Source organism: Xiphophorus hellerii, chromosome 12 (genome assembly GCF_003331165.1).
Source record: "Xiphophorus hellerii strain 12219 chromosome 12, Xiphophorus_hellerii-4.1, whole genome shotgun sequence".
Classification (NCBI taxonomy): domain Eukaryota; kingdom Metazoa; phylum Chordata; class Actinopteri; order Cyprinodontiformes; family Poeciliidae; genus Xiphophorus; species Xiphophorus hellerii.
The window spans coordinates 3,823,495-3,895,583 of record NC_045683.1 but is presented as its reverse complement, the minus strand read 5'-3'; the positions used below and the strand labels follow the sequence as shown (position 1 = coordinate 3,895,583).

The following is a 72,089-nucleotide window of genomic DNA, read 5'->3' as shown; positions in this document are numbered from 1 at the left end:
CCACAAACCCACAAACACCCCTGTGATATTCGGGGCCCTCATGCTTCTCTGCTTGTGTCATCGGGTCGCTTGTTCCCCAACTTCCCCCGCAGACATATTTGTCTCTGTACCAATCAACAGCCGAGCAGCGTGGGACAGTTAAAGTCTCTGCTGAACTGGCGCTTTCACCCACCCAGTGGAACCCTGTTAAAGGGACAGTGTCATTTAACATTGACTTTTTTGAGCTCTACAATGTGTTATAATGTTCTTCCCTCATCAAAAACATAACATTCAGTTGTGCAAAATGCCTTGGTGGACCTAGCTCCGCCTTCAAGGCACAGCTCCTCCTCAGAACTGGAGTTTCTGCACAGAGCAGTCCTCCTTCAAGTCTCCGCCACTCAGCTGCTTCAGACTAGCCAAGCAGTAATTAGTTAAGATCTGGTAGAACTGAGCATCTGCTGAGCTCATTATATGAGCAACACTGGTAAAAACGTTGTTAAAGGGTTAATAGAGGAGCCATGTTGTAATGACTTCCTGAGACGGAGTTTCAGAAAGAACAGGAGTTTTTAAAGAGACAGAGGCCCAATTTCAAAGAGTTAAATTACAATGTTTGATATATATATAGCATTTTTATGACAACTAAAGGCAACATAGTTACTTGATGGTGCTATAAAATGACACAATGTGGCTGGAAAATACATAATACTGCTATACCTAAGAAATATATTTTTAGGCTTTTCAGGCAAAGAGTTGGCAAAAGAGTCGGCAAATACTGGAGACGGTTCACTTTTTAATTTGATTATAAGTGATAGATCAACACAATGTGTATGATCCCAAAGTGTTCCCAAATCAAGTCGGATACATAATCTGGGTCTGGCCAAGGCAGAAGAACTTTTGTGTTTTTTTTTATACAATGTATGTAAATATGTGAAACAAATTAATATTTATAACTTTTTATTGATTCTTTTATGTTCACCCCATAAATGATTACTCCGAGGCTTGCAACATGCAGTCTAATTTATGCAGTAATGACATTTATTTTTAATATATTATGCATGTGATACACAATGTCTGCCAGCAGGGGGCACATTTGAGTGTGAGGCGAGTCGCATTCTGCTCCGTTTGGGGGAGGAGCCAAATGTTTGACCCCCCCACTCCAGTTATGGGTTTGCTGTGATGCTGAACGGTGAGGGTAGATGTTTTCGGTGAGACTGAGTATTTGAATTTAATTCCTCCTTTTCCTCCTTTACGTTGACAGTCAAGTGAGACGGAAACGTTTTGGTGAAACAATAGGCTAAGAGTAACAGGAGCGGACTTCTTTCCAAAGCATTTACTAACTGAACCAAACAAACTTTTGACTTTACAGAGAGCTTAGCTGTACAGGCAGAGAGAGAAATATTCAGATGAGGACTCCTAGGTAGGCTCTTCATACACACACCCACACACACACATATTTTATCTGTTTTAGTCTTCAGGCTTGACACGAGGTCAGCTCCTCCTGTTGCTGCCTGATTAGGGGGGGTACTGCTGCCTCATCATTACTTATTGATGGTCTAAATATACACAAACACCGTCACCTCTTGTGGACTATTTCCGACCCACAATGCACTCAATCTACCGGTCTGCTGACAGGGACAAATTTACACATAATGTCCGCTCCGCGATTATCCATGTGAATCCACATAACAGAATGTCTCTGGTGGACGCTGCCTGGTTGGGTCTGACTTCTGTTAAAGGTAAACAATGTTTTTTATCTGAAACTCTCACTAAAACAGCTCCTGCATTTGAATTATTGCATAGTTATTAGCTGAAAAGTCAGCATTAATCAGCAGAAAGTTTTTCTCTAAGAAACAACTTTTAGCTACTGTCTTACATTTTTCTTCAATTCTTATTATTTTCTCATTTTAAACACATATTGAAAAGTATGTAGCCTGGAAAAAACCAGGTCCTTTTCTGTAAACAACCCTGTGTGGAGTAGGGCCACAACATATTTGCCAGAAATAAAATGTCCTATACATTCCTCTTTCTCTGACTTTAATTGCTCAATATTTGGAAGAGTTCCCAACACGGACTGGACGCCTTCGTTCACTTCAACCCTATACATGCCAACTACAACTCCAAAAGAAAACAAAAAAAACAACAACATCATTCACAACTCCTTCTGTTCGCTGACTGACCCGGTTGAGACACTATTGGAGGAATAAAGCTCAATGAATCAAAACTCTGCCCCCACGCGGAAGTAGAGCAAACCTCCACAAACAAACTTATAATGGCACAGGCAGTGGAACTCAAAGCATTACCCGAGACATTTTTTGAGTCAGTTTTGCCTCATTAGCAAACACTGAGTCAAAGACAACAGGCAAGAAAATTCAACGAGTCCTACATCAAGTGTGTAAGGTTATTTCAGGGAGACAACAGATAAATCAATGTTAAAGTCTCATTGGATATGAGTGTGAAATCTGTGTCGAACGCAATGTGTACATACAAAACCAGTGATAATGCCTTAAATGATACCAGTTTGTGCAAATCTGCCCCTAAGAAAATGCTTCAAAATAAATAGTAGCATAAAAAGGTGCCTAAATGTGAATATCACAGTTATTGCAGCACGTTTTTATGCTGCTATCGAGCTACCATAGGAATTTACACACATAAAATCAAGCATAATTCCCTTCACTTATTGATCTTTGACTATCAGTAAGTGTTAATATTACACAAAATTGGATTTTTACAGCCAGTTACCTTTGTACAGATGGACATGTGGTAGTTGCTGTGAATCAGTTTCATTCAACTGAACATGAAGTCAACTGTAGGCCTTGATCCATTTCTTGCATTATTCTTAACTCCGTTTGGGTTTTGGAAAAGTAATAAGCTGTACATAATTTCCTATTACTCTCCTCGAAATCTTCTTCTTTTCTATAATCTTAATTTTCAAGGTGCATACCGCCATCTACTGTACATTAGTGTGTAGCTACACCACATCATACATCCATTAAATTCTTCTTTTTTTTTTTTTTTTAATCCAATATATTTATGACCACAGCGCATTAGCAATCCCGAACTACTCCAGGGGCGTGCACTTCCGGACAACTTGCGACCGCCGATTGGTCAGTTGCTGACAAACCGACTAGAATGACAGGAGCCGCCCTGTCAATGGACCTTACCAGAGGGGCCGCTTTTCATTGGCTGATGCCCATTCTACGTGGTCACGTGCGTGGCCGTCTCACAAACACACTTAGCTTCCCGTTAGCTAAGTATAGCATAATGGCAGAACTGATACAACTTCTACACCTTGAAGCCTGTCTGCTACACAGTCTTACGTTAGCTAAACAGATCAATATGCAATGTGTCTGTATCTGACATACACTAAAGATTTTATTTTAGCAGAAAAGGCTTTGGACTAAACTGTTACTCGTGTTAGCCACGTTAGCACCAAGTACAGCTAGTCAATCAACGATCGCTGTGTTCAGGGAAGCGCTGATAAATAATCGAGAAATAAATATCAAGCCTGGAAACTTGGTAACGGACTGAATGTTATGTTTTTAACGTCTTTGCTCGTCTTGCGGGGAGCAGGTGTAACAGGTAACAGGTGTGCTTAAACTACAGAGAGAGAGAGTAAAAAGGTAGGAGTGGTTTTGAGTTGATCACCTGTTCAGGTTATTTTACCTTTGTTTACCTTTGCTGTGGCGCATTACAGCCGCTGTAGTTTCTAAACGTTGGACTAATTACCTCGTTCGTTTGTGAGTTTACGTCATTCACAACAAACATCACATAGAACAAATATATTTCATAAAATTTTAACAAACAAATGGCTTCTACCGCGATAATTATGTGAAATTAAATGAATTATATCCCAACTTCAGAAGACTTGCCTTTACCTTTACAGAGCTCTTTGGTTCCTCCTATCAGCCTGTAGCTTCTCATATTGACGTCATCAAACCAAAGTTCAGATCTACCATAACTGACTGACACCTGCTGGCCTCAGGTTTGCAACCAGCTTGTGACTGAGAAACCAGTAACCTCCTCCCAGATGATGACATGAACTTGTTAGTTTCTCTGTCCATTGTAGTAGCTGATATATTGTGAAAATCCATTAGAAATGATGCACTAATGGAGTCATGTTTACATAGAAACAACGCGCCGCGAGGCTTTGCTTGTGAGACTTGCGGTCACGTGGGTCGGTTGTGGGCGGAGCTTGGTAAGGTCCATTGTAGAGGAAAGCAATAAAATAAGCTAACGGTAAAAAAAAAAAAAAAGAGGAGAAAAGAAGTAGGAAAGAAAAAAGTGAAGAAAAACATTATCTAATAATTTTTTTTCATGTTTTATGTTCAAGAAATTTGAACTGAGAACGTTTTTTCCTTCTGAATTTGTTGTTTTGTAATCATGTAATCTATATATTTTTGTTATTTTGGTTGATAAAATACCATATTTTGCACATAACTTCATATTTATTGTCTGTGCGACTTCAGAATTTGCTAAATATATCAGCAATATAATATTTATATTACTGATATACTTGACTTAAGTATTTTTTGCTCTTACTGGAGTCATTTAGTGATTCTACTGTACAAAACACCAGCACATCTTTCTCAGTAATCCAGGCATCTCGCCCTGCATTCACACAAAAAGACACAGGCATGCAATTTTATTTATATAAAATTATTTTAAGGCACTTCCTGATTTTATTCACTGTAATGAGAGAGGAAATGGGCAGAGAGATATTCAGTGAAAGAATCTCGAATGACAATTGAGCCCTGGACTAAAAGCCTCCACCACCTGACAATATTATTTTTATGCTTATTAAAAACACGGCAGTTAATATATTAAATGAAAAATGGGGATAAAACATGGAAAAAGTCGGCTTTTAATATATTTACATTTTATTTGCTGTATAACATATGGAAAATGGGATGTACTACGTATTTTAAAAAAATATATCACTCACAGTTTGAATTGCAGCTTAAAAAATATCCAGACTGCCTTACCACCACGGTAAGGCATGGTGGTAACCCTCTGAACTTTATTGTACCCTCATTCAGAATACTGAAGGTATATGGTTTGTCTTATTAATCCAAGTTTCTCAATCTATAAAACACTCGTCTTCCTCCCCCATTTACCATGTAACCATAATTTATTTATTTTTTCTTCAGATTACTAAACAACGGAGATCAAAAACAGACACAAGATGTGCTATAAAAACAATAAAGCATCTCAAAAGCTGCAACTTGGTTTTCTAAACTGCAACCATCTTTACAAATTTCTGCATCGGAGAAGCTGCTTTGCTTGCTGTTCCTCATTCGTCATTCAGAGACTCGGCCTGATGACACTGAAGGTGGTCGGATTACTTTAGTGTGCATTCTGCTGGTGAGCCCTGGTCCTTCACTCCTTTTGAAGTACATCTCCATGACAGCCGCTGCATACAGTTTTCTTAGAGGCCGGGGCAAGCATGTTGCCCCCCCCCCACCAAATCCCTGCCTTCTTTCCCCCCCAGCATCTCCTCTACCCCAACCCCTCCCTGTCATGAAAGTCAAGCCAACTTTATCAGTTACAGTAATGACCGGAGCGCAAAGCCACTCTTTCACTCTTGGCTCAAGCGTGGAAGACTTCCTGGCTAAAACTGAGAACGATATCTCACTCATGTACAGCTGGCAGCCGTCCACTTCAAACTCCCAACAGCACCGGAGACACACACCGAGGTGCTTACGCAGAATAACAGTCACAATTTAACAAACAATGGACATAAAAAAAACCTGAACCTCAAATGTATCACAAATATGAAAAAACCCCTGAAATGAAGCATCAGAAAATAAAACGGCATAATGCATAATCGCATAAATGTTAAGAATTATCAAAAGGACTAGTTTAAGCAGATGAAAAGCCAAGACATGATAGAAATAGAGTAACATTTGCCCTGCATGTGAGAGCTGCAGCATGTGGTAAAGTTTTCAGTTGGTTCCAGCGCCAAGGAGCATAGAAACCAAATGCTGTCTTCCTGTATTTAGTTCTAGGCCGGGAACAGAGTGAGCACATCTCTGATGACTGGAGGCGTCTCCAAGAATCACACTTGACCAGCAACTCTGAAATGCATTCATGTGAGGGATCATTCAGTGCCTTAAAGATCATCAACAAGGTTTTAAAATGTATTCTTTTACAAACATGGAGCCGGACAGGATGAAGTGATCCATATTGTTGTTGGTCAAGACTCTGGCAGAAACATTTTGTCATTTCTTGTCTTTTCTCTATGAAGCTGGAGAAAATTCTGACCAACCCACTCATGTACATAGTGGACACACTGACTCAGTGACGGCTCTTTGTGTAGTGACACAAAAATAGAGTTGTGTTTTAGCGTATAGTAGATATTGAAGATGGCGATCTGAGCTGGTGTGATCAAATAGATATCTAAAAGGGGGTGAGAATGGAGCCTTGAGGTACCACACCTTTAATTTTCACTTGCTAAGATGTATGATACTTAAAAAAAAAAGATTGGAACTACTTTAGAATAGTACCAGACAACCTTGTTAAATTTTCTAAGGAGTTCCAAGGAAAATGTAAGTTATGTTAAAGCAAAAACAGAAGTCTACCTTGAAAGCCTACAGGCTAGCTTCATTTTTTGAAAAAGGTTTTAGAATCAAAATGACCATCAGTCCATTTGAACCTGATGGTCACATTCAAATTGAACATTTGACTGAAATTTCTAGTTTCAGTTGAAACTCGAAATTTGACTCAAGTCACGTAGTTTGAAAGATAATCATCCCTGATACTCACCAAATGTATGCAAACTTCTAAATAACAAAAGGGTGAAAATATCAAAAAAATAACAAAGGTTTTGTTATAAAACTTTTTTATATAACAAAAAAATTAACAAAATAACAAAAACAGGTTTCTGGCATTTAGCAAATATGAATATTTTCTTCATTCTAACTAAAATCCAGAAAGGTTTGGTCTGATTTAACTTCAGACAATGAGGGAAAAAAAGTGTATGTGTCTTTTTATTTGTTGTATGTAAATATCTGGTTTCAATTGTAACTGCACAGGTTATCAAACTGTGACATGTTGTGTTTAGTTACATTGTGTGAAAACGCAGCCATCACTGGAATGTGCAGTTTGCTACCTGTGTACGTGTTGAAGTGCGACAAGCTCTGGCTCGGGTTGTAGTTCATGCATCAGCTGTAAAATCAACACTGCATGCTGTCTTGGTTAGGCATGTCTGGCATCCAGCAACAAACAGGTCGTATTTTTCCTGCTTATATTTAAGAGCAAAAACCGAGAAGCACAGAAATAACACTGGGACGATTTAACCAAGCAGTTAAGTTCCTTTAATTGTTTTTAATTTGAGGTTTGTATTCAGGATCCGTTGAGCAGACATGCTGCATCAGGGCCGGTCAGACCTTCTTAGATGTTTGTTGTTTTAAAATCTTTTTTAGTCGTCCAATCATTGCTAAAACTGTTGGCAGATGAATAAATTGCTGTGAAAAGGTATTTTACCCCCTCACAGACTTCTTAATTATTTTTCCTTTTGTCACGTTTAAATATTTTACATCATTGAACAAATTTCTCTATCAAAGTTAACCTGAGTAAATACAGAGTGACAGTTTTATCGCCCCTCTTAAGAAGTACATTTGATTAAACACATTTCTTTTGGGGAAACAGATTAGTTTCTTGTGAGGCCCAGTTGTTGTGCAAACAACACAACTTCAGGATGTTCAGATTGTATGTAGATTATTCTACAATGTGAATCAGTGCATCATGATTTATATTAAAAAAATCATATTTATGTATTGCAGGTTGTGTGCAGTCAAATTATCCTGGTATAATAGTCCATGTGTGGGGTTTCTTCTCTTGCACAGAATTGTTTTTTTTTTTGTTGTTTTTTTTTTTTACATTTTTCACAAGAACACCTTTATAAGTAAAGAATGGAATCAAAATGTCCAAAAAGAGCAACTTCCTAGAAAAAAACCAGGCCCAGTTTGATGATGATCTGTGAATTTTTAGAAATCATGGAGCGCTGGCATACGGTAAATTAAAGGTGGATAAACAATCAGAATTTAAAAATTGTAGACCTGTGGTCAAGAAACGAATTGACAGACCAGGGAAGGTCATCAACTCCAAACTCAAAGAAGGCAGAAAGGATTAAATAAAAATATGTAAAAAGGTAGTAACCTTTAATCTTTAAGCTGAATAAATGACAAAGAGACATATTAAAGTTGCCTGTAAAGCTGCTGTCAGTGTGTTTTTTAACAAGTTGTGTGATCAGATGCAGTAGCAGGTCAAACAGGAGATGTATGAAGGTTCTGGGTTTGCTCCAGATGCAGAAGTGATGGTGGTAATGGATTCCCGTGAGGAAAAACAGACTGGATTTGTCTTCAGCCCTAAAAGACGTGACCACCCAGGGAACACTTGAAGAAAAGACAAAGTGGTTCTGACTTCAGAAGTGGCTGATTAAATGTTTCAGCCACTTCAGCTTCAACCTGACTTTGATTCATATAAGATTTCTGTTTGGAAAAAATAGAAACCTTTGGATTCAGAGTGTTGTCCAGAAACCACTGAAGTCTCGCCTCATGTTCCAGGTTGCCAGTTTGGATCCACTGGCAACCTGGAAAACCCCAGCTGTGGTCGTCAGGGGAAACCCAAATGGATGCTTATTTAAGTTCAGTCTGGATGCTGAATTTGCTTCATTTGTGCCCAATTATCTATATAAACTAGTTAATATTTAGATTCATGTTGTTCTGTGATTGGTGAGAAGAACATTCAGGCCACTAACAAGAAAATCTGAACACGAGGCTCTCCGTTAAGAAATGTTTCAGGAAATCACAGCAAACCTCTAAAGAAGCAGTCAAAGTGGAACCAGTCAAAGTTCCCAGCAGGAAAACTTTGACAAAACAGATGTTAGTCTGCAAGAATATGCAGCATGGTTGTTGGTTATTTTGTTGATGCTGTGTTATTATAAATTTCAAAGTGGGATTAGAAGACAACAACTGTTTCATTATTTGTCTATCTGAATCAGCATCTAATAAAAAAACAAACTTTGAATGTGATTCCACTGGAATCCATCCAAACTGCTGGTTTTCTGTTGCAGCTGCATTTCCCTCTGCAGAGTGAATCCCAGAGTCATCCAGTTTCTCCTGGTTGTTGATGAGGAGCTGTAGACTTTCTAAAAAGACTCAGCAGGAAGCATTTCATCACCTAAAGCCCCATCTGGCGCATTTCTCCACCTGACTCCAAGCAGCAGGACTCAGGTTCTGCAGAAATATAAATCTGTTACTGGAAAGAAAAAGTCTCAGTTTGTGCAGACTTCTATTCTGAGTTGTACAGTTTTTAGCTTTTATTCTTTTTTAGCTTTCAGCAATGTGTGCAGGCATGTTGTTGAACCCATTTAAAGAATGCAGATTCCTCCATGTCAGGAACTAAGACTTTGATTGTCAAGTACCAGAAACACGAACGGACCGGTTTAGACAGTTTGTAATCAGAGAAAAGAAATTTCAAACTTTTTGTCCTTCAATATACATTTCTTTGGAATTGCGCTTCTGTAGAGTAATTATGAGGAGTCGTCGTCTTCCCTTCGGTAAACAGTGGTCACAGTCAACTCAGCTTCCAGTATCAGGAAGGAAATTCTCATGAAGGACTCAAGCTGATATTTAATAAGGGAAAGGACACCTAAAAACAGATTTCCACCATCAAAAACAACTAAAACACACTGAGCTCCACAAGTGATGCTGGTTAGATGTCATTACTGCAGGAGATTGTTGTTTTGTTGTTTTATCATCACAAATTATATAAACCCAAACATTCCTGAGTCCATTTGACTGACACTAGCTGTGTTTCCATTTACCATGGTTGCGTGATTTCACATTTAGAAAATAAATTTGTTTAATGGAAACAGGAATTTTGAAAAAACTTGTTTTTTGATAAAACTTTTTTTTTATTTTTTAGCTGTATCAAAATTGGTTCATTTCACAAAACTGCAATGAAAACACTTTTTTTTGCATCACCTGAGTCACAGGATCAACAACCGGATGTTGCCACTGGCGCAAACCAAAAAGGAAGAGACAACAGGAAGTAGTTGGAGGATGATGGGACAGCATGTTTTTCTGATAACTTATCGAGTGAACAATCTCATTCACATGACTTTAATTGCACCTTTTATTTAAAGGAAACACCACAATTGCAAACTTGTGTTTTTTTTTCAATGTTAGCGGAATATAGACAAAGTTTTGTGCTCATTTATAATGCAAAAGCAGCTGGTGCTGTACAATAAGAACATCACATTTAACGGTGCAACATCCATATCTTTTAAAATCATTGTGTTCCTTTTGGCATTCCCTTATTTCTAAGACTTGAAGAATGAAACCGGATTCTTTGTCAGAGGTTGAGATGCCCTTTCTCTCAGCTCAGAGGGATGGATGTGGATCAGACGTTTTACCACTCGGCTCCCCTTGCAGACAGGTGGCATGTCTGTAACAAGCGAACAGGTGTTGCTTTGTGGCTCCACTGAGACTCAGCAAACTGAAAAGGATGAAGTTCAGTTAAAACTCCTCTTCTAAGCTCAGGCTTTGCACTTCAGATACGTCTTCTGGCTCTTTCCCCCTGCGATTTGCTGTTCTCCCAAGCGTCTCATGTCACAGATGTCTTTCATGGCCAGACTGGAACTCGTGATGATGGAGGGCTCAGGGGGGAAACGGCGTCCCACTGTAGGTCCAAAGAGCTCTGCAGAGGGAGCGGCACGGCTGGTGGCGATGGCTGGCCGCTGCGGGCGACACGCCGGCAGGTCTCCAGAGGGTCCGGCTGATGATGGTGGGAAGCACTGAAGGAGCCGAGCCATACCGTGTTTGGAGAGCCAGCACAACTTCTGACATAACATCAGAGTCAACATTAGGTCAGCTGGTAGCGATTTTGATTGCGTGTGGCCTCTTCACGTCTTCATTCTACTGCCAAACAGTTTCATAAACACTGTAAATCATATTTCCAACATGAAGGGAAGTTGGCTGAAGCCCCAGCAAGAAACCCCGGTTAAAACATGTCCAAATATTAATCGGCTTTGTAGTAAAAATAAAAACAAGAATGAAAAAGGAAATCCAGAAACATGGCTCAACTGTACATCGGGAGGCACAGCTCTTTTTCATGGAGGGCAGGGAAATGCTGAACCTTTATTCATTTAAACAAGGATTTCTCATCAACAAAATTGATCTAAATGTTATTATTACCAATATAAAGGAGTCAAAGATCTAAGATTAAGCAGCTATATTTGAATTAGGAACCAACAAAGGCAGATATAGGGATTAAAACACCCATCAGTGTAATGCCACATGTACTAAAACCATTAAATAAATTTTAAAAGAAACTGAATCAAAAAATATTTAGCTTTAATTAAACAGATTTGATGCATTTTAATACATAAACTTTTATTAAAAACAAGATTAGCAAGTATGTACAATGTAGAAAAAAATAAGTTGTTTCAAAAGAGTTGATTGGCATGAAATTTACATTTCATTTACAGCTGTTGGTAAAACCCAAATAACAAATAAGAACATGACTTAACAGTGGAATGGCAAAATAAGCAAATTAAATATACAAAATAAGTGTTAGAAATAACTTGATTCATATAAGATTTCTGTTTGGAAAAAATAGAAACCTTTGGATTCAGAGTGTTGTCCAGAAACCTTTATTTTATTTCTTTGAAAACACATGAGAGAGTTTCTCTGTGTAGATGTTTTATGTTTCATTTTCAGATTTCCTTCAAGACATCCGTTCATTCAGTTGAAAGACATTTTTCCAATACCTGATGCTGAACAAAAGTCCCACCACACAATCGTCCACCTCCTTTTGGAGGGAACTCACCTGGGACTCAAAGTCAATTACAAAGAACTGTGTGATCACACCGTGTTTCAAATTCTTATGCAAGTGATATTTTCTCAGATTTTCTTAAATGGTTAATGCAAATGATGGTCAGTATAATTTTCAAGTCATGAACTATTACAGTATAAATCAAATTTTACTGAACAAAGCTCCCAATGAGAGCAGTATTTTTCTTTTCAAAAATAAAAAACTCAAAATGCAAAATGTTCCAAATTATTATGCACAGCAGATTTTCTAAACATTTTATGGATTATAACGAACTGCAGACGGTCATTCTTTGAATGTGCAGTATTAAGTGGTCACATGTACTAAAATCAAAAGCTATTTCAATCAAAAACATCTTAACAGACCGAGTTACATGTTAACATAGAATCCCTTCTTTGACATCACAGCACAATTCTTGCATTCATTGAACTTGTGAGTTTGTGGAAAGTTTCTGCTTGAATTTCTTTGCAGGATGTCAGAAAACCTTCCCAGAGCTGCTGTTTTGATATGAACTGCATTCCACCCTCAGATCTTCTGCTTGAGGAAACTCCAAAGGTTCTCAATAGGGTTGAGGTCAGAGGTCAGAGGAGGATGGTGACCACACCATGAGTTTCTCCCCTTTCATGCCCATAGCAGCCAATGACACAGTGGTATTCCTTGCAGCATTCATTGTCATGCATGAAGATGATTTTGCTACTGAAGGTTCGGCTCTTCTTTTGGAACCATGAAAGAAAGTGATCAGTCAGAAAGTCCATATACTTTGCTGAGATCATTTTCACACCTTCAGGGACTCTGAAGGGGCTGACCAATGATTCTTTCCTCATGATTTCGGCCCATAAAATTACTCCACCACCTCCTTGCCGTGTTGGGACGTGGTGGTCATCCACCACCAATCCACTACTGCGTCCATCTGGACCATCCAGGGTTGCACAGCAGTCATCAGTGAACAAGTTTGTTTGAAAATTAATCTTCATGTATGGCTGGACCCACTGCGACTGTTTCTGCTTGTGAGCTCTGGTTAGGCGCCCAATAGTAGGTTGATGCACCGCAAGCCTCTGGAGGATCCTCCACCTTGAGGTTCCAGAGGCACCAGCAGCTTCAAATAACTGTTTGCTGCTTTGTAAAGGCATTTTAACAGCTGCTCTCTTAATCTGATGAATTTGTCTAACAGAAACCTTCCTCGTTCTGCCTTTATCTGCACAAACCCATCTTTGTTCTGAATCAGCCACAAATCACTTCACAGTATGATGACGTTTCAGTATTCGTTAATATCTAATGTTTTCATCCCTTGTCATACGGCACTACACTATCTGATGATTTTCATCAGCAGAGATCCTTTCTCTTTCCCATATTGCTTGAAACCTGTGGCCTGCTTAATGATGTGGAACATCCTTCTTTGGATTTCCTTTAATTGAGTTCATCAGACAAACTAATCAACCAGCTCTCTGAAATTAATTATAGTGATTCAAAGAGCCCTGACACACAATACCATCTATAAATTTAATAGCACAACAAAAAATGTAATCTTTATGACACTTAAATCCAATTTGCATAATAATTTGGGACACGATGTACAATGATTTTGTCTTTCATAAAAAACAACAGATCCAAAAGGCAGCAGATGACATTTCATTGGCTCCCTGTTTGCTATTTATTCATGACTGATAGCATTTTAATTTTTGAATTCCTCTTCTTTCTTATTTACTTGTAGACTCAGATTGGTGCCTTTATGATTCTAGAAATAAACATAAGCAACAAAGATCTATCTGCAGACTGTCTGACCAACGCTGACCACCAGATGAGTCTTGTTTTGTTCGTGACTTTCGTCAGAGCTTCCAGGGAGTCATGCCTGTCCTCATATTGATTATTATCTGCAGAACCTGCCGTCTGTTGATTACTGACTCTATAAATCTGCTGAAAGCTGGGATCAATCGAGCGGAGGAATCAGTCAGGATCATCAGTGTTTATGCGACTCGGGGGGATTACCTCACTGTTGCTGGAATGGCCTCAGAGGAATGGCTGACCGTTATAGAACAGTGGGACTAAACACCGCCCCGCTGTTTACATAAAAGGTAAAGCAGGCCCGGCCCGGCCCGGCCCTGTGTGCCAGAGACAATTAGGCCCCTGTACCGGCTGTAATCCACAGGCGCGTGAGCTAATTAAATTCAGACATTGCTGGGCCCCTTAAAACAATGAGGGAGGGATTACAGAGCATGCATGCCAAGATAGAAAATGAATAAGCATAACTTGGACTGATCTTCAGACGGACGCTTGAAGATGTTCCACATTTGAGGCTGTGCTGGACTTTTTCATTGGCTGTCATTTTAAATGATGAGGTCATTAAACAAACCCCTCATAATCTATTTTAACCCTTCAATTTTTAAATTGATTAAAAAAAACCCGACGTACTCAATTGCATTTTAATTTCCCTTCTTTTTAATGAAAAGCTTAAGAAGCTGAACAGAGAATCCACATCGTCTCATCACAGGTTGTCACATCAACATAACGCAGCATAGAGTCGAACATTTCTGCACATCTACACCAAGTAGGTGTATGATTACTTAGCCTTTACATTTTTTCCATCACCATTAAAAAATAAAACTGTCAAAGATGGAAATTATGTGATTAATGCAACCCCTGTACCGCATTAAAAAAAATATTAAATTAAATCCAAGGCCATGAGATGTTTCATAAAAACTGGTGAAAGACTAAGAAAAAATATTTGCATAATATAATTCAATGTATTTTGACAATATCTTCCATTTTAGAGATAAAAATGTTTATTTCACTTCTAATTAATGTACATTAATATACAGTTGAACTCATTTTTATAATTTTCTGTTTTAGGTCAGTCAGGGTTAATAAAATTGTTTCACAAACCAAATTAACACAATAAGGGTTTTTATTTTTTAAACTGATTTTCTTTCACTTCTTTCTTCAAAATAAAGCAGAGCAACTCATTTGAGAAGACGAGGTGAGATGTATTGTAATGCTTTTTCCTCCCAATACTTTATTTGAAGAGCTTCAAACTAGGGAAACATGATCTTCAAACCAATCCAACTCTTCCCACATGGCAAGACAGGAAGGCTCTGATGAGTTAATAACCTTATGATATTATTTTTATCATGAAACATAAAGGCAAGGCACAGACAGCTGCTCAGGTTGTACATTTTAAAAGTGTTAAATGATGAACACATAAGGCTCATGAATGAACAAAACCAACATGGAGCATGGACAAGGAAGGCACAAAAAACGCTGCAGAATCCAAAGAGGAACGGCACAAACTGAGAGGCTTAAGTAGCTCAGCAAACAGGTGAGAGAGGAAGACAATCAGATCAGACACAGGCGGACTGAGTGAAGCTGATGGGCAGCGAAAAACTGGCAGGTGGAGCAGAATGACAAGAAAACATGAAAACACGAGCACAGCATGAGGCAGGACAAAACACGACAATAAACCAAGAAACTGAACATGAGGAAATAATGTACATACATACATACATAAACATGGTGGCAGAGTGTGCCTGAGGCCTAATTAAAGTAAGACAACTTTTTCTTTCCATTATTATCAATATTCAAATGTTTGATCTGCATTTAAAGTCTGTACAATTTTAGAACCAACCAAGAAAATATTGAGTTGAGCATCACTGACAGGTGCAGGTGACCCTGGGTAATCTGCTGAGCAAATAATCTCTCTACTGTTGGAAATAATAGTTAATTTACTTGTCTCAGTACATTTGTTGTTACAGTAGATAAATTAGAATAATTTCCTCTATAACATAGAAACAGCCCAGGAGAAAATCAAGCATATTTTTGCATCTGAAGACATTTTTTATTATTACATTTTGCAATCTATCAAATAACAGGACTGATAATAATAAGAATGATTATGAGAAAAATGTAAAAAGCAGAAAATAAAGATGTTCAGATCTGCACACCTGGCCTGTGGCTCTGCAAGCCGAGCCTGATTGGACTAAAGTACCCAGATGAAGGCGTGTCTCATTTCTGACACTGTGTGTGGGTGTGTGTGTGTGTGTGGGTGTGAGAGAGAAGACAAACAATCCAATTAGTCTCAGCCACAAAGGAGGCCATCATTATCTCTCAGCTGCAGCTTATCAAACCATTTATTTGCTGCTTTTGAGACTTTGGTTTTATTTTTCAGTAAAAAAATGTCAATTTGGTTCAGAAAAAAATGATGACATTATGTAACGTGATTTGTATGTATATTTTTATACACATACAAACACATCTCGCTGGAGCTAAAATCCTGTTTCCTGCGATATCCATCTTTGTTTTGTTTTTTTCAAGAGCTTAACTAAAGAAATTTAGTCCAAATTGTGTGTTTGAAACAGGCTACTAGTAAAGAGCATGAAGAACCGATTTAAACTGAGTTCTTATCTAAGCTCTCTGATGTGTCGACACTACATTGTGTCTTCCTTTAGGTTTCAGAGCCATTTTATATCAGAATGATTCAATTCTCAGAGGTGAACAGCTCTAGAAACTGTAAATGTGTGAAAAATTCTAATAATTTTATAAGAAAGTTGCACATTTCTCAAGTTTTAAATAATTTGTGTTGTTGAAAAGCAAATGCAAGTCCTTAAAAAGAGAAACGTTCAGGTCTTTGTCCTCAGTTTTATCTCAGTGATCACGTTTTCTGACCTAGTAGTCAGTCTTCATCACCTGTTGCTGAACAGATCTGCAACAGTATTTAAGAACTTTATTTTAGATGTTTACCTCTGCAACTTTTGTTGTTGTTAACCAACAACAACAAACCTTAGTGCATTAGTTTAATTTTATATGATTGAAGTAGAGTATAGAAAAGAAAATTGTTTTCTAAATGTTTGTGCATGTACAAATCCTGTTTAATTTCCACCTAATTGGTAAACAATGTAATTTAATCTGAGTGAAAATTCAGCTGTTCTGTTTCTGGTACTACAGATTTGTTAGAGAACTTTAGTGAACAGCCAGAACGACCCAAACCCAGGAACACAGCAGACAGGTCAGGGAGGGATTTAAAGGATGTTAGGTTTTAAAACAACCTACCAAGCAGAGGCGGCCTGAGCCGTTTGGTGCCCTGGGCAAACACGTTTCAGAGCGCCACCAGCAAAGAGACGCAACTGCACCAAACTCCAGTTGTTTTGTGCAAAACATGTTGATACCATATCGATTTCCTTCCACTCACAGTTATGCAAATCAAACTTCAAACCAAGACTTTATGTTGCTTTATCACTTAAAATCTGAATAAAACTAAAGTTTGTTGTAATGTGATAAGGTAAACAACTGAAATGGAAGTGAAACAGTATCGGAGACTCTGTAAAAATCACCATATTCATTATTAATGGCTGTTTTACTGAAGGATTAACTTTTTATTCTATCCATACCCTGGACATGCATTCCGCTCAGAATACATGATTCAGCTCTTCAGCAGCAATGTGAAGGTAAAACATCACAAATCCTCAGAGTCAGTGTTTAAACCCATCTCTGGGTCGGAGATTTAAACTTTTCTTTATAGATAAAAGGAGGTGAGACGTTCGTCCTGCAGCTCCGGGGACAAACCGACTCACTCTCGTTCAAAATATTTTGTCTCTGTGCGTAAAATGCTGCATCCTTGCGCGGAGGATCTCTTGGAAAGACCTCCGTGTCGGTGGAGCTTCCTTCACGCCCCGCTGCTGTGGGTCGGAGCTGAGCAGGAGTGGCATCTCGGCGACAAAATCCCGCTGAAAGAGCGTCCTTTAGAGCTCAGGCATGCATGAAGCTGTGAGCTCACTGGCGTTATAAATATCCCCAGCAGAAGCACCGCGGCCGGGGTAATGCCCACCCGCGCCGCACGCCTGTGCGCGCAAACCTTCTGGGTTCTTGACCTCGCCACTGGATCGGTTAAAATGCGAAACGCGGCGTGGTGAGAGTCTCCTGCTGGGAAGAATGAATGTTCCTCTCTGCCTTCTGACCTTCGCTCACTGGATTTGCGCCGCGGCCGCAGCGCAGCGCGCCTCTTTGCTCCTTCAGGAGGGGATCAGCTCGGGACGCAGGACCTGCAGGCTCTACTGCAGGGTTGGCATCGGCTTCCACCTCCAGATTCATCCCGACGGCAGAGTGAACGGCAGCCATGAGCCCAACCAGCTGAGTAAGTCTTCCCCTGCATGCACAAAGCAGCTCCACTACTGAATCATAAACGTCTGGACGCGACTCCTCTTTATCCCTCCTAAGTTTCCTGGTTATGTTTTCATGAATGTTATTCCTGTAAGTTGCAACAGTAATGGTTTCCACAGGAGCAGGGGTGTGAAATATATCAGCACAAGTCATCAGGTTGACGAGCCTCCTTTGTGTCCGTCCGGGATGTTGGCAGGTAGACTATTTGTGGAAGTAACAGGTGCAGCTCTGAGGCGCCGGGATGAGCGCGGCTGCAAATCAGCGTGACTGACATCACAACAACGCGACTCCACTGCGCAGCAAAAAAAAATAAATGCTGCTTAAATAAAAGGGTCTGTCCGACAAAAACTTTGACGCAGAGGAAGTTGAACTTCCTGATTTAAAACCCATTAGAGTGAAACGCGGCGTGATGGATGAAATTAGCAACAAAATCAATATTCGATGGACATGATGTTGGGCCTTTTTGTGGATTGTGCGCAGGTTGCAGCAATAAATTACTCAGCATTTATGCCCAAAGAGAGAAAAGTGAGGGCATTTTTGTCTAATCAGAAATGCAAAACCAAGTCGTTTAGATTTGATTTTTAAAGTTAAATAAGAAAAAAAATAACATGAAAGCTGATTTCTTATTGCTGAACTGGTAATCTCCCCTTGAGTTCAAATGAATGCGCACAGATGTAAAATCCTTCAGTTCACCGATATCCTCTTCAAATTTTAACATTACAACTGCAAACTTCAGTTTAAGAGTTCATGTTACAGGCCCCTTTACTGTGATACCCTGAATAAAATACAATGCATGCAATTCACTTTAAAATTAACCTCATTAGTTATTATTTAATAAACAGTTCACCTGTGTGTATTTCATAAATCCAGCTTTCCTTTTGACAGGATGACTATATTCATGCGCTTTATAAATGTGGTCTTAATGGAAGAGGTGCAAGACAAACCCTGTTGGAAAAAAAATCCCATTTTCAGTCAATCAGGTGACACAGGAACAAGCTGCTCTGGTTAATCAACACCTAAATCAACCTTTTTACTCTACTAGTAAAATGTGTGTAGCTGAAAGCATCAGCTTGAACACACCTGGAAAAATGTCAGTGGCTGCAGCGCAGTGCTGTTCCTCTTCATGTGACAGAACGGTGGCACTAAAAACAGGCTAGCACTAGAGAAAACCCGGTGGAGGCTCCAAAAGGTTCCAGACTGGGTGGAGGTTCACCGCCCAGCAGGACGACCACCCTAAATGTCCAGCCAGAGATACAACTGGATGGTTCAGATCAAAAGAGTGGCCCAGTCAAAGTCCAGTCCTAAATCTAATTGGGAATCTGTGGTGAGATTTGAATATTGATGCTCCCCATTAGGGGTGTAATTAAAGATAATTTTAGTAATCGATCATTCTGACTACTAATCAATTAATTGGATAAAAAAATTTTTTTAACCACTTCAGTATTTTTATACCATATTAGAAATAGATAAAAAAAAATGCAAATGTATAATTAAAATCTTATTTTAAACAAGAAAATAAACATTTTATTGCCTAAAATTCAAAAACACCAAATTCCTTTTGGTTTTGGCTAAAGTATGCTTGCATACAAAGTTGTTTTTATCTTAAATTTCAAAATGTATTCTGTGCTGTTTTAGCTGAAGTTCTGCTCTGAATATATTGTTTTTTTCAGCAAATGGCCTTTTTTGAGTCTGTGTTCTCCAGTTAGCAATTAATCGATTACGAAATTAGTTGAGGTTTATTCCAACATTCGACTCATCGCGATTCTTTTGACTAATCCGACTAATCATTTCGGCATTTCTCTCCATCCAACCGGACCCAGGTTGAGCTATTCTGCAAAGAAGAATGGGCAGAAATGTCAGTCAAAAGACCAGCAGCTGCAATTTCAGCAAAGGAAAATTCTGCAAAGTTTTCACTCATGGAGCTCCAAAGGCATATTTAGATGTCACGTAAAATCCCATAAACACTGATGTTTGTGACTTTAATGGGACGAAGCATGAAAAATATTTAATGAGCATGAATTCTTTTGTAAACCACTGTGTGTGTCCTGGTTAGAAACCTGTAAATATGTGTTTCAGTTTTTATTGAAGTCTGATGAAACAGGCGACGCTCCCTGTGGAAGCGCACATGGTCTCTCTTCACAGTGTTGTCAGGTTACATCGGTTTAAATGCAGCAGCCATCTGTGTGTGTGTGTGTGTGTGTGTGTGTATGCAGCCTGACAGGCAGCAGATGAACACGAGTCAGGATGTTTTAAATTTGGAAGTTTGAATGAATCTCAGAGATTAAAAAAAACTGCAGAGAAGAAAATGATTTTTTATTGCATTCAGGTTTTGTTCAGTTTTTACAGACAAACGCTGAAGAGATTGCCAGTTTGTTTCAGCAAACTTATTGTTTTAAAGATATGACAGTTTTTTATTTTCCCATGATCTGATTTTTTGTCAACAACCCACTAACACACTAGAATGCACCTTAACTTTTATGTTTTCACCATATGCATAGCTTTAAAAATGTAAGTTGCAAATTAAACACAAAATTCTCCTTTATTTCAGACCAAATTAGTCCCTATGAATAAAAAGGCAAACATGAAACTATCACAAAATACTCAGTTGTTCCAGTTTTACAGAAGCTTTACATATACCTCACAAAGATCAAAGCTCTTATTGAGAGGCAGGGAAGTTTGGGACATTACTCATGACAAACATTTGACTTACAGACGTCCATTTTGGCCTGAGGAAGACTCTAAGTCTGAGGTGCCCAGACTTTTTGTCACATGGGCCAATATTTGAAAGCTGAAACTAATGGGACAGCACTAGCTATAAGGACTGATGGGGAAAAGAAAAGGACGGTGTCACGATTTGACTGCTTTAGTGTGTGGGATTTACCTGAGAGAGGTTTAATCGAGGTCTTTCTCTCAAAATGAAATTATTCCAGAATTTCCCAAATTTATTTTTCTGAGCAACACTCAACTTGTTCGTTCCAGTTGCTGTCTTCTGTAGGTAAAATACTGAGAGCGCTTAACCCATGAAATAAACAAAAATCCAAACTGTCCATTTGAAGCAATGGCCAGTAAGTATTGATATCTGTCATTACTGATGTTTAAGCTCTTTTGTTGCTTCAAACTGATTTCAAAGTGAAGACTAACAGACTTTTTAACGTGCGGCTGAATCGAATAGAAGAGCTGATGTGAGAGCTTTGGAACTAAACTGATTTTATTGTCCTTCAGTCGTCCAGATGTGGTCTTTGTCTTTCCAGGTGTCCTGGAGCTGATTGCGATTTCTCAGGGCGTCATCGGCATCAAAGGGGTTTACAGCAACAGATTCCTGGCCATGAATAAAAGAGGACGGCTTCACGCCACCGTAAGGACTCTACACACGCCACAAACTCCTCGCATGTTTCACAAAACAGCTTCTGATGGGAATGTTGTTGCAGCATCAGAACCCGATTAGACTTTCCAGAGATTCCGCTGACCTTCCCAGTCCTCTGGTTAAGACTCTCTGATGTCCTCACCTTCATCGTCCTCTCCAGGCTGCAGAAACCACCTCAAGTGGAAGAGTGTCTGTTTTGCTGCTCAATCATTCATTATGTTTGTCTTCTAGTCACAGCCCTCTGCATAATGCAACTCAAGATTCTGTTTTTGTAAAAGCTAAAACGTATCAGCGACCAACTCCTGACCAGGACCAGCCACACTGCAAAAACACAAAATCTTACCAAGTATTTTTGATTTAGTTTCCAGTGCAAATGTCTCAGTATACTTGAATTAAGACAGAACTAACTTAAACATAACTTTTCAGCAAGAAAAGTACTAGTTACACAGGCAGATTATTTCACTCACAACTCAAAATGCAAATCTTTTAGCATCAAGCGTTCAGTTCAAATTTACACACAAATTGGTTGGTGCATAAAATTCTGTAACTTAAAATTCCCTGCATAAGGTTAGATTCGCCTTTGTTCGTGAAACGGTGTGTAAGACGGCCCTCTACGGTGGCTCAGTGGATGTGACATGCAACAAATAATGCAAATAGGAGCAGCAAAAACGTACAACTTCAGCGTATGTTAGAATCAATCTCTGATCATTTTGAATCAATTCAGAATTCTCAGATCTAGGAATTGCGATTCTTTCTGCACCTCTCCATGTAACCAGTTCTTTTTCATCAATATTAAGGTACTATTGACTCTACAATAATGACTCCACAATATCTCTCTGAAAAATTACTTGGAAGTTTGTTTTGTCTTATTTCAAATGTACTAAGATATTTGCTCTATAACTAGACCAAAGATACTTGGTAAGACTTTGTGTTTTTGCAGTGCAGCAGGAATTCTTGTTTTTCTTTTATCTAACATGAAATCATTGCCTGTTCTTCCTTCACGGCTACAGCGGAGCATCCTTTGCTCGTGAAACGGTTCTCCATGGAATTCCTTCCTGAGGAGCTATGTTTGTTTTATGAGTTTGTGCTGCTTGGCATCTGCAGCAGAAAGCCACAGAATCTGACGTAAGCATGTCATGGCGCTCGCACTCTGCTGTAATCTTTAGCCGCTGTTTTGGAGGTTCTTAAATCCCCCCGAATGCACAACAAGCTGAAATCTTGCCGCAGCAGCTTGGCCGGCCGACCAGTCAGCGGTCAGAATCACCAGCAAGTCATCTGTGGGAGCCTTGGCAGGCGAACAGATAGAAGCGACTCCCGGTTAGCGAGTGTTAATGGGAAGAACAGATTAAGTCCAGTCTGGGACGTCTGATAATATACAGCGGAGCGAGCCACGAAGTGAAAATGAATATGGCGGGTAAACAATAAGCTGGAGGGCAGCGAGCTCAGAGCCGGGCGGTCTGCTGAGAGAGTCGATGCCCAGCACAGGCAACTTCTGCCGCTTCAGCTCCTCGTACTGTTTCAGGAAATCATGTCAGTGGGAAGGGATGAGCCGTTGTTCCTCAAAGTAAATACTCAGTTCCACTTTTGGGATAATTTGAATATCACAAGCTGTGTTTCCATCAGGAATGTCTTCAAAACTCTGTTGATAATGTTGGGGAAAAAACACACACAATTTCATATGCCGTTTCCATTAAATACAAAATGTAATTAAAATCACTCATGAATAAATTTGTTCACATGATAAGTCACAGGTGTCAAACTCCAGTCCTCGAGGGCCGCTGTCCTGCAGTTTTTAGATGTGCCACAGGTACAAAACACTGGAATGAAATGGCTTAATGACCTCCTCCTTGTGTAGATCAGTTCTCCAGAGCCTTAATGACCTAATTATTCTGTTCAGCTGTGGTGCAGCAGAGGCAAGTCTAAAAGTTGCAGGGCAGCGGCCCTTGAGGACTGGAGTTTGACACCCCTGTGATAAGTCATTGAAAAACACATTGAGCAATCATCTTCCTTTTATTTCCTGTCGTCTTCTTTATGGTTTCCACCAGTAGTAACATCCAGTTGTTGATCATGTGACTCATGTGACGTCAAAAATGTGATGCTTCAATTGCAGTTTTGCACATGCATCAATTTCGATATGCCTGAAAAACCACCTCATCCAACTTTTTACAGAAAAACATAATAATAATAATAATAATAATAATAATAATAAAAGAAATATGTTCTTCCATTATGCCAATTTAGGAATTACACTTTGCAAAACTTTATGCTGCAGCTGGAGTTAAACAAATGCTTAATCTGGAGTCTGAACCAGACAATGACTAAATGTAAATAGCTACAGTAACCACGAAAAACTATTAGTCTTCCTACAGATTTCTTCCATTTGTGATTTTTTTTCATGACTAAATTATTTAGAACACAAAATACATTTTAATATCAACCATAACTGAAGGAAACAAAAAATGCAGTTTATAAATGATTATTGAATTTATCACTTGCCTATGTCAGTGGTGTCCAAACTCTTTTCCTACTTGGCTTTCTCAGAGTGATATTTAGCTATCAATGACTTTTTTTTTGAATTTCCTTACATCAGGGCATGATGTGCTGCTTTTTGAGATCTTTTAGCCTACTTCCTGATGTCCTGCGGGTTCTTTTGAAGTGATTTTTTTGATTCTGCAGGTCAGGCAGCTATTTGGCCTCCATGTATAGCTGGTGAAAATTATTCAAAAAAATGTGAGTAGTCATAGTTAAATCATGACTTAACAGCAGGGTAGTTGTATTTTCAAACAGGGCCACACAGAGAGGTTTGGATTCATTTTCCTCAATCTATAAAATCATTGGAAATCATCATATGGCTGCTTTGTAAGGAACAACTGGTGAAAATTTGATTCCTATTTCACATTATTAAGAGCCACTGCAGAGCAGCAACAGAGCCAACCTCTCTTAACCTTAACAAAGACCTCAGTTGGTAGTTCTTGGTGAACCTCGATGGTTTGAAGAATGATTTATCAAAATGAATTTTTGATCTGCAGGAGCTTTAATATTGGCATTTTAGATGAGCAGCAGAGATTTGTTTCTTTCTGTTTTAGCCTGAGGAGCAGAGATCTCTCCGATAAATATTTGCAGAAGTAAAACTCCAATCTGGTGTTTATGGAAAACCTCAGGCTTCACAGTCATGTTACACTCTTCATCCTCTGCATTTGTATCTTCAACACCAATGATAAATCTAAGCTCAAACATGAGACAAAGAACGTCAACACCAGAGAGCATAAGTTGAGATAAGATCAGATGTGAAGAAAAACATAATTAGAGAAGATTTGCTGAGTCATATAGGTTATATGAAAAACAACAAGACTGTAGCTGTGTTTCAATTGACCTTAACATTTCTGAATTTTCAATTATGAAAATAAATGGAAAAACAGCTATTTGGAAAAACTCAAAATTGGAGTGAGGATGAGGCAATTTTTTTGGGCTGAAGTGAGATTATTGTGCTTTACAAAAGCGCAATGAAAATATTTTTTTCGCAACAAATAACTCCTATGATCAGCAACTGGTTGTTGCTACTGGCAGAAATGACAAAGAAGACGACGGGAAGTGGTGGGAGGATGATGGAGGAACATGTCTTTTAATCACTCAGAGTGAATAAACCAATTCATGTGGGATTTTAAGTGCTTTTAAATTTTAGTGGACACACAGCTCTTGGAAAATTGTGATTTTTCAACATTAGCAGAATATCAATAAAGTTTTTCACACATTTTTAATGGAAACGCCACTAATGTTAGATGAAACAATGTAAGATAACCTGAAAAATGATTATATTAAATGGATGAGACAAGATATGAGGTAAGGAGTGACAACACCAGATATTTTGAGTTGATGTGAGATTAGACTGAAATAAGGAGATTAGATGATTTAAAAACAATAAGACTAGACAAGATGAGAAAAAGAGAGAACACCTAACCAGGCATTCGATGACATGACATAAGCTGATTCAAAATTAACAATATTAGGAGTAAAATTACAAGACTTTCAAAAGAAGAAACAACAAGAAAAAGATAAATTAATATTTTACTAAATTAACCTTTATAACAGCAACATTTCTCACTAGGCTCGGGAAGAAAAGGATCAGTTCACGTTTTCTCTGAAAGATGCCCCATCAACTCTCAGTCTTCTGCCAGATGGCAGAGACTGAAAAGATAAGTGAACGGGGCGGAGGGGGTGTCATCACAGATCATCATAAACCCAAGCTGATTTCCTTTGCAATGTTTGATGAAATAAATTCATTAGCAAGAGCTTGTTTGAGCAAAAGAGACATGATTGTTTTCAATTTATTTAGATTCAATCATTCCCTAGAAAGAGTTTCTTTTCCCTCCCAGCTGTGCCTGAAAATCAGCAACTTTCAACCCTGTGCATTACAGGCTGTCAGAGTAACTTTAGAACTTTAAAAACATCTCCGTTCTGCAGATGTAAATATGAACACAAGGTAATACTTGTGGCTCGTGGGAAAAAGTCTTGAGGACTGTGACCAAGCTTTAGGATTCAACCAATCAGATCTGTGGAATCCGCCTGCAGCTAATGAACCCGTGAAGGCCAGCGGACGCGGGGTTTCTCCTCTGCGTAAGTGCCTGGGTGAGAGAGCTCATTGGTGCACGCTCCGGCGGCTTTGTTTCCAAATGTCGAAATCCCTGACTGGTACCAGAGCTGGTATGCTGCTCGGTTCTGTTAAACCGCTTCATCCCAGCTGCAGCGACGACTCTGGAGCGCCGAGCAATTTTCTAATCATCTTTAAAAACAACAGCCCAAAGGAAGCGTTGGCCACTTAGAAAAACTCAAAGGGTTGTAGTGTTCCGCGACGAGCCACGCCGCGCTCTCCTGTGACTGGCATGTTTACCCAGCGCAGGAATGGCATCGTTTTCTGCTATGCTGCGCTCTTCAGCAAAGCAGAACTGTTTGTTTTTTCTTCAAAATGCCATGAGGTTCAACAAGAAAAGTCAAACCCCCGCAAGAAGGAAAGCATCTGTACTTTCTGAAAGTTTCCCATCAGGGATATTCTTAGGTACAGCAGGGAACACCTAATGGGTTTGTTTCTTTTCGGTGTTGTTCTCTATTTTATGAGAACAGAACAAGTTTCTCTTCAAGGTTTGGTCCAATTTGTGAAACATTTCCACTTACTAAAGTCAGAGGGATTTGTGGAGCAAGTACAGATATGCTTGGAGAATGTTTTATCTGCAAAGCTGGGGTTTTTAATATGAATGCAATAAATACACTAAAAATTTAGAGCTGCATCTGTGTAATCTTACCTAAGGTGTAAACCAGATTGCACACTAATTTATACATAAAAGAAAAATAGAAATTAACTCAAGGACTTAAATATAGAAGAAGGATTTTAGCAACCATGTTCTGCTAATTAAACACATTGGTGTGTATAAAAAGCAGGAGTTTTGGATGTTTGTTGCTCAAACTTTGTGCCACATGGGGCAATATCTTAAAGTCGGAAGCTCTCTAGGCCCCAGAAATGTGATTAAATGAAAAAACGAGCTGACTTTTGACCTAGCAAACTTTAAACTACACTAGCAACATGATGTATAAATTATTGTAGATCTAAAATATAAACAGGGTTTTGCAGAATTGTATCAAAAGAAAAAGAGAAAACATACAGTTTACAGATTTGGGGGGAATGTTGACTGGTTATCTCCTTTTCTGCTCTCAGCAACAAGTATAAGATTTTTTTTAATGTTTGTTATATTTAGCTAAAGTTAAATAAAAGCAGAATTGGCTGCACCTAGTAAACATTGCTGGATATAAGTGGTTCTAGTTGCAATAAAAAAGAAAATAAATAAATACTTTGTGTTGTATTTAACATTTCCCATTTTAAGAAGAGTTTTAACTGAGTAAAAATGAAATAAATGGAGTCTCCGAGAAGGAGCCAGCGTGTTCTGCAAACAAATATTTACTTTAAAAGGCAACTTGTTTGAACTTAAATCTGCTAATACCTTTTATTTTCTCTCTTTTTCAGGAATGGTTCTCAGACGACTGCAAGTTCAGGGAACGTTTCCAGGAGAACAGCTACAACACCTACGCCTCGGTGATCCATAGGAACCAAAGGACCGGTCGGGAGTGGTATGTTGCCCTCAATAAGCGGGGGAAAGCTAAAATGGGCTCCAGTCCGCGGGTCAAATCCCAGCACGTCTCCACCCACTTCCTACCCAGGGCCAGCCTGCATGACTTTACCCAGAAAGGCTTCACCATCACAGAGCGGAGCAAAGAGAGGAGGAAAGCGCCGCCACCGTCGCCCCCCAGACCCCCAGCCGTGATCCCGAAAGCCCCCACAGGACCAGTCCAGAGACGCAGACAGGTCAAATACTGGCCCAAGTTCAGGTTCGGATAAGTTTGCAAAGGAGGGACCAGAATAATAAACTTTAAATAAACTGGACAAAAGTCATTTCTGATGCTCAAATCATTCCAGGATTCTGTGTAGCATGGAAAACAAACCCAAAGGGCTGCCAGGAACACTCACTCAACCTGACGCTCGGATCTGTGGTGACGGGTGGAAGTTTTCTTTGCACTTAACTCTGTGTTGCTCCGTCCTGTTGTACATCATCACTAATGTTCTGGTTATGGTGCTTTTAAAGCAGAAATCCTACCTGAACACATCAGGTAACATGTTTTTGTTTTTATATCAAATGTTACACAAAACAGTTTTTTATGTCTCAGATAAACATCTTGTTTTATAATTCTTATTTATATATAAAAAAAAATCATAAAAAGCATGGCTGCATTAAATCAAATAAAGTTGGTTCACAGAAGTTGGTGTGGATCCAATCAGACGTAGAACTTTCCAACCAGGAGTTTAATCATTTCTCCCGAATGGTCCTGGACTAACTGTCAGTCCAACGCATGTTCAGACATGTCCTCCCGGTCCTCTGGATAAGAGAAATAATTGAAAAAGTTATTATATATTTTAATAAATATGACATGACAAATCCATTAGGTCTCACTCTTTACTTCACACACTCACACATGACCATAAACACATGCAGCAGCTTTGGGTTGAAGAGGTAAATTAATCGGGTCGTTTGGAAACTAAAGTATTTGATGTTCTTATGTAATTTTGTATCACTAGAGTAATAAATGAACTGTGCATAAGTTAATGCAGATTTGTGATTTTCAACATCAATTGTTTGGTAGAAAACAAAATCTCTAATAATAAAAAATGAGCACAAACAAACAGCTTCTTTTATTAGCACCTTGGTAAAGAGGATTAAAGATCCTTAAAAACAGCTTTTATTTTTATTTTTTATTTTTGTAAAATTCAACCTGTAATTTAAGCACATATTAAGAAATGATTGTCTTTTGAACAAGTAACTAATGGCAGACTTAATGTAACCCTAAGCTTTCTCTATAAAATCAATGCAACAACATTTTTTTGCTTTTTAAAATTGATGAGATTAACTAGTAACTTTTAATTATTAACCCATCACTTCCTGTTTTCCTGGAATATAAATGACATGCTGCACAGCTTTGGCCAGTTTCTTTTAGACACTTTGATTTTTCTCCATGCTGTGGGGAGTTACCACATCGCCACAAAATACCTTTAGGGACACAGTAGGAAGCTTTCTACAGATCCACAACTTGTGTGTATTTGTCTATTCTTGTTTTCACAGCAAGTTGTATTTGTATAGATAACAACATTAAGCTGCAGACACCCAAACACAGGAAATACAATCAAACAATTGTCTGTGGTTGTTGTAGGTTTCAGATTTAATAGAAAACTCAAATCATACAAACCATAAAGTATTTTTCTTTAGCTCTATCATGACTCCCAAAGGCAACTCCCACCTGAGACACTGACCAACTGTCCCTCTCCTAACACTGAATTAGTTACAATCAGGCTGAAAACACTGAGACTCCCCTCTCAGTGTGAAAGGTCACAAAAACTCAATTCATTTTGGAGACCGGCTGTCCCTTAAAAAAAAACAAAAGCTGAGTCCTGACCTCAGGACATTCCCTCTCTGTCATCAGCAGAGGGATAAAGATGCTGAGGAGGTTTGGAGCCGTAGTATCAGATGGCAAACAGCCGTGGACTGACCATGCAGGAAGGAAACAAATATTAACTGACTGTGAAAGGGGTTCCCTAATAAAACACATCATGTTTACATTAATAACCTGTCCTACCAGATTAATTTGGATACTTTTTATTTTCAAAACATTCATTAGATATCAAAAAGCACCACAAACGCATCATCGCCTTACGTCAAACTGTCAGAAACTGGGATTTTCAAAATCTGTTTATGTCTGAAGGATTTCCTTTAGTCCCTTTATTTTAAAGTGTTTTATTCTAAGACAGACAAAATCTTTATATATAACAGGAAAACATAAAAAAACAACCTAATTTCACCCTGTGATATATATACTCTGAAACCTGGAGTGAATTTAAAGCAAAGTCCTACTGTAGAGAGGTACACATTCTGTGAAAGTAAACACAAATATCTGGGATTTATGCATAAGATAAATGCATAAATAAAATATCTATATCTTGTGAAATGTTCCTTTTGTAGCCACACTTGAATGGGAAAACCGTTTAAAAGTTGTTTTTTTTGTCTCTTTTCCTGATGAAAGTGGATTAAAAACATTCAGCAACTGCAGGTGTTTGTTTTCCTCAAGCATGGTTCAAGATTACATCCTTTTTTCAGATGTTTTTAAAGAAAACATCTGTATCATGGAAATTTTTTTATTGCAATACAAATATTAAACGTTTTTGTGGATCATCCTGTCAGATGCTGCACAGGGCATCTGGGAAAACGACTCTGCTTCACTGTGTGTGTGTATACCACTAACTCGTTTCTACGAATGCCTAATTGCTTTCCAGGCTTTTTACTGAAACATTAGAGGATATTATATCTCACTGTAATCCCAAGGTGGTATTTAGAGAGGGTCTCTGGTGCTTTAATGACAGAAAGATATGTGTGCTGACAGGTTTGAGAGAGTGGATCTTATCCGAAACCTTTGGGACCATGACTTTTTTTTTGGTTTACATTAGTGTAAAACATTCCTGGCTCTGTCTCACTCACCAGCATCCTCCCTTTGCTGGCAGATGTGCAGATTGGTGGGATTTCTGCTCTCTTGGAACATTTGACCTCATTAACATTTGAAGTTGTTCAATCAGAGAAAGAAAACATTCAGATTCTCTTCTGATGAAGGTGATGCATGAACAGCCAAACCTCACGTGGAGATTTAAAGGCTCTCCTGAACATCCAACACTTTCATGGATGTGTAGAAGTTAAGAAAATGTTTTGTTTTTACTGGAGTTGTACATAATATTACAGTAATCAGTCAAAGAAGGAAGTAAAAAGAGGACTAATAAGCAAAATCACATCATCACTAGCAACATTCTTCATTTTCCATATTTTCCTCTAAGGCAGCCAGACAACTGTTTAATATTTTAAAGTTATGATAGAGTTTCTGAAGTTTTTCTTTGGACTTCAGCTGCTTTTTTTAAATTTTTTTTTACCTCCCTTCATCCCATCGACGCTCCATCTATAATCTCATTTAGTAGCCAAATATGTAAAAATTACACAATCGAACCTGCTGCTTCTTTAGGTTCAACTTTAAAGATTGTCACGCAAGCATTGTCTCATTTCTGAGGTCAGCCAGTATTTTCTTACCCAGAAATAAAACCCCACTTAATTATTGAACAACGCAATGAAAAATAAATGTGTAACCTGTGTCGTTCTCATTCTGAGCTGAACTGTCTTCTTTGCTCTTTCGCATTGCATGTTGTAATGACTTTCAGAAGATTTGAGGGACTTGGTTCTGGAGTTAATGTGCATATAAACCAGATGCTACCTCCTTATTTTTCTATCCTTGGAACAGAGAATGGTCAGGAGATGACCCCAGCAGCCATTTGTTATATTACAGACTTAAAAACAAGATTTTAACATCCTTTCTTTATCACTCTGTTCATTTTTCAGTGTTGGTCAAGAAAAATCCATGACCTGTTTTGTCCTGTTTGGACAAAATTATGCCATTGAAAATGCAAGTCTTAGTCATAACACCGCTAAGGATCCTGACCTGCTCAGTAGTTTTTAATCCTTGTTGGGTGTAGCTGAATGTTGATCTTTAACTTCTGAAGTGAAAAAAAGAAAATAAAGTTCTGTCTTATATTCATTAGGATGAAGAAAAGGTTTTTTCACCTTCTTTTGGACAGACTATCTCAGAAAGTTTAAGATATTCTGTTAATGTGGTGGCAAAAATGTAGAGCTGTGTGTTATTAGCATGTATGTAGGGAAGGTAAGACATGTTGTAATTAGAAGAACTTTTAAAAGTTGAATAAAAGTGGCCCAAAAAATGCAGCCCTGAAGAACCCAATATGTGATCTTTGTTCACCCAGATTTACCAAATGTTACCAAATGGCAAAAAATAGTTTGTAAGCCATCATCTGAACCAGTGTACTCCAGTATCAACAGCTTACACCCATTGATCCAGTCCATCAATCAATAATGTATTAATTGATCAGCAGGAGTAAACAGTGAGCCGCCACTGTGAATCATGCTGCAGATCCCAAGATCAACCATATCAAGTTCCTACATCAGACTCTTTTTCTTGCTTGACCAAACCAGAAGAAACCTGAAAACTGAGTCTTAAATATACATTGTGGCAGTAAATGACAGCCACAGGGCAGGTGTGCTGATTTACAAATTAGGATCAAGTGAGCCAGGGGGAATCAGGTCAGGCTTAACAGTGTACCATTTAATCCACTGTTACAGAGGTGCAGACTAAACTCTGCACCTCTGACTAAACTCTCACTGACACATTTTCATGTCTCTAACAGGTTGCCATGTTCCATATTTTTCACTGAAAAGGCAGATTTTTTCCACCGTCCACCAGGGGGTGCTGCAGCAGCTGCAGTCTGAAACAAGCTGCATTCTGTCAGCCTTTGTTTAATCTTGTCTCACAGCTAAATCTAACTCTGGATAAAAGAACATGATTTAAGTTCTGGGCAAAGGTTTAGACCACAGCTGCTTCTTTTTGCCTTTGTTTTTAAGAAGAAAATCATTTGAATTGGTTTGATTAGTTGTCTGGGCTTTCTGAGGGTCTTTCAAAGACACTTTGGTCACTTTTTATCTCCCTTTCTGCTGAGTCTTTACATTTTCGTGGCAGTATATTGCTTAGTGTGTGTTAATGAATGACGAAAGCAAATGAAAACGTGGAGAAAAAAAGAAGTGTGAAAGTTAGAAACAACTCTCTACAGGAGATGAACAGGATCTGAATGTCATGTCTTCATGAAACGGGAGGAAAAAAATCAAGAAAAGATCCAACAGAACTGGAGTAATGGATCACTGTTCTTAATACAGTTTTTTTTTTATTTCTTAGTTTATCTGTTTCTGTTTTCATTCCAAAATCTTTTGTCTTTCTTTTCCTGCAGTCTGTTTTTGTGACAACGACTAGGCAACAAAGAACCAGAAGATTCAAGTTAAACCTTGTACTCTGCCCAGCTGTTAACTCAAATGTTTTTGCAAATTGTAGTGGCTCAGCACTAAAGATAATCAGGTATTGTACCTGCAGACCTCACACATCCTGGATACAAATGACTTAGACTTTTACCTGTAGGGTAGTAATACAGAAAAGAAACAGGTGTTTTCTCACCTTTTTTAACCAGAAAAACACTTAACCCCTTTAGTAATTTGAGGGTTTGGCCATCCCTGGCCCCTTCCCTGGTTCTCCATTGTTCTATTCAACTGACAGACAGTGGACACTGACAGGTAGACATACCTCACAAGAGCTGTAATTTTGGAGATGTGCTGACCCAATTAAACAGCCATCACAATTTAGCCCTTGTCAAATTGGCTCAAATTCTTACATCTGGTGAGTTTTACTGTTTCTAGCGCATTAACTCTTCACTTATTCAATGCATTCCACCTGCTAACTGGTTCTATGATAATAATAAAAAATAGTCAGTGGTCATAATGTTCTACTTACTCTGTAGGTACATGTCGAATGGAAACTGTGAACCTTTATCCTCCAATAGTTATAGAGCACATTAAGTCCATTATAGACCCTTTTCACATGACGTCACACAACTTCCGTTTTGGCTCGAAGCTGTGTATCCTTAGTTCCGGTGTACATAGTAAGTAATGATAAAGTTGTCTATTTCATATATATATGTCATATATATATATATATATATATATATATATATATATATATAGAGAGAGAGAGAGAGATATGTATAAATCTGACAGCATATGTTGATCAGACAGATCACCGGAGCATGGAGTTTACACAGTCTCTAAAACATTTGCCTAAAATAAGATTTGAAGATATATCACGATTTGCAAACCAGTTCTCTCTGACAAAAAAATCTAAATTAGACAAAGGCTACAAATTCTTCACCGAACAATACCTGTTTGACTATGAAGGTAGGTATTTTTGTTTTGCGTAACCGTTAGCTTAGCATTAGTGAATTTTGTTAGCTAGCTAACTACGTGACATAACTGTTCCTTAACCAGAACTTTTTACTGTTTTTGAACTATAACGTTTTAGGCTCTAATCTTCAATCAATCAATCAATCAAATTTTATTTGTATAGCACATTTCAGCAGCAAGGCATTTCAAAGTGCTTTACATCATAACAAACACAGAATCACAATGCAATATAGAATCAATCATTAAGTCAAGTTACATCAATAAATTTGTAATTGATTACATTTCAAATACAATTCTAAACAGGTGGGTTTTCAGTTGAGATTTAAAAGAAGTCAGTGTTTCAGCTGTTTTACAGTTTTCTGGAAGTTTGTTCCAAATTCGTGGTGCATAGATGCTGAAAGCTGCTTCTCCTCGTTTGGTTCTGGTTCTGGGGATGCAGAGCAGAACCAGACCCGGAAGACCTGAGAGGTCTGGAAGGTTGATACAATGAAAGCATATCTTTAATGTATTGTGGTGCTAAGCCGTTCAGTGATTTATAAACTAACAACAGTATTTTAAAGTCTATTCTTTGAGCTACAGGGAGCCAGTGGAGGGACTTTAGAACTGGTGTTATGTGCTCTATCTTCCTGGTTTTAGTCAGAACGCCAGCAGCAGCATTCTGGATCAGCTGCAGCTGTTTGATTAATTTGTTGGACAGACCTGTGAAGACGCTGTTGCAATAATCAACACGACTGAAGATGAACGCATGGATGAGTTTAATCCATGCGTAATCCAGTAATCTTGATCAGATTATTAAATTATAGACTGGAGTTGCCACTCATCCCATAAAATAGGGATTTGTTTGTTATAAGCAGAGATGTCCGGTGCCGCCGCTGCTTTGTAATGCCTTTAATCGGACCACTTTTTCGGTAACGAATAATCTAACGAGTTCGTATTTCAAATCCAGTAATCAGATTAAAGTTATTTATCCAAATCATTGCACATTAATATTTTCTTGTGTATTTATTTTTATTCCTTCTTTGCGTCTTTGGGAGAGACTCTGTGACAGTTAGCAGTGACAGAAACATGAACAGTGCATGGAGATGCGCATTTTGTTGCTGGAAAAACAGAAATATCGTCAAGCCCAACTGTTATTTGTGGCTTTTGTCTTGTTTTTTCTAAACTTATAAAAAATAATGATTCACCGGTTGCGTTTTTTGGGGGACTTGTGTTTGAACGTGAAGTTGCTCATTTGAGCTTGGAAATGAGCAGAGATACATAATCAGCCCCAGAATATGTCTATCTATTTAGTTTCAGTCAAACTCTCCCTGTCCATCATCTTAAACCAATCTCCTCCTCAGTTCAACCTTTGTGATTCCATGTTAAAAGCGCTTTATAAATAAACTTTACTTACTTACTTATAAGTGGACATAGATTGTTGATGTTATGATTATAAAATAACTAGCAATTAGTAAGTATTGGCAAAGCTCAATGTAATGTGGGGTCCTCATACCATGAGAGTATATCTGGAAAGTGGCAACTCCAGTAAAGACTATAACTTATTTGTGCAACCACCTTTCTGCTGTTAACTACAAAAATTTGAGCAAGAGAAGAGAGAGTAGTGTTAATGAAATGTTTTTCCCAAACACTGTTGGAACAGTCTCGACTGCAGTTGAGGGAGAGGTGTCAGTGAGAGGACGATGTCACAGGTCAATGAAGAAAAAGGAGGAAGCTCATTACCTTCAGGTTTCTCAGATGAATAATTATCAGATGTTTTGATTAGGGTTAAGTTTTATTTTATTTTGTTTTGCTGCAGTTGCACACTTGGCAGTAGAAAATTGATGACAGCATAACAGGATTAATAATTTTTATGTCCCTATTGGCAGGTTACACTTGATTCTTTTGTGGTGCCTGTGGAACTGAAGTACATGTCATGTTCTTGCACAGCTGGGAAAGCCCTGTGCAATCACATGGTGGGTCTTCTGTTTCAAACTGCTCACTACAGTACAATGGGCTACAAGACCGTACCATTGCCTCTGTCGTGCACCAGTTCACTGCAGACCTGGCACCGTCCAAGGACAAAGGTCAGATATTAATATTTCTTTAACTTTTTAGGTTTTAGGCTAATCACTTGTATTGATTTATTTTTAAATAAATCATTTGTGATTATAGGGAGTTGCACCAGAGGCTACAAATGATATGACAGTGTGTAAACCTGTGGCAAGGGAAAAAACCAGGATTAGGACTAGCGTGAAGTGCACACTGTACAGAGCGTATGCAGGTGAGGGAATGAGTCCCCTGCTATTCAAAGGTGGTAATGCCTTCCTAACATAGATAAGAATGAATAGCATGTATTGCTTTGTATTTCATATTAGCTTACATAATTATTAACATTTTATTATTAACATTTGTAACAGCTTTTTCATTATGGTGTGAAAGGTCACATGACATAATTAAATCTACATAAAAATTTACGTCTCTCACTTGCCAGGTCCTCTTCCAGATCCTCATATTGAAGCCAGCGGGGAGAAACTAAAAGAAATCCGTCCACAACCAGGAATATGCAAGTTGCTTTATGGACTGCAAAACCTTACTTTAGTGGACTCTAAATTTGGTCCTGTGCCATTTGGTTCTGTGCTCTCATATCAGTGTCCTCCTGAAATGAGCAGAGACATAATCAAACATCCAGATGCCCCTGAGTTCCCTCAATTACCTGTTGACGGCTACAGCTTTAGGTTTCCACTAGATTTTGAGCCTAATTATAGGCAACTTTGCCATTTAGAGAGCCTTAAGATATCACGTAAGATCTGTGCTGCTATTGAAGCAGAAACCAGACAGCAATCAGAATGCCAGCTGTGGACAGAGGTACGCAAACCCCGACTTACAGCCAGCAGGTTCCGTGAAGTATGCCATGTGCGTGGTCAGTCTTCTGCCAAGGCCTTGGCAACTCGTATTCTCAGAAGAACTCCCCAGACAGCTGCTATGAAAAGAGGGTTGGATCTGGAACCTGAAATACTGAAGCAATATTCTGATTTGTTTGATGTCTCTGTGATGCAATGTGGGTTTATCATTCATCCTGACGCACCTCACCTTGGAGCTAGCCCTGATGCTAAAGTCTTCAACCCTAAGGAAATGCCTCCATTTGGGTTAGCTGAGGTAAAGAGTTGCAATGTTGACAATGTGGCACAAGTTAATCACCTAGTTACAATTAAAGGCCAGGCTTGCCTTAAGAAGAGTCATAAATACTATTATCAGGTTCAGGGCCAATTGGCTGTAAGCGGACTTCAGTGGTGTGATTTTATTACAGATACCCACACTGACTTCACAGTTGAGAGAATATTTAGGGATGAGGAGCTTATCCTCTCAATGAGACAGAGGCTTGATCATTTCTATCATGACATCTACATGGATGTTTTCTTAAATGGTAAACCTTGAGAAAATGATTGTTATAAAATTGATAGGCCTTTTGTAAATACTCTCCCTATCACAAATGGGCTAAAGTTGTGAACTTGAGGCCATTTGTGTATGCTCCATGTTCATTTTGTAATATAATTATTCTATTAATGTTTGCAATTGATGGCCACAAATCTTCTTTGTTCCACAATAAAAACGTTAATTTGAACATTTTCTCTCATTCAAATACTTCATTGACAGATGTGTAAAATGTACAAGAAAGTGCAATTTAAATGTAAAGGTTGTACATATGTAGCTTCCTCAAGATAAGCTATTTACAATAGATTTGATAGAACTGTACACATCTATTCATTTATTCAATAATAAAAACAAATACAGGTCATATATATGGAGAGATTTTGTTTATAACACAACTGTTTACATTAATGCTCATCCAAGGGCTGTGACTTGCAGGAGAAGAGGCTCTACACAGGTTTGTCGCCTTTTAGATCCAGAGGTCCCTGATAGTTTGAAAGTAGACAGCAGATGACCCACAGCTGATTGACTGAGCCTACCATAGAAAGAGGAACAAGACCATCCCAGATATGGTACTCTTTCACCCTTCGTATGGCTCTTTCAACTAAAATCCTCAGCCGAGCAATAGCCTGGGTCTTCTGGGTGTCCTCCATGCTGAGTTGGGTGGATTTTTTAAGTGGAGGAATGATGAGCGTTGCTCCCACCTCTGACAGAATCTTCTCTATCTGGAAACCCTTGTCGGCCATAACCCCATCTCCAGGCTGAAGTAACGTTAATATCTGTGATTTTCGAGTTATTTCTATGTCGGAGATGGAGCCTGTGTACAGTCTGGATACAAATGTTATAATCCCACAAGGAGCAATGCCAATCAGACCTTTAAAGGTGGTGTGGTTTTTGTAGTTTGAAAAGGTTTCTGACTGTAGTGTGAGTGAGGATGCAGTTTCACAACGGATCTCAGTGCAGTCTATAATCGCACGCACGTGAGGGCAGTACTGTTTAAATTTGTCAGGCATGGTGCGCTGAACTTGCTCTCTTGTCATCCACAATGACAGCGAACCAAGAACCAGGTAAAGGTAACTAGTCCATGTTAAAATGGTGCGGCTAACTGTAGACAAACTGACCTCAAAGATGGTCGACAAAGTCTTCTCCTGAAGTCCAGCTGCAACACGGCAAAGAAACATAAACAGTTCATCAATGAGTGCAAGTTTTCGCTGTGGACTAGGTATTTCTTCTGCAGTCCGCTGTGCCTTGGACCAATACACTAGCCTTGAAGCAGAAGGGTAAACTGACTCCCAAAACACATTGAAGACCTCTTTTGAGGTGAATTTGGTGTAATAACGGAAATCTTCATCTGTCAAACAAAACCTGAAAATCACTGGCTGCTTCTTTTGAAGAGTTAGCTCCTGGATTTCCATTTCAAGTGATAACACTTGGAACTCCAACTCTTTAATTCTCTGTATGGCACCGTGTAGTTCACCTAAGGGAAAGAAAAATAAATGTTAATAGACTTCACACAAACATCTATAATTTTTCACTGTCCTCATTACAGGATACACGTGTGCGTGTGTGTACGTATATATGCATTTTTTGTGTTAAACTCAAAAAACACTATATTTTCTAGACGGTTACAATGTGATTCATTGCCATATAATTTTTCTACAAGACACTTTATGTAATACTAACCCGGAAAAGAATGACAGGCATAGTCATGGTCTTTTGCCATTGGACCTGCAGGCAATTTTTCCTTTGAGGAGTCCTCAGGGTCAGCAATCTTATGTGAGTCATCCTGAACAGCAGCACTGAGAGACTTTTTGGTTCGCCTGTAAACAGACTCATGAGCTTGTGAACTTCTCCCTAGATGTGAAAAATATGTTGAGTCACTTCATGATCATAATACATTTTTGTTTATATTTTTAAAAACTGTTCAACAATGTTCTCCTTCATTTACCCCAATCATTCCAGTGAAATCTAGAAGGCACAGCTCCTTGACTAATCCGTTTTCTTCCACTGGCTGTTGTACTTATATCCTCTGGGGTAAAGTGCTGGCTGCAGACAAAGGTGCTCCCTCTGAGGATTTGAAACATTTTTCCTTCATCTCTCCTGATTGCTCTTACCCAGCGGGCACGTTTTTCCACATCCACAGGAAAGTCATGGAAGCTCAAATAGGGTTGTTTTTGTTTGTTATTTGAACAGCATGGCACACTACAATAGCAACGGTTTGATGATTGTGCCATGCTTGTTTGATAGATGGGTCGTTGCTGAGAAAGATGGAAAAATACAACAAAACAAAAAGAGAAATTATGAATCACATCAGAATATGTGAATGATGCATGTAAATCTTTTAAGTCAATATTTAAAATACTATTCTAAACAACGTTGTTGGAAGCTGCCCTTTATTTTCCATTAATACAGAAAATGAACCTCTAAACGTTACATCACTGACAGGCGGCGGTGTATATGTTTCCTAACTGTGGCTAAAGCTGCTGCTAGCTGGTTTACTCATGATCGGAAGCTGGTTCCTTTGAATACAGTTGGAGAATGGTAAATTGACAATGACTGATAACGGTTATCTAACACGTAAACACCGTTTTATAAAATACAGAGAGTGAACCTCTAACGTTACAGCGCTGACAGGCGGCCGTGTATATGTTTCCTAACTGTGGCTAAAGCTGCTGCTAGCTGGTTTACTCATGATCAGAGGCTGGTTCCTTTGAATACAGTTGGAGAATGGTAAATTGACAATGACTTATAACGGTTATCTAGCACGTAAACACTGTTTTATAAAACACAGAAAGTGAACCTCTAAACGTTACAGCGCTGACAGAGAGTATATTTTTCCTAAATGTGGCTAAAGCTGCTGCTAGGTGGTTTACTCTCCGATCGGAGGCTGTTTATTTTATACACAGATAGAGAATGGTGAATTTACAATGATTAGTAACAGCTATCTAACACTTAAATGCTGTTATTATTAAACTTACCTTTTATTATATCCTTAAGATTATGAGAATGCGGGAAATTTTCAGCTTGGTTCCCAAGGCAAAATCACACCGGAAGTAAAGATACCCAGTTTTGAGTTATGGCGGCCATTGTCTGACGTCACTGTGAAAAGGGTCTATTGAGCTCACTTCCGCTTCTCCAACGCAGTTGCTATGGCAGCACTTTCAAACAAAAGATGGAGTTTAACGCAGCCGAGCGCTTCTACGACTTCCTCACTAACTTTAAAGATTATGAAGATTATCTGGACTCGAAAATCACTCCAACGGATCTTTTTTATTTAAAAGTAAGTAACCCGGGCTCCGAATATGAAATTAAAACTCATATCCATGCCATCTGTAGCTGTGCGGTTTGAAGCATTTCTTTCTTACGTCTCAGATTTACCGGGACCTTCTTTTAATTTCGGCATGTTTTAAACATTCCGCGTCACTCAAAGAGCAAAGTTCACGCCAAGTGTTTGGAGCACAGCGACAAGCCGACAATTGTCGGGGGAATTTGTCTCTATAAGGATATTAATGTCTTTCCTCCGAGTTATTCTTTCGCCTTACTGTTCAAAAAGCACTCATCATTTGTTGGCGAGGTATGAAGTAAAAATGTGGCTTATAAATGAATCAAGAACGCTGCTTCATTTACTATTTTTATGCTTAAAATAGTTTGTAGTTAAAATAATCACTTTCACGTTTAAAAGTTTTGTTGTTGTAGTAACTACTAACGCACACTAGATGGCAGCCACACACAGGTTCAACCAGTCATTTTGAATCGAGAAAACCCTTCATGTGTACTAGCAGGTAATAATTTTGAACTTTAGTTGGATCTAACTAATTATATGAACTCACCAACAGGTCATATTTGTGCTAATTTCTGCTCTTTTATTTCAATTGTCCATTATATGAAAATGACTGATTAAACGGTATTGTTATTACAAGAGAACAGCATGATCTGTCAGCGTGTTGAGAACCTCTTTCTCATAAGAATTAAAATGAACAATTTTGCTTGTGTCCAGCAGATGGCACACCTGCTAATGATATGTGGAGTTTCTTCAGCAGTCAGTTTGTTTGAACACCTGTGTCCACCTGTGTCCACAAAGAGAAGAGACCAACTCATATATCTGACCTGCTAATCTGCTGCACTGAATCCAACTCACCGTGTGTTGTGACTCCGGGTCACAGGTCACCTAACCTCTGCAGAAAGGCAGACCTCTGATAAATCAGCTTATTATAAACCTATTTGTTCACATACTGCGGTCTTTAGGTCTTGTCAGAGTGAATGCTTTATGCTCAGAGAACTGAAGAAGTTAAAAAGACATGTTCTAGAGTCAGAGTATTAGTCCAGCTACTGTTCTGCTGCTTCTAACTGGTCTGATTCAATTAGCCCCAGAATAACGACACAGATTTTTAAGCCAATTTTAGGAGTGGCACATGTCTGAAACTCTGGTGCTCCACATCAAAGTTAGAGGAAAATAGAACTTTTCCTCTCGGATCCCAGCTGGGGTTTTGGGTAAATGGACATGTGGCAGATGCTTTGATCCAACAAGCCACTGGATTTGATGGCAAGATTAGCTTTTTAGATGATGACTTTATGGCTTGGCTTCAATGACGTTGGGTCTGCAAATGGTGTCTAGAAAAATCCATGCAGAAACACGCTCGCTTGCACACACACACGGAAACACATGCACATTTAGAGCATGAATAAGTCTGACAAAAGGCATCAAATCACACACACACAAAAAAACAACAAATTAAACCTTGTGGTGATGCATAGCAGGTTTTGTGCTTTATAATTTGGGTGTGGTGGTGAAATAGCTTAAATCCACACACACCAGCATGACAAACAAATTCCAAACATTGGCTAAAACTGTGCCAAAAATCCAAGATTGGCAATTCCTGACGATGTCCAGCCCAAACTGCAGGCCTTCCCGTCTCTCGCTGCCTGACTCCTCACCTTTCCTTGTCTCTTGCAGAGCAGGGAGTTGGCTCGCAAGCTGGTGGAGCACAGCCACAAGGGCATGATCCTGAGCAGGGAGGAATTCGAGGAGAGGAAAGCAGCTGCAGAGGCTGCAAAGGCTGAACAGAGCAGCGTTTTCTACAGCAGGAGCCGCCCAATGTGAGTTGGCTTCTCGACAAAGCGTGCTATCTGAGTGGCTAACACGATGCACACAAACCACCTGTCAATTTCACCAATATCTCAAATTCTTCTTCAGTGTCAGAGAATTTTTTAGCATTAGTCCTTCTTAGACAGTTGCTCAGTAAAATGTTGAGGTCGTTTTAGTAAAACTTTAATTTGTAGAATTTGTTGGGAAATACAAAATCACCCAGAAAAATAGGTTTTTCTGACATCTATGCTGATAAATTATAAAATTTGACTCAAATGACAGCTAGAAAAACCTGCCAACGTCAGACAAACAGCACTGTTCAAAGCTGGACCAAATCTTGACTCTTGGTCACATACCCATGTGGTAATCGTTCCAGTTTGTGCTTTGGTGTTTTGTCGGACCTAGAGAAGGCTTCCACATTTGCCTCTAGAGATTGTAGGTGAAGATGCAGGGATGCCTGGAAAGTTTATGATGTAACTGGTTTCTTGGTAGTCAAAGCGAGATCTCTGCCTGAGTTTTGTTCGGTGCATGTTAAATTCTTTTCCCGTTTGTGGTGTTCAAGGACAAAATCACGAGACGTTGAGGTGGAGCAGAGGACGTCTGGTATGGGAACATCAGGGACTCATCTTTGCATTTTCAAAATGCCACTCTGTTCACAGTCCAGGTGGATGGATAGATGGAGGAGAGGGTCTTCAAATCCAGGCCTTAGTGTCCTATAACTTTTAGATGGACTCTGGTCCAACACACCTGAATCAAATGACTGAATTTCCTCTGCAGTCAAGTTCTGCTAACGACTCGATTATTTGACTCAGAAGCAGAGACATGTTGCAGGACACTATGGATAGATGGATGAATGTATTGATTGATTGATTGGTTGGTTGATTGATTGATTGATTGATTGATTTGCTAGTCTTTTCAGTTTAAGCTGTGGATATAACCAGTATCTCATGCTTCCAGGTCATTTTTCTGTTCTCCCTTTGTATCTCTTAGTGTTCAGGCAGATTTCCAGTTTCCCATTAGATCTACAATAAAGTTCTTCATTATTTCACATGAGCTGAAGCAGTGAAATAATGAGACAGGATAATACATATCCTGTCTAGTTTCTGGAGTGGATGTGTTTGAAAATGACATAAAAGCTGTGAAATTTAATAGCTAAATGTCTTGACAGATTTTTCTTCCTCCATTTTATTGTAAGATTCCTGTCTAGTTTTGACAACTAATCAAAGTTCATTGGATTCTGTTAATTTCTTTCTTTCTTAATCCTTACTTTTTTATATGTAGAAGAGGACAAAGGGGAGCATTTGATCAACTCCCTTACACATGTAGACAAGGTTTTTATTGGAGCACGGTGTCTAAATTCATCTAAAAGCTATTAGCGTGAACAGGCCAAAACACATTCCTACTAAGCGGAGTTTCCAGCAAACTGCCCTTCAGAGGAAAGTGATCACACAGATATTGTTCTCAGTTTCCACACAAACTTGTGGTTGTAATGTCTCCTTTGATGACAAGCCAGAACAGACAATTAAGAGCGCTCACCACACTCACCCCCCCACACACACACAAGGCTTCAGAGTATCCAAACATTTACCTGCGAGGTTCTGAATCTGATTGAACCCTCAGATGCTTATCCAAACGTGCAGATGTCTCAGCGCTGTCCCCCGCCCTTCTCCCAGAAACGTCTGCGAACATCAGTGACACTGGTGAAATGGGAGCCTCCACACCTGCAGTTACAGTGATATTAGGGCTCAGAGCCTTTCATCTTGTCCCAACAGGATCCGGGGAAATGTTGTGCGGAACATTGGGATGTTGTATACACACAGCAGTTTGCTCGCTCTCCAAGATCTACATCCATGCGGCTCCTTTGAAAGGCCCAGATCGTGTTTGTGAGGTCCTAATGCAGCTTGGAATGCAGTAAAACAGATTTTCTGTCAACAGTCACGGGTTTTAATGGAATATTACACTAAAAATCTTTGCAGACATTTTAGACGTTTACGAGAAGTTACATGGGAGGAAAGGAAAAGAGGGGAAGTTGGCTTTTCTTTCTCTGATGCTTCAAACTGACTTCAAACTGGTGAATCATTTAATAACAAGAAGACTCATTTTTCCAGGAAGAATTAATGTTTTTATTCATTTAGAGATTTGTTATGCATACAGAACTTTGCCAGTAATCAGTAATCCATTTCTGGCTCACAAGTAGAAGTGTTGCTTTTTGAGAACCTGTTTTCTTCAAAACATTGAGAAATTTTCCTTTTGAACATCAAACTGAAAGTGTCAGATTTAAAAAAGCATTTTAACTCAAAGTATTCTTAAACCAGTCATGCAACATTTTCTGCTTCCCTGCTATTTAGTTTTCTGAACAGAACTTGTCCTTGTAAAAATATCCAACATGGAAACAATAAGGATAGATTTTTTTCTACGCACTTAAAACACAAGTTTTCAAGATTACTGTTCACACAATGTACAATCAAATGTGAAATATACAAGAGACCACATTAAGATATGTTTAAGAGCTTTACACTGACTGTTATATTTAGGGCTCACCAGTAGTACCACTACTTTTATCAAAATTCCAGATTAAGGCAGTTTGAAACGACATTCCTAATGTTCTAGTGTAATTTGAAGGCCCACTGAAGCTTTACAGACTTTAAACTGTGAATTTTAATGAGTCGTTTCAGCTCAGAAGTTTTTATTTTAGAATAGACGTTTCAAATCTGAACCAAACCTGACAGCCCTATTGGAAAAAACTACATCACTTGTATGTTTTACACGACTGAACGAACTGCATTAAGTGAGATTTTTTGTTGGTATTTTACAGCTGTGCGTTGATAATCAGAAAACTATTTAAGCTGAGCAACTTTTTTTTAGAAAGCTGAAGATGAAGAGGGATTTTTCTCAGTGAGTCCAAACATGCATCCAAAAAAAGAAATTAAATTTGGGAATGGCCTAGCCAGAGTTCAGAGGTCAATCTGTTGAGTCTGGCAAATATTGCAAAGTTAAGATGTGGGATGCTGACCTGAAAGAATATTAAATATTCTTAAACAAATGATTAGCATTTTCTCTTCCTACAGATTTGTTTTATTTTCGGCTGATTTACGCAGGATATTTCACATTGAAGGTGGGAAAAGTTTTGAAAGTATTTATCACAATCTCTTTGTATTCATTCTTGAAAGTCTGTCATTTTTACAAGCACAGATAGACACGACAAACTGACAAATAGTGTTTTAAAGTCTCTCAACATTGTTGCAATCGTTGTTAAAAGGTTTTCTTACCCTTGCGTGTGAACAGGCGGTGCAAACAAAATGAAAAATCTCAGTTTTGCTACAGATCCACATGGAAAAGGCCTATAAACTGATCATCTTTCATTACTTTCCCATCTTTGGATATTGGATCTTGCAAAAGACTTTGACAGAGAATTTGCTAACCGTAACAGTGCCATGTTTTGAGGTGTCTCAGTGCAGATTTCTCCTCCCTTTGTGATTTTCTGATTGGACCCCATCACTTCTTGTTATACTTGCAGGTTGAAAATAGTGAAGCATTGCCTCTGCAGTGTGACTGAAGGTAATCAGGACAATGCCAGATCAGAGCCTACAAACTCTTCAGAGATGCTGTTTCATATTCAGTAAAAGAAAACTCCCGTTAACACAACGTTATAGGAAAACGTTGTGTTCAGTTCTGTGTTTCTGCCGGTTGCAGTCTTTGTTATGAAGCAATATTCCTCTCTGCAGACTTTTGCACCTGCATGCATATCGTCTTCTTTGCACTAGGCAGCATACTGTTTTGAGAATGCCATTCCCTTCCCTGTGGGCCTTAAACTATTCCTCCCAAGGCACATCTTTTTTTCACAGCTCTGTCACTGTTCTGTGTTTCCCCCCTTCCTTTCTCTTCTTTTCAGCCTCCCTGTGCTTTCTCGGAGACCTTTAGTGCCTGCAGGTGTATAAATAGAGCTGTTTTCAATTAAGGGTTAACCTTGCCTATAGCGTGCATCTGATCAGTGAATGCCCCTGCACCTGTGGTAATAAAATACCTCAGGGAGTGGAGATGGTGTGCTGAATGCTAATCAGATGTTGCCCCGTTGTTGCCCTGTCTCATTTTTAACGACAACATGCTCCTCCTGACAGCTCGGCTGTGAAAGGGAGGCGAAGAAGGGAGGAAAGAGGAAAGGGAGGTGGAGGGGCTTGAGCACACCACAAAAAGAACAAACAAAAGAGCCGGTGCTCTCATCAAACATAAGTGAAATCTAATACACGATTGAAAACGGAAACTGGGATGAATGGGATGCTTAGTCAGTTGTGTGGTTGTTTGGGTAGGGAGTTGTCAGAATGAGGGGATTGTTTAAGAAGTGCTAGCTTCTGCTAGATTCAGGTTTGCCTCCAATCTCAGGCGGGTGAAGTATCTAGTTCTGATCTAACAATTTTGTCTACACTCATTTATTTGTTTATTCTATGTTACTTTTCTTCTTTTACCATTTTTCTATTTCTAAACAGAAAACCTTCCCATGAACAGGTGTTGAAAATGATCACGTTTGCCATGAAACACAATTCATCTGGTTTCCACCAAAGTGTTTGTATTGCCCATATTAAGTTACATGAGATGTTTATTTTATGTTTATCACACTGCTGGTTGCATGTGTTTTCATGTCTTTATGTATTTTAGAATAGATGAATGACTGACGCTTTGGGATCGGTATACATGTACATGCCATTTACCATAGTCATTTTATACATTTGATGTTTTTATGTATTGTTCTGTACTCCCCTTGGTACTGTCATTACTTGTTGGCAGATTTTTTCTTTGTTACTAAAGCTGAATTTGCTTAGATTTCTCTCTGTAGAATTATGGATTTAAATTGTTTGAAGGTGGCACTATAATCCTTCTCAGATTGATGGGCAGCAGCAGTTCCTCTTAGATTACTCCTTATGTCTTTAGCATTGCAGAAACACAGATCAACGAATTGAACCAAAGCACCTGCAGGGGTAAAGGTGATGTTTAGTTAGCCACCATCAAGGGTTGATTCTGTTTTCTCAGAGGAGAAAACTAAGCTTAGTTAGTTTTAACTTTGAGTTTGAAGTCTTCAGTTTTGTCTCAACCAGAAACAAGAGGACCGGAGAGTCGGTGCAGAGCAGAAGAGAGGCCTCTGTTTCCTGTTTCCTCTGCGCTCTGGCTCAGGCCCAGAAGACCGTGTCAGCATAAGCGGCGACCTGGCGTGCTCACGTCGCTCCTGCGCGGCTTTCATGAGGCTCCCTGCGAACTCCCCACCGTTCCCGGCCACAGTCACGCTCATTGTCCATTGTGCAGTTACGTTTTTACAGTCCGCCTCAAGAATTCTCCGCCTCGCGGCTCTCTATATTAAAAGTGAAGCTATCACTTGCGGTGCCAAGGAAAACCTGTGCCACAAGCGCACACAGTGGATGCATTTCTCTGCCGAACCAACCTCCAGATGCGAAGCAAAAATAAGATTGTGGATGTGACTGACATGAGAAACATCACGAAGCCGATCCAGAGCTGGCTTTTTTTTTTTTTGCAGGCCAAAACCCCCGCCACTCTCAATGGCCGCTACCCGACAAGGGAACCTTGGGCGACCAGGTTGTGCAGTCTCTATTACACGTGCTGTCAGGCCAATTGCCTCCCTTGCACTCTGTGATTTTGGACGGGTGTGTAAATTTGGATCCCTCTCCCCTGCAAGCGCTGCTCAGAAATACACATCCTGCCAGGCTTCAGCTCACGACCACATCCTTCCATGCAGCACACGCGTATAAATACAGCCCAGCAATAAGTGGGTGCAAACAGATAATAAATAACAAATTGGATGTTTCCACATTTTAGACGCATTTCATCTTAATGACTTGTTTAAGGAACCATCTGTCACTGCTTGTAGGCTGCATGTAGGACGCCAAAAAAATAACAAATGTTTTTGACTAAGTAATACTGAATCACTACTTGCTTGTTGTTTCTGGAGCTTTCAAACAAATCTGACTGAAAGGTTTTACTTAATGTGGTCTGTTGTACATTTCATATTCGATTGTGCATTGTGTGAACATTTCCAGCTGTCATTAACGTGGATTTGACCTGCAGCTACTGCCTTTTATATGAAAAAAACGTTGATCTTTAGTCGTAATCACAGTGTATTTTGCCGATACTGAATGAAATAAAGCTCAGCTTTAAACTCCTCTTGATGTTTTAGATCAACAAAGAAGCATCTTAGCGATTTATTTAGCAAAATTCCAAAGTGCCATTCAGAACACAGCTGGCTAAATAATTATAGTGAGGTGATGCAACGAAAAATTATGTCCACAGAGAGAAATTATGTCCTGGAGTTTTCCTCCATCCAGGACTTGTACAAGTCCAGAGTCTAAAATAGGGCAGCTAACATCTCTGCAGACCCCACACATCCTGGACACAAACTCTTTAGACTTTTACCAGATTGATGCTAAAGATAATTTCTTCCCCAGACTTTCTCTCTGATGAGTAATCAGCTACTCTGCTGTGACACTATATAAGCATATATATTTCTTTCTTCATAAAAATTGGGGATAAATAAATATACATTACGTTCCTTTATATTTTTTTCCCCCTAAAGTTTAACTTTATATCTGTGTGCTGTGAAACCAACTCAAATTTTTTGTTTCTGTACACAATCTTGACCAATAAAATTGATTTGAATGCACAAAAACATATAAGAAAACGCAGGAAATATCCAGGCTCTAGTTTAGTCTGAACCACATTTAGATTTGAGCTGATATTTTGTTAGAAATCTTTTTTTTTTCAACGGCCACTTAATTAGGGTACATTGCTTTGCAAAAGTGTTTAGCCCCTCAAACTTTTTGCACAATCTTTCAAACTTCAGTGTATTTCATCAGGAATTTTATGCCAACACCAATTATAGTCCAACACCAAGCATGTGTGTGATAATGAAGTGGAAGGAAGAGAATACCGTTTTAAAATTTCTCTCATGTAAAAATCGGAGAAGTGTTGGGTTCATTTGGATTCAGTTCCCTGAGTGAACACTTTGTAGAATCACTTTTTGCTCGCTCTTCGTTTGAAAACAGCTCAAGCTCAGTCAGATGGAAAGGAGTATCTGGAAAATATTGATATTATTGATATTAAAGCAGCGGGGACTAAGCATGAGTGCAAACCATAATCGATTCGATTCTGTGGTCGCTATGTGTAAGTGCTCAAGACGTATCAACATTTTGTAAGCTCAAAGGAGTTTCTGCAAGGCACATTTATGTTCTTTACTAACTCAGCACTTTTGACATTCCGACATTGTTTTAACTTCAACCTCTAACATCTTTAGCCTTTCTATGAGGCTAATCAGCAAAACTGTCAGCTTCATATTTGCTCTTATCCACCCTGTAGATTTAGGATGGTTGTGACAGCCTCCAGGAGCAGGATCTCCTGCCCAAGGTCTTTTAATGACTAATTGTTTTAATTTTTTTGGAATCTATGCTTGTGGTTTTGGGCAAAGAGGCTGAATTGAGCCTGCTGAACAGCTGCGCCCGTGTATAACAGGAGCTAAGAAATGGACCTGTAACAATGTTGTTCCTCGGGTGAAATTCTTCTCTAATCAGCAGCTGAAATGGCTTGAAAAATACGCTTAAATGATTTCATATGAGCTGCTTTGGATTACAATGTAAGCTAATAAACTGATGAGGAAGAAACCACAATGCTGACATGTGCTCAACAGACAGTCGTTCTCACACAAGAACCCGTTCTCTAATTTTAGGACTTGCATTTAACCTAATTTTCTTTTTGTGTGCTTTAAAGTTACTCCTAGTTGAGTGGACATTTTTCTGTTTCTGTCTTCAACAGCATTGTAAAAGTTAGGTGGAAAAACACAACGTCTTACCAAGTATCTTTGGTCTAGTTTCTAGTTTCTTAGTACACTGGAAATAAGACAAAGCCTGTCTTCCGAGTTGGGTGGTAACTAGTTACATTTACTTGAATAACTTTTTTGGGAAAAATGTACTTTGACTATGCTTTAACTTTTACTTGAGTAATTTTATTACAAAATAACACTACTCTTACTTGGGTATAATTTCTGGATTCTCGACCCACTGAATGAAAAACAAACATGTTGTAACCAAAAATTCACCAGACACAGACACACACCTGCAGTTTTTGTTTAGGTTTCATCAGATTTTTTATTGAAAGAAACTGATTTAGAACATTTTTCTTTTGGCTAATTTTGTTATTTTTTGTTCCTCACCCATTTTGATCCTTAAAACACCAAAATTTCCACTTAACCTTATATATTGATTCATGTGATTATGTAATTTTTAAATATTAAGTAATTGATCATTTGATCTGTTACTCAGTACTTGAGTAGATTTTTTTGCTAAATATTATTTTGCACTTAAGTAATTTCTTGAATGGCTACTTTTTACTTTGACTTGGGTAAAAATGTGCTGAAGTACTTCTGCTCTTACTTGAGTACAATTTTTGGGAACTCTGCCAACCTCTGACTCTCTTAGAAGTAAAGTTTCAGCAGGATATATGAACTTGTTTTAAGTCAATATTTCCTTAATTCTGAATAAAAAACAAACTAGTATCACTGACATTATTTTCACTTGTAACTAGTACATTTTTGCAATATTATAGAATTGTCAACTTAAAACAAGCCTCTATATCTTACTGAAAAGTTAGTTGCATGTCAGTTTTATCTTATTTTAAGTATTCTAAGATATTTGCAGTAGAAACTAGACAGAAATACATTGTAGAACTTTGCGTTTTTGCAGTGTTCTGCTTTTTGTCAGAAGAAAGACAGTAATATCTTTGGTCCTTACTGAAAACCAGTGTCTAAAGCCGGCAGCACAGGACGTGCCACCTCCGCAAGCCCAAAAACCAAGGTGGCCGCACCTTGCTCGAGGAAAGCTCAGGTAGAATATCCCGTGCAGCGCATGTGTAACTGATACGGTCAGTTCATTGTAATCAGAGGTGACAGAGGACTTTATAAAGAGCTTGAAATAAAGTAAATTGTCATGCTGTGTGGAATTTCCCTCGACATCCACCAGCCCAAAATAATATTTTTCAGAAGGTTCTCTTTCCCAAAAGAAAAAAAATTCTTAAGAAATTGCTGTTTTCCTAAGAGCTGCATTGTCGAAGCTGCAGGAGGATGAAGGCTTCACCCTTTTAATCTGCAGAGCAGAATAAAAAATTATTGCAAAGTGTAGCATCTGTTCCCCGTCATGACATGAAACCCTCACAGAAAACACCCGTCGTCCAGTCGCTGAATATTTATTTGCAGAAAGAGAGCTACAAATTAAAGAGGAATGTCCGCCCCTCTTCCCTCAAAGAACCTTTTAATGGCATTCGATTAATTATGCTGGGAGCTATTTGCTGTTGCGGATAATCACATGTGTGATACAGGGGAAAAAATGAACGCAGATCAAATTTGGCTGTCAGATTTGATGGAATTGCAGTGTTGCAACATGCTGTGCAATATCAGATTTCTTCAGCGTTTCCAGTTGTAGGTGTTCCTCCTCAGGGGATTTGTCGTTGAAAAAGATGAAAAACCGGCCCTGCTGTTGGTCGCTGACACTTAGGTGAATAAATGTTACTGGGTGACAGATTGGAGTGTAAACAGTACTAAAAAATTACTGGAGGTACTTGTGAGAGTCTGAGGACGATGGAACAGGCAAAGCTTTGTTTGAATACTTTATCCCCAGAGGGAAACTCTTACTTTTGAAGCATAAATAATAGAAGGAAAAAGATGCAAACTCATCAAACCAGTTAAAACTTCAGTCAAACACCCAACAGTTTACAAACTGATCAGAAACTGGAAGTGTGGTTCCAATCCTCAGAGATCATTAATGGGATGTGGCTTGTGGCTCTGAAACAAGAAATAAACAGTTATAAGCGTTGCTATAATTATGCATTGTGCCATAAATACACAGGAAACAAAAAACAATTAGTTTTACTGTCAGTGACTGGCTGTAGAGCAGCCAGTCCACAAGCGTTCACTTTCTTTGGTGCTGATTAGCTGAAGCCTGAAGAGCAGAGAAAATGGAGACTGTAAATGTTAGCTTCTGCGTTAGCGCTAAGGCGGTTTCTGCTCTGCATATTAATGCATATTAAGGTATATTTGGTGTTTAAACTGTAAAATCAGGCAATTCTGAGTATTTTTAGAGGAGGGGTCTGTGGTTCGAAATATGACTACAAATCTGAGTAATTTAACTTCTGTTCATTGTATGTAAAGCATTAGCTTAAAGCTTCTTTCAGAGAGCAACTGCAGAAGAACCCTTAGACCAGGGGTTTCAAACTCCAGTCCTCGAGGGCCGCAGTCCTGCAACTTTTAGATGTGCCTCTGCCTCACCACACCTGAACAGAATAATTAGGCCATTAAGGCTCTGGAAAACTGATCTACACAAGGAGGAGGTAATTAAGCCATTTCATTTCGGTGCTTTGTACCTGTGGCACATCTAAAAACTGCAGGACTGCGGCCCTCGAGGCCTGGAGTTTGAGACCCCTGCCTTAGACTAATGGTTTGCCTAAAACACCATTTTGTAAGCTACATTAGCAGTGAGTGTTGCAGAGTTGCACAACCACTTTATGGTGCATTAATGTAAAATAGGTGACTCAGATGTCAGACATGATAATCCTGACACCTGTGGGTACCAAAGCAACAAGGCTGGCAAGAACAGGAGCAGAAAAAAATGTCAGGTATCTAAAAGCTACCAAAGGTTTTGTGACAAACTTTTGTTCACCACTGTGTGGTGAAGTCCACAGATAATCTGGGCTCTCCTCAGAAAGCTTTATAATCTCACTGTGGGGTGCCAGTTTGGTATGTCTTCACTTAGAAGCATTTCTACTGACTTCCTCCTCCTCGCCATTCACTGTATCGGTAGAATTTCACTACTTTTGCTTTGTGACGACATTGTGCCAATGCCAGAGTTCCTGTGACTTAAACGTAGCATCATCTCTCTTCAATACCTTTCAGTTGTCTTGTGCTCGATTACTAGCTATATGCTATTGTGCTATTGATTTCTCCTATGCGGGGAACATTGCAGTTTTTCCACACACGTATACTCACAGAATGAACCAAGCAAAAGTGTTTTAAAGTATGTAAACACAAAACTGTTGGTGTAATTATTGGAGAGAGTAAATAGTTTAAAAACTTCCTTTCAGGCTCAGGAAAAAGGCCTCGGGGATTTGGAACGGAGTGGAGTGGAGTGGAGTGTTTATACGCATGTAAACAGCTGCAAAGCACCCACAGCTGGTCACCCCCAACGGAGGCGCACAAAGCATTACATAAACTTCATCTGTAACACACACAATATGGAAAGCCAAGAAAACATCTGACTTATTGGCTACTTTTTTTTCTGTTTTAGCTTCTTACAGTTTAGAGATAAGTGATAACATTTACATTTCTATACATAAAATGGAGAGATGCATTTTTATTAGCATTACTGTCCAATGCCATTCTGGCCTATACAGTTTTTTTAAATAATGTAATAATTAATGTATCAAATACGTGTTTATACTTGGGATTGTGTAAATAAAACTGTAAATCAATCTAAAAAATGTAGCCATGTTTGTATAAATATGTTTAATTAAATACACAAAATGATTAAATGTGTGAATTATTATTCAAAATCTAAATTAACTGCATAAATAAAATTCATTGTGTTTCTGTTTGATAAATTATTAAAGACACTTTTATTAGAAACAGTTATTTTGTTTTTTCAAAAGTACCTGACATGTTTTTACTTCCATCTCTGTCTTTAAATTAAATGTGTTAAAATCATATCTAATTATTTCAGTATATATTTGAACACTCAGTCTCTTATGAATACATGAATAAAAATAATATATGTATTCATACACAAAAAGTTCCCATTATTCTGGCAATCTAAAATAAAACAATAATTGGGGATCCCGGTATATCATGACAACGGAAGAAGGTTTTCAGAATGGGACATTAAACTGCTTCAATCTACATTTACGTCTTTCGTGTTCAAGCATTTTGAATGTTCTGTATTTCCTGGATCCCTGTGGAACCAGACGGATGTTCTGATTGAACAGCATGACAACAACGCAGGTAGTTTCACCTTCTGGTTCGTAAAAACGTTTCTCTTACAGGACAGACGTTCTTCTTGTTGTTTTCACCAGGCCAGATGATGACTGTTCAGCTCCCTCTTCATTTTCTTCTCATTTTTCCTAATGATGTTGCCCACCTGCCTGACCACAATCCTAAAACAAGACACTTAAAAGGCCGGGCTCCTTAATGCCGAGTCATTAGGAACTAATAACCATCATTTCATTGAAACTTCCTTGTTATCCCTCCTAAATGAGGCTTGATAAGAAATTTGTTAAATGACGGAAATCTCCACATGTTTACGGCAGAGGATCGTTCGCTCTCTGTGACTGTGTGTTGCTCGTGCTACTGGACGGGGTAACCCCGGTTCCTTGGCTCCTCAACACCTGTGTTTACTTTGGGGCCTCGGCCCCCGTGACCCAGCAGCAATCCTTCACTCACTCAGAAGATGGAGTGAGGTTTCGGCCTCCAAATATGTGCCGTCTCTGCACTTTTACCACCGTGAGATTCCTCTAACACTTTCGCAACGAGGCACAGGCCAAATGTAAAGTGAGAGTTACAATCCTCTTACAAAATCTGGGAAATGTAACGACTCCTTTCCTTTACTGTGATGTTAATCCAGGCTAAAATAAATATTCGGCTGTTTGTCTGTGCTTAATGTGGCACTTCTGGAATTCACTATGAAATTGGAAATAAAATATCAAATCTAACTTGTCTGATTTTTGGACGAACATAATTTAGGAAAATGCACTCAAGACTCCACACCTTGAGTTTCCATTGCACTGCAGATACAGAGCTGTAGATAAAGATTTAATACACAATGAGGTGGCTTTTGGTTGATGGCGATTATTAATGGAGGTAATATGTTTCATAGGCAGTAAGAGGACTCAAATATTTAAAATATTTACAGAGAGTTGAGTCAAATATTATTTATACCACAGGATAAATTGGGTTTAAAGTCATCTCTCCATCCTTCCAACTTACTTATTGTGACTGGAAGTAATATTATTAATTAATCAAATGTAATGCTGACATTTTGGGAGTGATGGTGACCTCAAAGAATTAGAGTTCATGATGAAAATGCATTGCTAAAAGGTCTTTAAGGTTTTTCTTTGGACTTGTGTTGCTTATTTAAAATAAACAGTCATTTATTTCCATTAAAGTGTCAACTCTTTTCATTTTTTAAGAATCCAGAGCAGAAAAATCATGTCACGGTCAGAAAATGGACTGAAATTAGTTAAAAAAGTGAGTTGAAGTTCTTAAATCAACCTGCGGCTTTTGGATATTCCAAAATGGCTCCAAATAATAATAATAAAAAAAGCAAACAACTATTTTAAAATGTAATTGTAATTGAATTTCCGCAACAGAATGAAGTTACAAGTACCACTAAATTTTATTTAGACCTATTTTCTTGTCACAAAGTTGCAAAGACAGTTTCCATCCTCTTTTTGCTAAATCTTTGTATTTTTCTTTTGTTAAAAGAAACAACCCCAAAATCATAATAATAAGAACATTGTGATTCTTTTAAAATAACACATTTGCTATAGCAATATTTATTAAACGTTATAAGTCACTGAAACATTTGTGACTCCAAATGAATTTTATTTGTCTGAACTGAAAAAGCAGACCCATGCTTTAAAGTCTGATGAACTTTTTCAAACATGATAAAAGTACTTTAGCTGTGACAAAAAAGTATTAAAAAGTAGGTGGGGGTTTTATGTTTGCATGCGTCTTAATGGAATATGTTATAAAAAGGTATTGATTTGGGTTTTTTTCTAAACCCATAAAGTCAATATCTGCTTAAATTCCCAAAGTTGCAAAATAGTGAGATATAAAAAACAGACACAAACGATGCATGTCACTGTCCTAAATTAGTTTATGGTACTGATTAAAAATCACCAACTGATAGGTAATCTGTAGGTAACCATCTGTTTCTTCATAGTTCTTCTCCTTCATCTTGAACTGTCTCCAGCGGCCCGTTTGCAGGCGTTAAGATGTCCGCTCGCTGTGAATCAGATGAATGTGGTGTACTGTCCGCCGTGGCCGCGTGCCAGACTTCTGTTGCTCCTACCGCACTGTGAACTGTTCAAATATAAGTGCCAGTGTTTTTTCAGGTGCGGATCCATTAGTGTGCGCCAAAATCCATGTTTCCATGGAGACAACTCGAAGCTAGGAGCAGAAAGCAGTCACTGAGTCGTGTGGTTTATAGTTGTGGATTTATGTTTCCTATGAAGAAAATGATGATAACGAGGAAAACCTTTAATGGTGAATTATATTTGGTGTTGATAGTTTAACAGGTACTTGTTAAAAAGCATGTAATATTGTGTTAAGAAAGCCAGCCTGGAAAATTCACAATCACTTCCAACATTTAAAGGCACAGATTTATTTCTATTCATTGATTTTTTTTTTAGTTAATTAATAAAGTTGGAGTAGAATCAGAGCATAGCACTCTGAGGGGTTTAACATGTAAAATCCTCCCATAAATAAAGAACCTGTAAGTCTTCATGTGACTTTTTCTCAGGTTTAGAGAAACATTTCAAGCTTTTTGAGTGTTGTCTTTTCCAGGACACTGGCAAGTGCAGGAAAGGAGCTCAACGATAACTTCCTGAAGGCCCTGGCAGAGCGAGAAGAGGCCAACCGCAGTGGGAAAATGACTGTGAGTACATTATTACAGCACTCCAATTGCTACGTAATGGGATTCCCCTCAAATATTTCTGCAATTCCATTAGGATGGAAACAAAATCCATACTGTGTCAAGCTGAGTGGAAATGACCCTCCCCTCCCCTCCCAGTTCCAGTCCCTCCCCAAATACCACCAAATCCAGCTGGCGGCCCCCTTTCCCAACCATAAGACCCCCTCACTAAAACCACCTTGTTCTTAGATTAAACCACAATGATAAATATGAAAGGGGCCTCATCCTAATTCTCACATAATATTTAAAATATAAGAAACTTCATTATTCCTCTGTATAGTCTAAATGATTTTATTCCACATCACCTAATTAGAGTTGCTCTTCAAACACCTTTAAAGGTGTTAAATAAGGTTTAAAAACTTCTTTTTATCTTTTTATTTATATATTGGAAAACTGTGTCTAAAAAAACAATTCTGTGTGTTTTTACAAATTATTATAAAAATGGCTGAACTTCACAATAGAAATATTTTTTTATTGCTAGTTTTGTTACTTCTCATCTCATCTGTTGAACTGATTGCACAGAATAAAACCCTCAAATTTCACCCTGAACCTGTAATAAGCACTACTATTCCACAGTATTCATGGGATTCATGGTGGTTTAGGAACCACAGCCATCGATGAATAGGTAAAATCCACAAATGTTCAGGCGCTCTTTAGAAATGCTGGAAACTTTCTGTGTCAAAATATACTTTAGCATACTTAACGTACTTTAATACGTACAGTGGAAACAGTCTTGGTTCTACCACAGAAGCTAACATTCTTAATCTCCGCTCTACAACCAATCAGCAGCAAGGAAAATAAATAGCACTTCTGGATTGGCTGGTATGCAAATACCAACCAATAGCGTGTCAAGTAGCTATTGGTTGACATGCTATTGGTTTACTGAGTTGTTTCAGCTTTCGTACTTGCATTTTCTTTCAAATTTTTTAGACACGCTTTCGGAAAAAAAAAATCAGCAAATATGTGAATCCACATAAACTGAACCATGAATAGGCTGCGGTCCGCCATGGCACCCCCACCATCATAAGCTATTTGTGGTTCAACTTCCTCAGCCTGGATTTGAACCCAATGCTACTGTGTGCAGCTTCCTCTCAAAATTTTGACAAGATGAATTTGCAAAAACTAAATTTTAAGACCTTTCTGCATGGAGTTTGTGTGCTTTCATGGGTTCTTTATGAAGAACACAAATATTTCTAAGCATGCGTGCGAAAATATATCAGAAGGTTGGACACGGTTGTCCTTCTGTTGTCCTGCGAAGAAAAACTGTTTTGTTGACTTTGAACTCTGCTTCAGTGTTGGTTGGATTAGTCAGATCATTTTTGGTTGGCTTATTATGTGATTCTGCTTTCAATAATTAGCTGTTTAGTTCAGCAAGTTGTAAGAAAATAATGTGAAGATCTTAAATTTTGACTTCAGGTCTTAGTGAAATCTGGACTCAAAGCAGATGTTTTATCCAAACAGATTCCTCTGAGCTTTCCCCATTAATCAAAATCATATGATAAAAAGTTTATGGACCATTAAGGCCTTCTGAGGGATGCTACTGAGAGATTGTCGAGGTGCTGCTGATAGGTTGATAGTTTGGCCTGCAGTGGACAGTGGGGCAGATTGCAACAGAGGGGGAAGCAGTTCTGATAAATGCCCACACTCAGCCAGAAAATCCCTCTTCAAAGATCCTCTCCGAATTACAAAGTTTGTGTGCAAAGTCTGTCCAGGGATGTGGATTTTTTTATATTGATATTTGGAGGAAATGTTCAGAGAATTTAAGAATATCTGGGGGGAAAAACGCTTTGGTGGTAATCAGGTTGATCTTAGTTTTGACTTGGGGCGATGAACGATTGTGCATGTTGTGAAGAGCGCCGTTCTTTACACTGCATCAGTGCTGATGGACTTCAAATGATTCACTCCCAAGATGTGGGAGTAAAAAAAAGTGGAGTTTTGTTTCACCTCCATTTACCTGACCCTGCAGGCTTAGCAGCTATTAGATCGCATCAAGCACACAGTAGAAGAAGAAGTAACACCGAAGGATACCCCTGGCATCTTTACTGTGGAAAAATTGACACTTAAAAACTTAAAGAGCTTCTGTTTTTATTCTTTAGAGATACATTTAAGTTAAATGATTAGTAGATAAGCATTGTAGAAAATAAAAAACAGGCCAGCTATTGCAATGTGTATCACCAACCTTACTCTGCTGACACAATATTTTTCCAGCTTGTTGGAACTTTCTTGGTTGAAAAATTGGATCTGGAAGATGCTTGTTTTCCTTTGAGCCCTATTCATTTAAAGTTAAAGCCACATTTGTCCGCCTAATGCTTCGTCTCTTTGAAACTGTTTGTGTAACAGGTAATCTTAATGCAGTTTGACGAGGCTTGACCTCGTTGGTATATTTACATTAGACAGATGTATTCCAGGCAGCGCTTGCACATGTGTGCAGGCGTGCCATATCTTGTTTCAGGCATTTATTTTGTGCTGCAGGAATAGTTTGTGAAATTTTAATTGCAATTTGCCAGTAGGCATGTATCAAAGTGATGTTTATACATATGTAAAACATGTTCTGTTTGCATTGTAACAGCTGCAACAAATTGCAAACAATTATGATTTATGAAAAAGTCGAGTAACAGTAATTTTTTTCTCTCTCCACTCAGAATCCACTTTATAAAATGGTCGGGGTGTTTATCTTTAATTTGATAGTAAGACCACCCAGCATTTTAAAGATCCCTCTGTTTCTGCCAGTTTTTTAAAAGCATATTAAAAACATGACATAAGCTCCTATCTGCTGTCCTCCTTGAACCAAAGGATCCTTCATGCTAACACATTCCAGCTCCTCATATCTGCACATTTTTGCACTCTAATGGGAAGCAGTCGTTTTTCCGACACATGCTTCCACTTTCCATATTATCTTTTTAATGTTTGCACATTTTTGTTTCTTTAGGTATCTCATTCATAGCACTGTGCTGTATGTAGCATGCGCATTGATGGATGCACAAACTGGTTTTAAAACAAAAGAAAGGGAAAAAGGTTTCTAGCGCACTCAACACCTCGTAAAAGTATTCACTCCTTCAACAGTTTTCCATTTTGTCATGTTAAAATCACAAACTTTCAGTGAGATTGTAAATGTTGAACCATTGGTTGTCGCTTCCCCCCTCGTTTCGCCGACTTGATGGCATGATGAGGTAATACAAGATGGTGACAAATAATTTTACAAATAAAAATTTAAAATGGAGAGGGATTTAGTTTCCTGTACACTTTGTGTAAAGTTAGAAATATCTGACAGTTATAAAAAAATGACAGATGACCGTCAGATTTTTTCCACCACTGTTTAAAAAAAACAAAAAACAGGCCAAGATGGAAAATATTCAGTTAACATGACGGTTTTATTCCTTTTACATGACTTGAAAGCTCTTATTCTTTCCATTATTCTATTAAGTCCTGACTAGCAAATATTCTATCTACAGATTCCTCCACCTGAGCTGTGGATCTCTGCAGCTCCTCCAGAGTTACCACAAGCCTCTTGGCTGTTTTTTTGCACACTGCTCTTCTCTTCCAGCCTAAATGTTCTCTGATATGGGAGGTGCTCAAAACTTGGAATATAATTTTAGAAGCTAGCGCTGCTTTAAACCTCTACACCTGTCTGAAGGTTCCTTGGTTTTTAAGATGCTGCTTGTTTTGTAAATTATATTTACTAACTTTACAAGATAAAAGGTGATAAAGTTCAACAATTATTTTTTTATGCAGAACTACTGTATTATCTTAACGAAATTAAGATTGTGGCTTGAGCTGTCTTTTTTTGGTTGTTGTGTTTATTTCTTTTTATCAATAAGTCATTTTCCTCTTCCTCCATCGGAGAGCTTCTGTTTTGTTGCTCCTTTATGTCAGTCTCAGCATTCAGAGTCAGGTTGAAACTACACGTGTTAATACAATTGTTAGGCGTCTTTGTGACTTACAAAAGATTGAAAGAACTCTTTGTATGGAGTCCCATCTGGTCGCTTCTCTTGAGAATAGTAATTAAACTCCATGAAATCATTCAAACTTAAGGCCTGAATGCATTTCGTGTTTTTGTTTTCCAGTGAGGAGTCAGGTTTGGTGTGGACGAGTCTGCCCTTTATTGTGCGTTCACTTCTCAGGGCCTGTTGCAAAAGCTGCTTCCCTGGCAGAAGTCACTAAACAAACAAAAGCTGCACCTGGGCAGCTTTTGGCTTTATTTGCGCTGGGTAAGGCATTCTTTTAATCAAATCCAGGTCACACCTGGACAGGATGCCTGAGGGTGTCCATTGTTGGAAAGTTCCCATTTAAAGCTGGAGGTGTGGTGCCAACACCTGCCCTCTTCCCTGGTTGATAGCAGTTGATCAGGATGGAGAATGGAAACTTAAAGGTAGTCAGTGATGAAGCAGTGAAGCTCACTTTCATCTCCAAAATGTGCTTAATTTGGTTGTGTAGTGTTTACACAACCTACACAAACTACCGCGGTAAACACAGCTGTTCATGGTCAACCCAAAATTTATACTTTTTTTATCTGTACCTTGTTTTAACCAGAAATCCCTTTTACACGGGTAAAATGGCTGCTCCTTTAAGTTCGTCCTTTCAGTTTGTGATCTAGTTTTGTTTTCCTTTGCGATGCACAGATCCACTTTTTTTCACTTCCGATTCCGATACCGATGTCTGAGGTTTATTATCGCCTTATACCGATCTGATACAGAAGAACTGTGCTGAACTGACTTAAAACGTTTCTGTTTTATTTGATAACTCTGTACCGGTGCAGCACATTTAAATACATCAATAACTTCACAAGTTTGGTCAAACATGTATAAACAATTACAACTTTAATTTAATCAGTCAGTGCAGTTAGGAGTGCAAAATAAATAATAAACTGACAAAAACAATATATTAACTACCTTAATGAAACATGTTAAACTGCAACAAACCTTTCAAATGGTTCAGAAAGTGCAATTAACAATTCTAAATAAAATGTAAAATAAATAATAAAGCTCGACTTCTCTCAGTCATGATATGCACAAAGCATAGAATTAGACTGAATACGTTACTGAGCCAGGAGAACATTAACTTTGCTGGTATGTGGTGCACAGGAAGCCCTTGGACAATCTGCATAAAGACTACAACACACATTTAATGGGTAAATGAAAGCTGCCAGTGGTTATTCAGCATCATGTACTGAAATCACACATGACCTCTGATTTAATTTCACAGACCATTTGTGATTTAAATTAAATAAGATAGAAGCAGATTATTTTTTCAAAATGACAAAAAATATATTTTTGGTCATGCCTATTAAATATTCATGACAACAAATCAGATTTAACTTAAAGTTGCAGTATGTAACTTTTGCAAAGATGTTTTTCCCATATTTATTGAAACTATCACCACGACATTATGATACAAGACAGATCAAATTTAGCTCCTTCACCTCCTCTTTCAGCTGCAATTACCGTCTTAAGAAATCCACCTCTCAGAGTGAGGAGGAAGGTCTTAGCGCTGTCAATCATTCTCATGTACGACGCTCAGATGTATGATTTCTGAGCGTCGTACGTGAGGAAAATAATTTATCTGCCATCGTCTGGGGCCATGCTAACTAGCCTTAGCATTGGTGGCAGGTGGCATATGTTGTTCTGAACCAACTGTAGCTTAGCAAAGAGCCTGAGAGTGATTGACAGCGCTAATGCCCGCCTCCTGGCTCTGATTGGTTGTTTCTGATTGACTGGTGTGTTTCTGCAGTTAGTACTGGCAGAACTGGGAGAAGGCAATGGAGCTCCATGATTTCACTGATCTTATCCTGTCACACCATGATGATCATTTTAAACATGATACAAATTTTAAATTTGGAAAAAAAAAAAGAAAAATCTAATAAAAGTTACACTCTACAGTTTTAATATACTTTCACATATTCTGCATAAATGTAATTTTTTTCAGATAAATTAAGTTAACAATGTAAGCATTTAATATAAACTAAATTCCTTTTTTTTTTACTATTTACTTAAGCCAGTCTAAATGTCCACAAATGATTTTCAGTCTCCTACTCTTAGTTGTGGAATTTAACTGGTTGGTCTGCGCAGCGAGTCTCATGCCCAGAGGGGACATCCTGCATAAAGGATGTGTTTGTCTTTGGTCTGTGGACCCAGCGAATTCTGTATTGATAAGCTCCTGTCGCTATAGATAATAAGGTGGTCAGTCATGCAGCTCAGAGATCAAGTATAGCATTGAAATTAAAGAGGAATTCCCAGCCCTATTGCATTTCAAGCCGTGTGTGTGTCCCCGCTGCCCAGTCCCTTTGTCCTTGTCATGGGCAGTAAAAACAACAATGGCAAGTTTGATTTCAAAGCAGCAGGACCAAGGTGGACAACCTTTAGAAAGGAAAGAGTCCTGCAGGGCTATCGTATGACCTTGACTTGAATGGTGTCACTGAGTGGAGGAGAGGTGGGGTGAAGGCCTCAACAGTTTGGAACCAACTATCAGGGGGACAAAAAGGACTTTTTGTCGCAAGAAGGAACCATTGTGATATCTGAGATCTGACCTAATCAGCATGTATTTTTCTTTTTAGCTCCACAACTTGACTCCATCTGACACACATAAAGAAATGCCTGAGCTGAGAAATATCCAGGAATAAAAGATAAATCAATGTTTTACACTTTTCTTTTTCGGTTCTTCAGTTGTAATGCTCTCTGAGTCGCACGCCTAAGATCCAAATGCCTTCAGTAACAGTAAATAGAGTCCAATTGCATGTAATAGTCTCAGTATAAATCCAGGTTGATCTTGAGTTAGCTCAATGGGCCTAAACATACAGTCAGAGCTGGAATGGATTGGTTTAGATCAAAACATATACTTTTGTTAGAATGGCCCAGTCAAAGTCCAGATTTATATCAAAATGAGAATCTGTGGGAAGAATAGAAATTTGTGTTCACAGATCCTTTCCATCCTATCTGACTTTGAGGTGATTTGAAAGCATAACTGGAAAAACTTGTCTTGTGCAAAACTGGTAGAGACAAAAGACTTGCAGCTTTAATTGGAGCCAAAGGCAATTCAGTAAAAGTTTTGACTGAATGAAAATACTTACCTTCAGATTTTCCTTCACATCCTTTCTTCTTTACCATTATCTGCTACTTCTCCTACTTCTATATACACAGTAAACAGCCAGATTGAATCTCTTAAAGGTCTTAGAAATATATTATTAACTCTTAGCAACTACGTCACACAATCACACAAGGTGCCATGATGGCTTCTACTAGATGAAGTCATGATTCATCAAGTACATGAGTCCCATAAAAAGTGGGAATAGTTAACTTAGAAACCCACCGGTACCTTTTCCCTTCTGACTCGTCTGTTAATTTGATCAAATCTGCATTAATTTGCCATTTGCTCCAGAGCAAACAAAGTGTACAAAAGTCTAGATGCTTACCAGTTGTTTTTTGTACATGGTTACTAATGATTAGATGTGTATCTTCTCCATAATGTGGTATTTGATTGTATTTTACCAGCAACAGCCTATGACCATTTTTACAGTGAAATCAACTAAACAAAAGTGATTTTAAGCTGCCAACTGTGTTTGTTCGGTAAGCTTTGCAGGAGTATATATGTTGTTTTGATATCCTTCATGGCAGAGTGGGTTGCTTTCTGAAGAGCGTGACGCCAAGTATAAAGGGGTAATACCCAACAGAAACCAGACACTGGTACTGGTCAGGAAAAGCCTGATCGGTTCATCTGTATTTCAATGATCTGGATAAGCAAAAAAAACAACTTTTGAGCTTTGCTTAAAAAATACAGCTTTGTCTAACCTACCTGCAGATGTCCTGAAGTTACGCTGTTCCATCGTGCAACAGCAGTAGCCAGGACAAGACAAACCAAACACACATCCAGACATAATGTATTCTTATTTCAGATTTTTCACTCATTCTCTTGTTGACCCCTGACTTTGGTATGTTTTCACTCCATCAATCTATGGAAAGGCATGTGGGGAAAATATTAAGGCAGGTGGAAGATTTCAGCTGAATGCTACCTGATTGTGTGTCGCTGCAGGAATGCGCACCTGCCTTATGGAGCTTTTATTATATCACCTTAGAAACCAACACACTGCGTTGAAAGTTCAGTGATAAATTTGTTTTCAAATCCACAGAGGCTGACACAGAGCCGAAAGCAGCATACGTTAAAGTCAGGCTTTCAGATCGCTCATTTTTGTTTATTTATGTCTTCCCATTGAGAAGCAGCTGTTTGGCCAGTAAAGTCATATATTATTGACTGCTTTTGTTTACATTTTTTCTATCTCCCATATTTCTGACACCAGCGATTAAATTGTTCCAGTTTCTGTCTGGATACATCTTCTTCTTGGCTGCCTGTCGGGAAGGGAAGCCAAGGGTTACGTCGACGGAATTAAACTTGAAAGATTCATCTACCCTGTGCTGCTGCATGCTCAGATGCGTCCACACACAACATCCTAATACTGCAGTGCATTAAAGAGAAGGAAGCACATTATCTAAATTGCTGTGGATTCCAGAAGTTGTGTAATTTAGAAAGTTGCATTGCTCATAATAAGAAAAACTCATGGATGGTTTTGTTTTCCTTTGAGAAAACAGTTGAATTGCTTCAGTAAAATGCTGAAGCAACTTTTCAGTTTCACTCCTCTTGATTTTGTTTCCACGACAAATTTAAAACGGATGACCGTCACAAAGAATCTGACTGAGCTGCTTACGTTTAATTTAAAAGGATCGGAGACAGGGGACGTTTTGAACATGATGATTCCTCAAGGTGACGTGCAGCTTAGCCAAGTGTCTGAGCTTGTCAACAGCTGCTCAGAATCTGCTACTTTAAAGTAATGTGAGCCACCAGCCTATGGGGAACATGTGAAACTGGGCTCTAAGGTATGTCTTGAAGCATTTTCTGCTGCTCCACTCACTGCGTCGGCCTTCACCCTCAGACTCTTTTTTTTTTTTTTTTTCTCAGATGGTGTGTTTTTTTTATGTACCAGAACTCTCCTGTTAATTATTTGGACTAATAACTTCTCCCTGCAAATGTTGAAGGAATTCATTTATGGTGAAAACATCGATACCCAAACTTGGAATTAAGCTAAACCGGATCGGCTCTTAGCCGCATATGGAGCGCATTCTTCAGAATCCTCTTTGTTTTATCACTACACACTGGACTGCTTTGCTGTATTATTCCACCTGAGTAAATACTGGACAGCATCTCTCCTACATAGCGCTGTGCACGTCTTCCAGGAGCGTCCTGTGCATGCAGCCTTCAGCTACTGGATCGTCCATCCCCGGTCTTTGGCCCAGTTCCTGCCTCCCCTCCCTCGCTTCCCGTCAATCCAAGAGCAAGTGCAGGAGTTTGTGTTTTAGGTCCGTATCCTATGAGACCAGCTGTTGTTGATGGACAGTTTCTCTTCAGGTCAATGTTGGTCTGTCTTTTTTCTTCCCGGCTCTCAGTTGCACCAAAATGCCAAAGATTTGAGCTCATGGTTTAAACTTTCAAGCGTCTGAAATGTAGACAGGTCGGATTCTTTGCATACTTCCATGTAATTGTAATACATATTAACATGTGTGTGACTTTCTTGGAGGAGAGAAACACAGATGGTTAAAGTTTATTAGCAAACGCTGGAAGCTTAAGCTGGTTACAGACAAGCTTACTGCTCTGAAAAAGACTTCACATCAATTGTGATTATCTTAACGTTCAGTTTATGTATTTATTCACAGCACCCTCCAAATTTGATAAAACCTGCAATTAATATGTATAATACCTATATTTTTTAGTTACGTAATATTTATTCAGTGCAGAAAAAGATCTGCATTTTATAATTCATGCTTTTAAATTCATTGTAATTTCTTGGGATTGAAGCTGTAGTTAAGTAAATTTCACTGGAGTCGAATATAAAGTGACAGAGTCCTCTGTTTTATCTCTCTTCAAAATGGCAAATAGTAGAAATGGTGTTGGTCAGGAGAATGCTACTGGAAGTAGCAAAATCTCCAAGGTTCACTGTTAGGGAAACTGCAGGAGTGAGGCATTTGCGGTCACCAAATCTCCATAGCAACCATTAAATTAGGGGTCTCCAACTCCAGTCTTCAAGGGCTATTGCCCTGCAATTTTTAGAAGCAGGAGTGCCAATAATTTATCTCCAATTTTCTGCTGAAGTAACTTAAAATCTTGAAGAAATGTTCCATATACGCCTCCATATTTTCCCAGATACGTGACCAAGCTGATAAAAATATCAACTTTTGTCTCTTGTGTTATTTTTCTTTGAATACTTCATGATAGAAGCCTGATAATCAGCTCCTTGTTTTACCATTTTCTCTTGTTTAATGTCTGTTTTACTTCTAGACCTTAAGTAAAGGAACAGTGGAGGCATGTAGAAAATATGCTGAGTGGAAGTTGGACAATGTTTGTGGTTTCATGCCTCAGCAGAAATGCCTGACATGGTTATTTTAAAATGTAATTCACTGAGAAACTCTGGCCAGCATCCTTGTGAGAAATGTTGAAAGCTAGCACAAAGAAACAAGGTGCTGAAAATGCATAATTCTTACTCTGGAAATATTATTTATCAGTAAGAAATAGAGGATTGAAAAATAAAGGATTTGGGGGCTTCAAATTTGAGTGTGTACTGACTGTGTGGCAGCATACTTCCCAATTACAACTTACAAGTTTTCTTCTCTTAAAAGTAGACTTTAGGTTGTGTATAATGAAAACGCATCCCCTCCTCTTTTTAAATTATGATGAAACACATTTATGGTCCGATTTTAGTGGCCTGAATCGTTTCTGACTTGTAGAACCAATAAATCATTTAAACAGAATCTGTCCGGCCATGTGAAGTAGGCTGGAATAGCTCCAAAAGCAATAGATGATGCCCAGATCTAAGTGTTACTGACATCCATCTGTAAAAAAAGAAAAAGGCTACAGAGCACATACAAAGAACTTTGCTTGCGTAAGCAAAAGTCAATGTTCATGATTCAGGCACCATTCAGGAAGGAGCTGACTTCTCTGGTTCAGAGATTAACGTGTGTTGGTGCAAAATTTGCATTTCAACCACAGAATGAAAGCAAATAACCTTGTGAAAAAGCTGACTGAAGCCAGTCAGAGTTTCATTATTCACAGTGTGTCATGTCCTGGGCTGAAAAGCCACTCAATGTGGAGGAAGCCATTTTTCAAAAGGACTTCAGAGAGAGAGATGTTATTTGAGAACCCTATCCCAATTGAAGCATGGGGGTGGCCGCATCATGATGATTCAGGACATCGTGAGAAAAGAGTCTTATGTGGAAATATTGAAGCAACATCTGAAGACATCAGCCATGAAGTTAAAGCTTGGACATCAATGGGTCTTCCAACTGGACAATGAGCAATAAGCATAAACTAGTTAGGAAATAGTCAAAGGACTACCAGGTCAATGTTTTGGAGTGAAAGTTTTGACCTGTGACTCATAAAAAAACTGGGCAGAACTGAAAAAGTGTGTGTTCATGAAGCCCCACAACCAGGAGTCTGTTGTACCAGTTCTGTCAGGAGGAATGGACCAAAATCCCAGCAAACGCCTGTGACGAGCTTATAGAAGGAAAACCCTAAAAGTTTCTCACTTTCATCTCTCTTACTATTCTGCTGTTTACTAAATAGAAATCATTTTGGAAATCTGGATGCTCAGAATGTATCTTTATGCTTTAACTGTCTCTAAAGTTACCGGGTGCAACAGGAAAATCATCAAAACAAGACGTTTGTGCCAACATGTAGTTATCTTACTTCCTATCCTGGTTCCAGCTCCCATCTGGCTGTGCTGATATCCCAGTGGCGGCTCGTTGTAATACTGCAATCCGCCTCATTTATCTTACCCCATTCGACGGAGAAAATAAATCTGCTCAACTTGTCTTACAGAAATAATTCAGATATCGGTCAACAGAACGCAGGAAATGAGGGGGGGAAAAGATCAACTTGTTTGCACAACCTGACATGATTCGTGTCGCTCTGTACAACGCTGTTTTCTCACACCGCATGGCCACATTTTCTGTTGTTCCCCTGCCTCAAAAAATCAGAGATCAAACAAAGTCACAGTTTTTATTATTCTTTTCCCCTCTCAGGGCTGAGCTGAAGTGTAATTCATGCTTTGAAAAACTCAATAAAAACACTGTGGATCCCTTGTGCTGCGTTGTGACAGCCAGCAATTGCGGGAGTCTCATGGTAAGGCCCGAAGGTGGAGGTTCTTGCAGGCCAACTAAAACAGAATCATGTTTGAACACCTATGTCCACTGGGATTGGGGGAAGGAAAAGGTCCCCCAGCTTTAATCAGGATCTTAAAACAGGGAGGCCTTTGATAAAGGCCCTGCTCAGTGCATTTATCTCCTTCCTCTGAAAGCAGCGCTGGCTTATGTCATCCACTTTGATCCCGCTCCTTCAGAGAGTTGCGTCGGACATTTCCACAGCTGATAACACGCTGGTGAAGCCGCGATGGAGAAGAGGAAGAGCTCAAAGACACCACCCTCTGAGCTTGTAATCAAAGTCCACGGCTGTGTGTGGTATGTTGAGCCCTCTATCCGTTCCTCGTCTTCATGGAATTCGTTTTCCAAGCGCTGTCATAAACATCACCTCCTGGTTAAAGAGGAGTTGTGACAAGGCGCTGCCCCACGGTGTGCGAGGGCAACAATATTTGACTTGGATGTGTTCCCGGTGATGAGGCCGGACCCTGCAGCAGGCCTCTTGGCAGATGTCACGCCTGAGTGCTTTGGGATAATGCTGATAGGAGCAGAGCTGGTCTGGACTGTACCCATGACAAACCCGGCTGTAATCTGTGCATCAGCATTCACGGCACACCGGGCTGCGGCCCAACACTTTGTCTGCACAGCCCCAGGTTATCAGACAGCTTTGTTACTTCCAGTCTGAGAGCTTGCAGTTTCTCTTCTGAACATCTGGTTTTCAGGTAAATAAAACAAAGCATTTACAGGAAACTGAAGTAGCTTTTTTTTCTCCAGCGTAAGGATTTGCACTTACAGCCCACTGAATTATGAACATATTGCTTTCAGAAACTGTTCCGTGGATTAAGCAAGGTGTTCATTAAACTTCTCAGAGATTTTGGTTCATATTTACATATTGGCAAGGTTAGCTTTGTCAGCTACACATCCTTGAAGCAAATATAAAGTTTCACCACATCCCAAATGTGCTCAGCGGCATCAGATGCTGACTTTGTAGACCGTTGGAGTAGAACTCATTAGCTGTGTTTTCATTATAAACATGTTCAAAACTTTGCTGATATTCTAACTCTAACTCTAAAGTGGAATGGCAAAAGTAAATGAGGTGGATTAGCAGTGCTAGCCAAAACCTGATAGTGTCATCCAGGGCATGTTATTGTGGAATGGCGTCTCTGTCTCTGGATATTTAGGTGTCAGCATGGCAGGCATGAGACTATGATAGAGCAGCAGTCTTCAGTCAGAGGCCTCTTCAAATTTGTTGCAAGACTGACTGCTACCAGAGATCCTTCCTGTCCACAGTATCACCATTCAACATGACTCCTTGAAGGTACGCTGATGATTTGAGTTATGACATTTCATTTTTCTTTGGAATAAATTAAGTATTCTTTTAATTACAACACAGAGTCCCCACCATTTATTCGCAAAGTATCTTTGATGATGTATAAAAATCTTTTTCACTCACAAGCTTAGGTCTGTGATTTCATTTGCGCCTTAATCCCTGGTCTTGGAAAGGTTCAGAGCTAAAGGTTTAAAGGAAACATATACAGGAAGACAATAGGAATATTGAGAATTCCTCTGCGTCATTAGGGAAGACCAGGATTAGCAGAGACTTCCTGTTTGTGACTGGCTCGGGGGCCAGACCAGCCTGTGATGTCGGCATTAAAGGGAGAAGTCAGCCTTTAAAAAACGGGATACCTTAAACAGGCCGGCCACAGGGGACATGTTTTCTTTCCCATGACACATCGAGGCTGCCACTTAGCTCACAGAGAGCACGCTCGGCTCACCTCCCGCTCCCCTTGCCCTGGGGGCCAACTGACGGATCATAAACTGATACTAAAGAAAGGGTCCTCAAAGGGAAATTTACGATAATGGTTTGTAAAATAACTTTCAAATTACAACGAGCCGAGTGTTCTGTTTCATGTCACCGTGTTATGGTGAGCGCAGCACAGCCACAGGTGTGAGCTGTTTGGCAGAAAGCCTTGTGGTACTGGATCCTCTTTATTCATTCGAAACAATTATCTTTCCTCTGCCCTCTTGCTGAACCTTGATCCAATATTTACACGTTTTTTTTCTCTTGCGTTAAATAAGGGTATATTTCAATGGCAGTTAAGACAGTTGAAGATGCGTCATTGCGCTACTTGATTCCTACTTTGTTTCCATTATTCATAGAATTGCACAAGTTGACGTTTTGAAAATAAATTAGCTGACGAAAGGAAGTACTAGAAGGACAATGGCGCGGCAACTTATTTACCTGTGATTTTAATTGCATTTCTTATTTAATGAAAACACCACAATTGCAAAATTGCGTATTTTTGCCATTAGCTGAACATTGACAAAGCTTTGCACTCATTTATAACAGAAACAAAGCTTGTGACTTAAATACACACCAGCAAGAATTACTATGCTTTTTCTACAGTGAGTATTTTTTAAATCATATTACTAAATGTATATGGTTCAATATTTATTACCCGTTGTGGTCAATGTACTTTTGTGAAAAAAAATCTCACCACTGGACAGCCTCTAAAACTCTTGTTAATCTGAGTTTTTACTGGAACTGAAAAATGTCTTTAAAATTGGTTTTGCTGAAGCAAGCAACAAGCTAAGCGTCATCCAGAATAAACCTAACTTTTAAGAGCTTCATAACTTCAGAGGATTATTTCCACAACATAAATAAGTGCAAATACAGCTGCTTAGGTTGACCTCACTGCAGAACTGAGCTTTTCAGGAAGTTCTTAGTGGTCACCTGCAGATCACAGGATGATTATAATAACTGAGCAGGCATGAAGTCAAGTTTATTTTTTTTAAACTTTTCATCTCCTTAATAGTTCTAATGTACCAACTGGGGTAAGTCTTGAAGATATGTCAATCTCTAAGTTATTAGTTGGTTAATTATGTCCAATGTTTTTAGTAGGGACGAGTAAAAAGTGTTGCAACTACAATGCTCTCTCACTATTTAAGTGA

At 38.8% G+C, this 72,089-nt stretch overlaps 3 protein-coding genes and 1 long non-coding RNA gene across 4 annotated transcripts; 3 read left to right on the top strand and 1 right to left on the bottom strand.

The window, feature by feature from the left end:
- Window positions 1-16,604: 16,604 nt before the first annotated feature.
- fgf5 (fibroblast growth factor 5) lies at window positions 16,605-28,234 on the top strand. Its single transcript, XM_032577725.1, has 3 exons — window positions 16,605-17,935; window positions 21,213-21,316; window positions 27,339-28,234. Exons 1-3 carry the CDS (start codon window positions 17,734-17,736, stop codon window positions 27,708-27,710), a joined length of 678 nt encoding a protein of 225 aa, XP_032433616.1. The 5' UTR covers window positions 16,605-17,733; the 3' UTR covers window positions 27,711-28,234.
- A 6,596-nt stretch (window positions 28,235-34,830) lies between these two features.
- LOC116729220 (uncharacterized) lies at window positions 34,831-37,348 on the top strand. Its single transcript, XM_032577605.1, has 3 exons — window positions 34,831-35,810; window positions 35,899-36,007; window positions 36,218-37,348. The coding sequence occupies exons 1-3, from the start codon at window positions 35,655-35,657 to the stop codon at window positions 37,159-37,161; spliced, it is 1,209 nt and encodes a 402-aa protein (XP_032433496.1). The 5' UTR covers window positions 34,831-35,654; the 3' UTR covers window positions 37,162-37,348.
- Window positions 37,262-39,775, bottom strand: LOC116729219 (uncharacterized). The gene is made up of 3 exons (XM_032577604.1): window positions 39,104-39,775; window positions 38,839-39,009; window positions 37,262-38,632 (listed from the first exon to the last, which is right to left on the bottom strand). The coding sequence occupies exons 1-3, from the start codon at window positions 39,387-39,389 to the stop codon at window positions 37,605-37,607; spliced, it is 1,485 nt and encodes a 494-aa protein (XP_032433495.1). The 5' UTR covers window positions 39,390-39,775; the 3' UTR covers window positions 37,262-37,604.
- A 552-nt stretch (window positions 39,776-40,327) lies between these two features.
- Window positions 40,328-56,931, top strand: LOC116729241 (uncharacterized). Its single transcript, XR_004341115.1, has 3 exons — window positions 40,328-40,435; window positions 42,110-42,252; window positions 56,841-56,931. It is a non-coding gene; the product is annotated as an uncharacterized LOC116729241 (long non-coding RNA).
- The last annotated feature ends 15,158 nt before the right edge of the window (window positions 56,932-72,089 follow it).

Excerpts from the sequence above, each read along its gene's own strand:
- LOC116729220 (XM_032577605.1), top strand. The coding sequence starts at position 35,655 with ATGTCATGTTCTTGCACAGCTGGGAAAGCCCTGTGCAATCACATGGTG. Across the intron at positions 35,811-35,898 it reads GGCACCGTCCAAGGACAAAG|GGAGTTGCACCAGAGGCTAC; the intron begins GTCAGATATTAA and ends TTGTGATTATAG. Across the intron at positions 36,008-36,217 it reads ACTGTACAGAGCGTATGCAG|GTCCTCTTCCAGATCCTCAT; the intron begins GTGAGGGAATGA and ends CTCACTTGCCAG.
- fgf5 (XM_032577725.1), top strand. The coding sequence starts at position 17,734 with ATGAATGTTCCTCTCTGCCTTCTGACCTTCGCTCACTGGATTTGCGCC. Across the intron at positions 17,936-21,212 it reads CCATGAGCCCAACCAGCTGA|GTGTCCTGGAGCTGATTGCG; the intron begins GTAAGTCTTCCC and ends TTGTCTTTCCAG. Across the intron at positions 21,317-27,338 it reads GAGGACGGCTTCACGCCACC|GAATGGTTCTCAGACGACTG; the intron begins GTAAGGACTCTA and ends TCTCTTTTTCAG.
- LOC116729219 (XM_032577604.1), bottom strand. The coding sequence starts at position 39,389 with ATGGCACAATCATCAAACCGTTGCTATTGTAGTGTGCCATGCTGTTCA. Across the intron at positions 39,010-39,103 it reads ATTTCACTGGAATGATTGGG|GGAGAAGTTCACAAGCTCAT; the intron begins GTAAATGAAGGA and ends TTTCACATCTAG. Across the intron at positions 38,633-38,838 it reads TGCCTGTCATTCTTTTCCGG|GTGAACTACACGGTGCCATA; the intron begins GTTAGTATTACA and ends TCTTTCCCTTAG.